Source organism: Bidens hawaiensis, unplaced genomic scaffold, assembly GCF_021521415.1.
Source record: "Bidens hawaiensis isolate Kalapana, Puna unplaced genomic scaffold, B.hawaiensis_p1.1 tig00001792_1, whole genome shotgun sequence".
Taxonomy (NCBI): Eukaryota; Viridiplantae; Streptophyta; class Magnoliopsida; order Asterales; family Asteraceae; genus Bidens; species Bidens hawaiensis.
The window spans coordinates 1,154,674-1,226,762 of NW_027491100.1; the positions used below are offsets into that span (position 1 = coordinate 1,154,674).

At 36.2% G+C, this 72,089-nt stretch overlaps 1 long non-coding RNA gene across 3 annotated transcripts; it reads left to right on the forward strand.

The window, feature by feature from the left end:
• The first annotated feature begins 18,437 nt into the window (after positions 1 to 18,437).
• LOC143597395 (uncharacterized) lies at positions 18,438 to 19,794 on the forward strand. Of its 3 annotated transcripts, none has more exons than XR_013146900.1 (5): positions 18,438 to 19,112; positions 19,216 to 19,240; positions 19,330 to 19,422; positions 19,562 to 19,602; positions 19,677 to 19,794. It is a non-coding gene; the product is annotated as an uncharacterized LOC143597395 (long non-coding RNA). The 3 variants fall into 3 exon arrangements; XR_013146899.1 differs by having other exon boundaries at positions 19,698 to 19,741; XR_013146898.1 differs by having other exon boundaries at positions 19,562 to 19,765.
• The last annotated feature ends 52,295 nt before the right edge of the window (positions 19,795 to 72,089 follow it).

Consider the following 72,089-nt stretch of genomic DNA (forward strand, 5'->3'; position numbering starts at 1 on the left):
AAGGCGTCATACACGTCTTGTCAGTTGTCCTCAAAGAGTTTCTCTCTCCGCCACGTCACCATAGTTATTCAAACTTTCAAACATTTCAAAAAGTCGTAGATTTCAAAAATATATTTTAAAAGATATTTTCTTGAAACAGTAAAAGGTTCACAAAAGACAAAGATATCTTCCTCATTAATTATCCAAAAATAAATTACAAAAAGATAAAGAAAAAATTACAAGTTACAAAACATCTAAGCCTATCCTAAGGATTTGAGGCCGATGGGTCTTCCGGAGCCGTCAAATATGTGTCTTCCGAAGAGTCATCCTCAGATTCTTCACCAAGATAGTTCTTCAAAAGTTGTACACCGTCATCTGCGGAAGAAAATTCCGGAAGCATATCTTGTAAAGGGAAGACTAAAGCGTCGTGCTCTCTAACCCGTTTAGCACGATATTGTTTGACATTTACACCATGTAGCGGATGATCTTTAAATGTGCGGTTACTTTGAGCATAATTCATTCCTTCGTGAAAACCCATAATACGCCCAAGTGAAGAAGAAGCAACCATCACATTGGAAAAGCTGTCATTAAGCTCCTTACTTCCCTTGATATGGCGGACGACCTGTTGGGGTAAAAATATAAGTTTTCATTATCATAAATGAGAATTAAACAACAAGTGTCAAAGTATAACTTACAACATCAACCCCTCGAGTGAGGAACCACTGATGGTCCCGCTCCACGCGTTCAGCTCACACTTGAGAAGCTTGAGATTCCGCGGCCTTTTCATCATAAGCTTGCAAGAGGGAGTCATAAGCAGTTTGAACCTCAACAACACTTTTGTCTTTAAGCTCAGTTTGCTCCCTCTGCAACTTTAATTCCGCCTCAAGCTATTGGATTCGAACACCTTGAAGGGTCACTTGATTTTCTAAAGCCGAGTTTTCTTCCTGAGCCCAGGCTAAATCATCTCTCTCCTTTTGAGCCTTTGCCCGAGCAGCCTCAAGAACGGAATTTTGCTTTTCACAAGCTTTTTTCCATCGGTGGGCAGCATCATCATTGCGATCTTGCTCACTCTTAAGGGCATTCTCCGCGTCGGCTTGCTTCCATTTAGCAGTCTGGACAGCAATACGATGCTCCTCAGCTTCTTTCTTTGCAGCCTCAGCGGCCCGAAGAGCTTCTCCCACCTTCCCGCCAAGAGTACACCACTCACTTAAGACCTCCTAGCTACCGGCCAAAGCATTAGCTAGATGATAAGCTACATTCGTATGAAGGTAATGTCGGGAAAGGTCACGTTGATACGTCATCTCAGCAGGTGGCGCACAATGCTCAACAAAATTCATACAGGTCCTAGGATTAGAAAACCGGGACCCGTTAGTAAGGTCCCATGGAGGGACAAACAGATCATGTTTATCACCCAGGTTCGTATCTCCGTAATAACCGGAACCCGAAGGTTTAAGACTGGCCGGGGTGGAGAAAGGCTGTTGTGGAGGAGGTCGAGAAGGAAACTCCTCGGTCCTGGAATCCTCCTCATTAACAGCAGGATTGTCTAGTTGATCACCTGTAATACTCCAATCTGAATAAGATAGTCGCAGCGAGTATCAGGTTCAGTCTGATTGATGGCCCCCTCCGTTGAAACATCAATTGGAGGAGTCGACATTCTCTCTTCCACTATAATCTCAATTAAGGGAGAAGTTTCACGACCCTCCATATCAGCATCATTAGGCGGGGCGGATGGTTTATCTTCCGCCTCTCCCCTGGAGGAAGAGATGACTGTTTCTCAGCTTGGGTAGTTGGTGTAGATAACTTCTCTGATATGTCTTCACTAAAGATCAACGGATCTGCATAAAAAGTTACACTTAGCACACTCCTAAATGAATACAGTATTTAAAGATCAACACACACCTTCGACAGTATCAATGCGGTCAGCAAGGCTGTACTGCGGCTTCTTAGGATGGTGAATTTTTCGTTTTTCTTCGATGGTCCCGCCTCAGTATCCGCAGCCTTCACACCTGTGTGACCCGCTTGAGAAGCTAGGAAAGCTCTCTTCTTCTCCAATTCTGCCAATAAAGATGAGACAGAGGAAAGTTCAGAAGCATCAAAGTCTTCCTCCTCTTCAGAAGCAGAAAATGTAGAAGCATCACCATCATCGCTTGACGATAAGATGGCAATCATTCCGTCGGAAGTAATGGCAGTAAGGGGATGAGGGTTTAGAACGTACGCACCTGTTTCAAATGTGGCATTCGAAATTACAGATTCAGCTCGAACCTTCTTTGGAAAATGAAATTGAGACTTGGTTTTCTCGAGTATAGGTTGGTCTCCTGCCTCGCGGATACTCTTTCGGATACAACCCCTGTCCTCAAAAAGAGCATTAAACATAGGAATTCTACCTGAAAAGATAGAAACTTGATCATAAAAACATTCAAGGACGAGAAGAGACAATAAAAGATAACTTACGCTCATTCAGATCTGCAAAAATGGGTTCCATAAACTCCGTTGGCCACAACCGACTCATGCCTGCCCACACTAAAGCTTCTTCTGGAAAAGCACGCATGGGTGATGGCTCCATGGTAAGAAAACGATACCACTCACGACCTTCATGAGCAGCTGTGACAACGTCCAGAAGGGCAGAATTCACTGGGCGATGAACCATGGTCAAAGGCACCACATCCTCATATATAAAAAAAAAAACTTGCTACGCCAGTCAGTGGACAACTTTTCAACTTCATACACAATGCTCCGGTCGGAAAATCAGCCATTACGGTTAGCGAGACGGTAAAAAACCGGAAATCGATCAAAGTGGGGCACCATGTCACGTGCTATACATACAAATTTGTAGTGACGAAAATTCGCATCATAGCACGCGGATGTAGTTGAGATAGATGGATCCCATAAGCAGTTAAAACCCTTTTGAAAAAATTTGTTATGGGTAAACGGAAATTCTCATAAACGAAATAATCAGCATACACAGCCATTTTCCCAAGCGGTGGGAAACTGGCGATAGAACCAGGGGAAGGGAACTCCGGTCCCCACTCAGGTTGAATTCCATAATCTCCAGTAGTTTTTCATACTCCGAGTAATCCCATGAAACTTCTATTTCATCAACTTCAGTCTGAACGTTCCACATTATAATAGAATTCAATAAGATAGAAGAAAGATATATGAAAAGTTCAGAGAAACTACGAAGATAATCAGAAGAAAAGAGTGATAAAACTTCGAATAGAAGGAGTCTCTCCTTATTTATACCCATCGCAATTAATGCTATGGGATATGAACAGTAGAGAGAGAAAACCATCGCCCAATCAATGACTGCCACGTCACGCGGGAAATTCGAAAAAGAGAAAAAGTTGCACAGTCGGGTACAGTGACAGCCGTCAAAAACGTTCCATCATCTGTTCACGCGCCTGCGAGTGGTCAACTTGTTCTTCTTTCATGATTATTCATACCAACAGAAGATAATTTCTACCTAATTCAAAAATCCCCAACACACGTTAAGTCCAGAATTTCACCCATATAAAGACTTCACACGGAAGAAACACTGGACTAGGGGACTTATAGAGGTAGGGTACCAAAAAGACCCAAATACCCTTAAGTATCACCCGTGGGGCACAGAGGAGCCTCTAATAGGCTACCCGCGGGACATATGGATTACCCGCATATCACAGTAGAGGAAGAACGTCCTCATAACACGCGCGGAAGCATCCTGGCACCCTCAAAAGTCACCCGCAGGACAAGACATCTGGAAAACAATGCCAGCGGACAACTTTCACCAATTAACTACTCTCCAGAAGAAGGTTCACGATTCTTACATGGGGAATACGTGACATATCAACCAATGAACAAAGGACACCTGGCTAGGTTGTTATAACCGTGCACATGGCCAGGGTGCGATCCATCCTATCACTGGGTGACACGTATCCAGGTTGTTATACCCATACACATGGGACGTATAGCTCAACCTATCATGAGAGGACACGTATCCAGGTAGTTACCAAATAACTTCTAGAAGAGAGCAGCTGGCCCAATCACCTTCCTACATCCTTCGGCTATAAATACCTTGTCAAACGGTATGAGGTATTCATTCACTCACCTACATTCTGACTACACTTAGTCTATTTACTTCAGTACTTTCTCCAGTTACGAAGGTTACTGATTCTCACGCCGGAGGGTGGTTACAGGAAGACCCCCCCTCTTGTCCTTCCTGTAACGAGACTCACGGTGTCTGTTTTGCAGGTTCTGGTCATTGGACTTCGGGAAGTTGTACTCATATTTTGGTAGTAGTTATCGTATTTTACCCTGTGGACTCATTGGATCCAGGACCCATACCCGGGGAACGGATCCGTGTTTCTTCACATAAAGAATCAAGAACCCACTTGGAGACTTTCGATAACTCGTTTAAGTGAAAACTAGTTTGAAAACTAATCCGTTTTATAACCATGGAACTTCTGGAACTTTATTACACATTTTCCAGCAACTAAGTAACATATTTTGTTTGTATAAATATATTTTGATGAAGCTAAAATAGTAATATAAAAACCGTAAAAGAGACAAAAGGACATATTCATAAAAAAGAGAAATTAAATCTATTCTATAAAGATAATCAAATAGAAAGGATAAAAAAATCAATTTCAATTTCGACCAATTAAAACACTTGGAAAAGACACATAAGGGATCCGTTTGATCAAGAAATGAACCCTATAGTCTACTTGCTGTTATGATACTGTTTTAACAGTCCCACACATATTATTTTAATGATATATAATCCGACCCGAAATTGTTTGATGTGAAAACATACATTTAAAACCAAATTATGTCCCTAACGGACCAAAACCGGGGATGTACAAGTAACAGCAGCTCAAAGTAACACTTTTAAAATTCTTGAAATATTAAAGCAAGTCGATTTTATAATGTATCAGGTCTTAACATGTTTGTTAACTAAAAGTGAGTTTTGTTAATATATCAGGTCCTAACTAGTTGTTACTATATCAGGTCTTAACATATTTATAAAGCAAGTCATTTTTATAATATATCAGGTCTTAACTAGTTGCTGTTAGGAAATAAGCGTGGTTAAACCTGTGCCATAGGCTGAGTTGGTGCATGGCCCTCTTTTTCATGAGCCAAACACGTCGATATAAATCCTAAAGGCGCTTTGCGTCTAATCCCTCTAATAACCCCGCGTCGGGACCCATCTCCTTTTCAAATTTTGTAACTTCATTTACTTGTGACGCGCCACCTTCTTCACCAAGGGTCTGAGTTTGAATCTCATACTCCCACTCTAAAGCATGCTACATTTTACAAATATGCTCTTAATTGCTTTATTTGTATGTATATATAAGTAAATATAAGTTACATATAAAGTATACTTTAAGTAAATACTTACATAATGTTGTTCTGTTTCCTCATCATAAGAATTCCCATCTTCATTGGTATTAACATCATGATACATTTGGAGTCGGGTCTGATTCTGGTTAACCATATATAAACCATATATATGTAGTATCTATTAACCATCAGTCAAGAGAGTATACGTTAAATAAATACTTATATATGTAGTATCTATATATAATACATATATATTACCTTTTGTATGTAGTGCTAGAATATGTGCTTGACCCACCCCGGTTCACCTTTGTTTATTTTTGACGATTCTTTCTGTTTGATTCTGAACTATTTTCATGCGCCTCTTAAAAAAAGAACTCTATAGTTTTCAACCAATTATCATCATCCATACCCATGGGAACGTTGCGCCTTACTTCCTCAATATTTTCTTACCTCCAAATTTATTAAAGTGTTTTTTAGCATCGTATTTTCTGTCTCGATAGCCCTTTTTGATAACCGCATCGATGCCACCCTCCAACTGTTGACGCTCCCTATTTTGCTTAAATACTTCCGAATCAAATTTTCCCTAGGAAGTAAAAAATAAAAGCGGTTAGTTTGGTAAAAAAAAGAATAGAAAAAACATAAAATATACTTGGTAAAATAATTCATTTACCTTAAGATGCTCTTCCAAGGCTTTATTGTCTCCGGAGGAAACATACTTCCAAGATTCCTTGTCAAATGCAATAGAATGCCACAGATAGATGCTAACCTCACGCATGAAGTAATCATTAGAAGGACCGGTGTGAATGTAGCAATTTTATCAAAAAGAAGATCCAATGGTCCCCGTTTTTCGCAATCTCTTGTGCAAGTTTCAAGTTTTTCGCCTTGCCTCTTATGTTCTTTTCTTGGAACACCTGTAAGTATAATAAAAAAATTATTAGTCATTGTATTTATAACTATGCACAAATATAATAAATAAAAAGGTTCTTTTATGGTAACTGATTTTACAAAGCCCTACTTAATGTATCGGAAAGTGGCACTCTTCAAAACATAGAGAAAATAATGCTTGGTTAAGCACAACAGAAATCAGTTTTTTAAACATAGAGAAAAGTGCCACTCTTCAAACATCATATTAAGCACAAATCTACATGCACACTTGCAAATCAGCCTATTAAGAGAGCTAACATGGTAAAATAATTAGATTGAGTATGTATTTTAGTGAAAAAATATTTAAACAGACTTTTAAAAGTCAGATATCTGTTAGCTAGAACAGTTTTGATTATGGTCTAGTTTTAGTGCAAAAGTAAACAGTTCATATTAAACACAAATCTACCTATACACATACAAATCAGTTTATTAAACAAGCTAAAACCAGTACACGCAAATCACTTTATTAAACGAGCTAACACGCAAATCAGTTCATATTAAGCCAAAACAATGCATAACTCAACAAAATCTGCCTACACACATACAAATGTGTTCATATTAAAAACAAATCTACCTACACACACAAATAAGTTCATGTTAAGCATAATTCTACCTACACAAAACAAATCAGCTCATAATAAGCACATATTTATCTACAAACATACAAATCGGTTCATATTAAGCATAAATCGGTTCATACTAACCAAAATTTTATGAAACGGTACCTGAATTTTGGGGGTTCTTGCAACAGAAATCGATCCGCCTTCCAAGGAGGTGTAGCAGTGGTGGTGCTCTGCTGAGATATGCCTCCGGAAAAGAGGTGCAGCGGTGGTGGGGCTCCGCTCCAATGGATGAAGATGGCTTGTAGATGGTGGTGGATGACGTGTGTCGCAGTGGAGGGAGGGAATGGATTGTGATGAAAAGTGAGGATGAGTTGGAGGGAAATATCCTGGGTTATTCCTTTTCTTGAAGGATGAAACCCTAACCATTGGATTGCTTATGAAAGAACAGCCCTGATCTAATAACAATGAATATCATGCGGATTAAGCGTTAGCGGTGACATTTTAGAAGTCACCGCTAATTCTCAGATTTCTTGAAGTGAAAACCCACCACACCGACCATATCCTCTAACCAGTTCTATACTTTATCACAAGCAACCTTATTTGGGCTAGCCTCGCCAAAGGATCTGCACATCACTGACTTTATCAAAGGCCTGCCGGTACCTGAATTCTAATCGATTTTGGTAGCATGCACAATATTATGCAACCACGTGTGGCCTAATTCCTAAACCTAAATGCACGTTCTGCCAATACCCACTTCTCCGATCATGATCGGTAATGGGGAACTTTTACATTTCTCCGGTCTAAATGATGGCGCATACATAGATGTAAATTATAGTGATGCATATATATAAAGAGTAATTGTCGCAATGATCAACTATTTTGTAATATTCTCTGCATATCTGCTAACTTATTCTGTGTTTATGTGTTAATATCTTGCTTACTTTATTATTTAATTACGATATTTATATTTCCTTCTTGTTTGCAATTCAGATGTCAAATGAAGTTTCCTCTAACAAAAAAATCATGAAAACGAGTATAATCATGAAAATTCCAATCATGAAAATTCTCTGAATATGAATGCTACTGAAAACATGATAGCTCAGAGAATCGCCGAAGCAATCCCTTTAACTGTTGATGCGATTAAGCAACCGCTAACTGTAATTAGGGATAAGACTAAGAGTAACAGTAGAACATCTAACCCTGAGGCTAGTTGTTTTATTCCTAGTTTATGATAAAAGAATCATGGTGTTTTGTGACATTGATTATTTTTCCTAACTACGGTCCATATGAAATATTACCCTGCAATATATTTTAATAAACACTGATACCACTACTCAGTGTATACGGCTTCTCACCCAAGGTATAGGGGTGGGGGCTGTGATACTTGTTAATGAGGCGAGTAACCATATGACGGGATATTCAGATTGGTTTTCCAACATTCATGCAAAGGTACCGCTCGAGCTCATTTATGCCGACGTTTATGGCGCGATTACTCCGAGACATATGGTGGAAATTGGTACTTTTTACTTATTTTTGAAAGATTACACCCGCTATATGTGGGTTTTCACGATAACCATGTTGACTTCATGAAAAGAGTGGAAAAATGAAACGCATAAGAAACACAAAACCATACGAACCGACAACGGGGTGAGTTTACATCCCATGTGGTGAAAGATTAGATGTTAAGTATAGGTGTGACACATCCGTTTACGCTCCTGTGTACCAAATCAAAATAAGGTGGTTGAAAGAAGAAACTGAACCATACTTGGTATGATTCAAAGTTTGTTAAAGGCGATGCAAGATCTATGGGGAGAAGCGATTTATCACTCGGTTTATTTACTAAAATGGTCACCAACAAAATCTTTGGAGGATTCGACTCCGTACAAGCGTTTTAAAAGAAGAAAACCGAACCTTTCACATGTTAAAGTGTTCGGATGCATTGTGTATGTAAAATTCCTTGGTACTGCTCAAAAGAAATTGGATGACCGAAGCATTGTGATGATTCACTTAGGTACTCAATCCATAAAAAAAAGCCTACATATGTTTGATCCAATTAAAATTGGAGTACACATTACACAGGATATCAAGTTTGATGTGTGTAAAAGGTATGCGTGGGTTGATCAAGACAAACAAAAGGGCGAAAAGTGTTTGGAATGGACGAATTTATTGTTGGGTACAATATTGAACTCAAACAAGAGTAGGTTACAACCCGGTTTGACCCGGATCCCTAGACCGACATGATACTGGTGAGTTGGTTGGAATCATAGATAGATAGATGTGAGTCGTCAAGTTCAGAAGGTGGAAACTGTAGAGCCCGAGGCCTTGTAAACAAAAGCCCAATGGTCTGCATTAATGTTAGAATGGTGCATGAGAACATACACTATAAATAGTGTATGTCTCTCATGCGAACAAAACATTTTTGCAAATACAAAACCTTATCCTTATCTACAAACTCTTTCCCTCTCTTTTCTCTCTTCCCTCATGGCAAACAAACAAACCAAGCAAGATCTGTGATCTCGGTTCCTCGCTACTGATTTCTGCTAGCTAGTATTGAGATTGATCCAATTAGACTAGTTGTTGTGTTGTTTGATCCGTCCATAGGACCTACAACAACCCACCCATAAGCCCGACTAAGCCCGATACTATCCTAAACGATAAACCATTACAAGTTATCTGACCGCGTCGAACTAATCGAAAGATGGTTTTACCTAAGAAATTTAGTGACTTTCTGGTTGAAGGTATACCACACCTGTCAAGCAAGACCTAACAACCGACGAGGTAAATCTCTTATTGTTATCCGATGACAGACCAGTAAATTTTCGTGAAATGAATACTAAAAAACATTTGAGAAAGGGAACTACTTGAAAGACAAATATAGCGATTTTCTGGTTGAAGGTATACCAACACATGCTAAGCATGACTAGACAACCGACGAGGTAAATCTTCTATTGTTATTCGATGATGAACCAGTTTGAGAAGCGAATAATGAAAAACATCGGAGAAAGGAAATGGAATCCGAGATCGAGTCGATTGAAAGAAACAAGACATGAAGCACCACTCAAAGTAAAACCTATAGGTTTAAAATGGCTCTATAAAATAACATAGATGAAGCCGGGAAAATAACCATGTACAAGGCCGGACTTATAGCTAAGGGGTATGTTCAGAAATATGGGATCGATTTTGTTAAGGTGTTCGCACCATTGGCGGGAATCAAAACCTTTCGAATTTTGCTCGCTCTAGTAGCAAATCGAGGTTGGAAAGTGTATAACTTGGATGTAAAATCCGCGTTTTTCATGGTGATTTGAAATTAGAAGTGTACTTGTTTCAATTGGATGGGCTTGTTAAGAATGGTCAAGAAAGAATAGTCTACAAGTTGACTTAAGTGTTGTATGGTTTATGCATGCCTAGCACCATGGGCATGGAATACCAAACTAGACGGGTCGTTAAAGGAACTTTGTTTCACTAGATGTAAACAAGAACAAGCGGTTTACAAATGATGTTTCAGTCAAAGGCTACTAGTCTTTGGATTTTATGTGGATGATTTTATTGTTACAAGTACAAGCATGCACGAGATATCAAATTTCAAAAGACAAATAGAGCCAAGGTTTGGGGTGAGTGACCTCGGGTTTTTGCATTACTATCTGAGGATCGAAGTTAAACAAAGATCCTAAAAGAAGCACATCTTTGAGAATGTAACTCGACTTAGATTCCTATGGAACCGGGCTTAAAGTTGTTAAATGAAGATGAGAATCTGAAGATAGCTATGACCGGTTATAGAAAAATAATTGGAAGCTTGCGGTATTTAACTCATACGAGACTTGATTTGAGCTACTCGGTTGGTTATGCGAGTTGGTTCATGCAATCACCAACTCAAGCTCAGGCTCAAGCAATTAAATACATTATCCGATATCTAAGAGGTTCACTAGAATTTGGTATTACTTATCGAGACGCGGAAACAACACGTTGCAGGGTATAGTGACAGTAGTCATTTGGTGGATACTAATGATGGTTGGAGTACATCGGGTTTAATTTTTTACAATGGTACATGTAAGGTCCATTTCATTAGTAGTGTTTTGTTTTTGTAACTAGTGTACGTTTACGTTGTTTATTCGTTTAAGTTTGTATGTTTGGGACTGTGGCCTTTGTAAATGGAGCCCATTTGGCATTATTAATGAAAGAGGTGTATGAGTAAACACACATATATAAGGTGTGTGTATCTAATACACTATACTAACCCTTTTGCTAAATATTATCCAAGTAACACAAACTCTTTCTTCCTCCTACCCCTCTCCTCATTTTCGGCCTCCATTAAGTCACCACAAGATCCGAGATCTTGGTCCTTACTAGTTGTTTCCGCCAACTAGTGAAGAGTTTGATCCAAAACAACTAGTTCTTAGTTTGTTTTGTTGTTTGATCCGGTCACAGGATGCACAATTGGTATCAAAGCTTTCGGGCTCGACTAGTTGTAGATCTTGGGTCACAACCTTGGATTTTGGTCTTGTGAGTGAAAAGACGGATTTTTCGAGAAAATAAGTGTTTTCGTGTTTTTGTGTTCTTCAAGTTTTCTTTGATGTTCTTGTTCATGAACATGTCAAAGTGGTGTTAAAAAGTTAGTATTTTGGGTGTTTGAATCTTAAAAGAATTGTGTTTGAGTTATGCATGTGATATTTACTTCAAAAGTTGTGTTAAACATGCATATGGGTATGTTTAAGAAAGGTGGCAAGAGATTTTAGGTTTGAAATCTCGCTTACATCAAACTCGCTTACATCCAACTCGCTTACACCTAACTCGCTTACACTCACCACTAGCTTACACTCCCCACTAGCTTACAATTCCATTTTGTGTTCAAAATTTTTCTAAGGCAATTGTAATCTAATCAAACTTGATTAGCTTACAATTTTCATTAGATTACATCAGACTTAGTTTTTGAGTAGTTTTGTTTTAAGAGTGTTTGATCTTTGAGAAAAGCATTAACCAGTTGACCGTTGACTTTAACCCGTGTACTTTGACTTATTGACCGTTGACTTTGAAAAAAAAACTTTATTATTTTTTACTTAGTCTTCTGTTAAAAAATACGTCTTGCAATTCTAAGCTTGAAGGGAGTCTCAATATGAGGGAAATGCCAAAAAGACATATTAAAGAAGAATTCAACAAGTTTAAACATATTCAAGGAGAATCGGTTGCCTCTCTCATCAACAAACTTGAGTCACTCGTTACTAAATTGAGAAGTGTTGGTATCATCCCTGAGTCGTCTGAGATCAATATGAATTTGTTGGATTCACTGCCTTACGCATGGAATAGCAGTGTGATTACCATCAAGAGAACGACAAACCTGGATACCTTAACACTCTCAGAGTTGACTTCTACCATCAAGTTTTGGTGCAGAGAAAATAAAGATGAGACATGTGATATGGGTGCGAGCAGTCAAGCAAGACCTATCATCCCCGAGTGTGCTGCATTTGGAAGTAGTCAAGCAAACACCTCTTCAAGCTCCACTGATGGAATTCCTACACCTGCCTCTCTTATTCCCGAGGTACATAAACTCTGTTCACAAGCTTGCATAGATAAAGTTTTGCACTATAAAAATCATAATGCTAAAATCTTAGAGAAAATTGATAGCATTAAAGTTCAGAATGATGATCTTAAAAAGGCTGCAAAGATTTAGGTGCTGTTTGTTTTTTAAGAGCTAAAATGTCTGCAGTATGGGGACCACATCTGCAGACATCTGTAGCAGAAGAGGGGGACCAAATATCTGCAGTCTGCAAGAAGAATACTGTTTGTTTTTTAACGTCTGCAGACTGCTAAAAGTTTGAATATTTAGCTTTATATCAAAAATAAAATTATCCAGCGACAATTAAAAATACATAAATCTAAATTTTATACAAAAAAAATACAAATCTCCATAATTAAAAATACTAATATCAAAATACATAATCCAAAGACATCTATGAGAATCATTAGTAATAATAATAATAACTTATACCCACAAACCCTTGAAATCAAACATTAATAATAATACTATAGACAATTCATTATATCTATGTCTAAACCCACTTCAATTTCTGGATATAGCTGTAATTATAACTTATTATTATAATTATTATTATTATTATTATTATTATTATTATTATTAATGGATGTCTCATGTTCATCTCCACTATCAATCCACCACTGACCCGTTTTCGTCCCACCCATCTCGACCCAACCCGTTTCCAACGTCAGCAACCCCATCGCAATATGCTCAGTGCAATAAACTTATACCCCATCGTTCTCGAGATATAATAATAATAATAATAATAATAATAATAATAATAATAATAATAATAATAATAATAATAATAATAATAATAATAACCTTGGGATGACTTGCAGAAGCAGCAGAAGTGAGGGCCACAACAAGTTGCAAATGGGGGTTAATGAACTGATCGGAATTGAGGAACCGGTAATAAGGGGAACCACCGGAATTGGGTAAATTGTGATCGGAACTAGGTTTTGCAATAATAAACCCTCTAACTCCAGTGGGCGCACGCAGTGATAAGGGGTTTCGCAGCGAGAGGCGGTGGTGGAGGGGTAGAGGCCGCCGACGGCGACGAATATGGAGGATGAGGAGAGGGATGGAGAGGAGAAGGAGAAGGCTAGGGATTGGAGTTATGTCATGTCTTGTGAATGAAACAAAGAAGAAGAGAAGAAGAGGTTAGCTTGTGAATGAAACAAAGAAGAAGAGAAGAAGAGGTTAGAAGTAGCAGGCGCAAGTCTTCTGGGAGAAGAGGACGCGCATACATATTTTAATGAAATGTATTCTAAAAAACAAACACACTGCAGAGCACAACGTCTGCGCGTGGTCTGCGCGGCGCAGACAAAAGAGGTGGGGAAGTGATTCTAATAAAAAACAAACATCACCTTACACTATCAGAATTAACACTCATGGTAATGATATGGCCGATCTTAGGGAACAAGTTTCAATTGCTAGAAATTTAGCACAACGTCATAAAAATCAAGTAGTTGAACTAAACGCAAAAATTGTTAAATTAGAAATTGAGTTAACCCAAAAGAAGATTGCCATAGAAAACTTTGAATTAGCAACCGAAAGGCTGAACAAACTAATTGGATCACAAATGAAATTAAGATTAAAGACTGGTATAAGCTGTGATAGTTCAGTTGTACCTCCACCGTTTAACAATAACCATACTAGCCTTCCTCACTTTGATTTTAATTCTCCTTCTGAGAAAGAAATGGTCTATGGTATTGAAAGAGTTAATATAAAAGACATTTGTTCCTGCTGCTCCAAAGACTGTTCCTTCAGTTAGTCCTAATAGTAGTTCATCTTCTGTAGTGGGTTTTGTAGAAGAAAAGGGGTGTGTGGAAACAAAGAAGGGTTGTGGAGATAAAAACTTACTTTTTGATTCATCTATTGTCAACCTGTCTGTAATAATATTGATTACAAAAACATTTTCAACAATGATGTATTTGATGAGAGTGTTCATGTTGGCACGACTCTTGAAAATGAAAATGATGTTTCCATTTCTGATAGTGACTGTGTAACTATTTTTGATGAAACCATTGTCAATAGAAACGTGCATGAAAAGGTATATGTGAATACTACTTACCTAGTTGTTTGTCAAATAGTTGTAAAGTTGAGGAAACCAAAGTTAATGAAAATTGTTTTGAAAAGGAAAAGGCAAGTACATTTAGTAAATATGTCCCACCTCATAGAAACAATTATTATCAAGATACTAATCAATATTATCAACCTCAACTGTACAATCAATTTGATAATAGCTATTATGGTTATTATCCACAAGATTATGTTAACTCTTTCAATACAAATGTTTTTGATGACCGGGGTCTTAGATCTGTTTGTTCCCGTAAAATCATCTCCTTATTCGCCACAACCCATGTATTATCATTCTGACGGTTTCTATGGGGAAGATAGAAGAAAACTTTGTTTCGTGTGTGGTAACCCGTCTCACCTTGCAAGACACTACAAGAGCTGGCATAAGATGAAAAGAGAAACGAACAGTACGTGTAATCAATTCTGTTCAAGAGCTAAACCAAACTCAATAACAAGAAATGACCAACCTGGCAGTTCTGCCAACGAAATGGATGAGATCCACAAATAAAAAGAATGATAACCCTCTCGAGACAATTAAGTCTCGGGCACCTATATCTAATTAAACTGTTAATGTGTGAAGGGTTAGCCAAGACATTCTGTAAATAGTATTTGGCACTTGGATAGTGGTTGTACCTGACACATGACAGGAGACGGATCCTTGTTATTTGACATTAAAACCGTTCGATGGCGGATACGTTTCTTTTGCTGGTGATATGGGTGTGAATATTTCTAAACAAGGTAAAGTGTCAAATGGAGTCCTGAAGACGTCAACTTGGTGGAACAACTAAACCACAACTTGCTTAGCATCTCTCAAATCTGAACTGAAAGCTTGTCACAATAGAACGGGTCGATACTGATGACCTTATTTTTATTTTAAAAAATCATTTTAATTTTAATTTCTTTTATCTCATCTTATTTTATTTTTACTTTACTTAAAAGTTTATTTTAACTTAGTACTTTTTAATTTAGCTTAAAATTTTCTTTTATTTTAATTTTAAACTTTTATTTCCAAATTTATTTTTATAATGTTATTATGTTTAATTTAAAGTTTTAAAAATTTAAACTTTTGTTTTATTTTTATCTTGCTTTTAATTTTTTAATTTCAATTTATTTTATTACTAAATTACATTTTTCTTTTCTTTTATTTTATTTCTTTCATCCTTTTTTATATAAAATTGTAAATATTTTTCAAATATGTCACAATTTTAGAGGGAGAAAATGAGTTACCATTAACTTACCAAAAAGATTTTACCTTCAATAAGAAAACAGAAAATTATGTCATTTGACTTGCCAAAAAATATTTTACATTATTTATTTATTTTAATTAAGAAAATCAGAAAAAGATCTAATATATATTCTCTTGCTTAGAGAGAGCTCCTGCTTAGAGGGAGTTAGATAATATTAAAATATTATAAAATTTTGAGAAATTGATCAGACCTTTAGAAAATGATAGAAAATTGTCTTAGGTGATCCTAGCACATGAAAAGAGTATATCAAAAGCCAACAAGATCATTGCTTGATGTGCAGATAGGCTTAACAAATGACTAAGTATCATAGTGATATAAACTTAAATATCTGCCTTTGCTAGTGGTTTACACTCTTATGAAGCGGTTGTCGACTCGAAAATAAGTCATATTGATTAAGGCAAAAACGTTATTAGTTAGTCATACACGAGCCCGTTAGTGATTGATCACCATAAAATCTTATTTCTTGCTTTAGAATGAAATACTGAAATATCAAAAATTATTGAAAAGACAGAAAAACTGCAAAATGCTAAAACGTATTTAAATCAACAGATAAATATCAAACAAAAGGGGTATATTAGAACCACGTAACGTGGAACAAACAAGTAAGACCTGAACACTTTATATGAAGGCTTGTAAGTCCGAACGGCATGTAAGTTCATGGTTCAACCTTTACATATTGTTTGAAAGAAAAGTTTGCAAAAAGTCTATGAAGCTCAAAATGTTTTGATCAATCATTAGGGGCTTGGAGTCAATTCGGGGTGATACTGATGAACACAAAGTATGTCTGAAGTATGATGGAGTTGGTAACATGTTGGATTAACAGGGGACCACACAAGTATTGTGCCAAAATATACCTTAAAGTATCACTGTGAAATCAAAATACTTGTTAAGTTTAAAGTGGACCAACATATCTACAATCGACTTTGGATTCTTGGCATAATAATATCCAAATATAAGTGTGATCTAGGACACTATAGACATATGATTCCTTGTCGTGAACTTTCTCACCAAAAATAAGTATTAATAACCTCTTATGCAAATTACTCAATATGATTAATATGTTATTAATTTTCTCCTTATTTTAATTTTTTATTTTAGCTCATTTTTAAGTTTTTATTTTATTTAATTTTACATGTTAAAATTAGTTTAACTTGCATTTCTTTTAATCTTATTTTATCTTATTTAACATTTGATTTTATTTTTTTCATTTACTTTCAACTTTTATTTTTAACTTTATTTTTAAATTTTATCTTTACTTGTAACTTATTTGAGTTTATCTTATTTTATTCTTATTTTTAAATTATTTTACTTTTGTTTTCATCTTTGTAATTATTTTAGAACTTCTTTTAAATTTTGTATAAATTTTATTTTTTGTCTAAAAAGTTTCATTTTCTGTTTTATTTTTAATTTAAACCTTTTAAAACTTTATTTTACTTTAAACTTATTTTAAAAATTTTAATTTTATTTTTTAAAATATTATTTTAATTTTTAAGTATTTAGTCAAAATGGGTTTTTGTTTACAACAAGGTCCTCATTACATAGTTCGTTAAGTGTTGACCCGACAATAATATATCATGTATATATTTAAAGTGCTTGGATTCGCTCGTGACGGTGATGATGAGGACGATGATGACGAATCGGAAAATGGAGACGAGGATGATGATGAGGGAAATAATGACGAGGATGATAAGAAAGAGAATGATAGTTATGATGAACCTCGTGATGGTGGAAACGATGATAGCAATGGTGATGATGGTGGTAATGGAAATGGAAGTGGTAGTGGTAGTGGTGATGCCACTGAAAATAAGGCGGCTGATATTGAGCCGTCAAATGAGGCTGAGAAAACGAGGGAATCGGAGGCTGCGGTGGAAGCTGAGCTCGCCTCTTTACTAAATGTCTACTCTTTTGCAGGTACCGTCCCTACAGTTGAGAAATCCGTTGATGAAAATAATGATGAAAGTGATGATGGCATCAATAATTCTCCCGATCCAGCTGACACACCCGTTAGGGAGAATGTTGAGCCAACCGTTGATAAACATGTTGTCACTCATGTTGCTGCACCTGCTCGAAGAAACTCCAGAAAAGGAACCAAATTCTATAGCGTGAGTTGGATAGGAAGCATGTGAACGAGGTCGAAGTTTCTTCACGACTTCATTACATGGAAATTCGACAACGAATACGGCGAAGTTATCGTACATTGCACTCGCAGTCATGAGCTCACGTTCTTTGATGAGCTTTAACTAGCAGGACTTGGACTCCAGGACCTCAAGAAACTAATAGAGTCACGAAGATGTTCGTCGTGACAACACGGACGCCATCGTTGGAAAATTCAACAAGTTTGCCAGATTACTTGTTGAAAAACAACCATTTGAAGAAGATCCAGATGATGTATTCGACTATGAGTCCGAGTGCGAGTGGTGAGAAGGAAATAAATCAAACACAAAAGACTAAAGGGAGATTGTAAGGTCCATTGCATTAGTTGTCTTTCGTAATTGTAACTAGTGTACGTTTACGTTGTTTATTCGTTTACGTTTGTATATTTGAGCCCGAGGCCTTTGTAATTGGAGCCCAATGGGCATTATTAATGAAAGAGGTGTATGAGTAAACACACACATATATAAGGTGTGTGTATCTCATACACCAAACTAACCATTTTGCAAAATATTATCCAAGTAACACAAACTCTCTCTTCCTCCTACCCCTCTCCTCATTTTCGGCTTCCACTACAAGAAATGTTAGTAATAGTGGCGACATTAATGGCCTTAAAAATATTTAGGCGGTGCTTTTTCCTTCCGTCGGTCACTCTCTCTCTCTCCTAAATCACTCAGACTTTTCCTTTTCTCTACCAAAATTCCCTCACCATTACAAACCCTAGTTCTAAGCCCCCAAACTGAAAAACCCTCCAATTAACCACTGCAACCTTCGATTAACCACCGCCGGTACACATAGCCCCCACCACCGATGTTGTACACCTCGCCACCACAGCCAAACACCACCGCAGAGCACCACTTTCTTGACTCCGAACCACAACCATCTCCGGCCGCCGCTTAATTCCGACGACAACCACCTACCCCCACTGCTTTTGTCACCAAATTTCGTGCAAGTCGGGATTTTAGGTAATACATGTTAATTTTTGTGATTTTAGGCATTATGCATGTTAATTTAGGAGATTTTAGGTATAATCATGTTAATTTTGATGATTTTAGGTATAATATATGTTAATTTTGAGGATTTTTGGTATAATATATGTTAATTTTGTGTTTGTGTATGTGTGCATATGTATTTTCCGGCGAGACTTGTTGCTATTGGCCAGATTCGACATTGATGCTGTTGACCCGTGGGTTCGACATCAGTGGTATGCCAGTTCGGGGGCATGCTCGCTTATTAAACAAGCTTATTTAAGGCTTGGGCTCAAGCTCGTTTAAGCTTGGCTCAATTCCAGCTTTTTTGCGAGTCGATCTCGAGTAGCTCGTGAGTGGCTTGGCTCGTTTACACCCTATAATTAACTATAAGATGGTAAACTTCCTTTAATCATCCATCTTTTAGGCTTATGCATTCTAATAATAATGTGCAGGTGTCCAGTTTGCTGAAACTATAAGGTATATTTATTTCATTATTATTCATTTCATCTCAAAATAGTATACATTTTTGTTGTGTTCCTATCATGTTATAAGCTTTACTTTTGCAGCCTCAATATGAGAAGGTCGCTAAGCTTTTCAATGGAGCAAATGCTATTCATCCTGGAATAATATTATTAGCACGGGTAGATTGTGCTAATAAGGTATCCTTACTTCAATTTTCAGTTGACATTTTCTTATAATGTAGGTTAGTGATTGGTTCACTTTAGATACAATATGTTTGGCAGTATTGATAAATATAAAACTTTGTCTTAACTTATTGTTCCTGTTTTTGAAATTTAGATGTTTTTTCGTGGCAGCCGGGACGATACTAGGGGCTTCAGGTACACAACACAACCGACTATACTTCTTTTTTTACTTCTAAATTATTGTCTACACATTTATGAGAAAACAACAGGAAATAGGTAACTTTATGCAGTTGCGGATTATGGGTTCTGTTACATTCAATATCTGTTAGAGTCGACGATGAAGAAAGCCAGCTGGCCTTTACTGCAACGTGTGATTTCATCCACAAAACGGTTTACTAGTTGACATGGTAAGTTCTAAATTGTAGTCTTTATATTTAACCATCCTCTTGTTTTGTTCTTTGTCATTGACCTACTGAGTTTATTAGTTTTGTGGATGTAGAGAGCTATGGAGTAACTGTCAAGACTATCTTTCAAATGGAAGTGGGTACAAGCCTTCATATGATGAAATCAAAAGCAACCAAATAAAAATCTTTTATGATGGTAAGACTTATTACATCAAACCATAATTAGGTACTTGAAGCCAGGGGTGTTCACGAGCTTGAGCCGAGTTTAGGCTTGTTTAAGGTTTTTCTTAAGTAAATAAAAGTAATTAAAAACATATATAAATTGATTAATAAATAGTAAATGAGCCGAGCCTGAGCTAGAAAAAACAACTCACGAGCCGAGTTCGAGCTTTAGAAAAAGAGCTCGAAATGAACCAAGCTCGAGCTCTCGCAAGACAAAACTCGTTATCTCATTTTCTAAACTAACATTCTTGCTTTTGTGTTAAGTGTATTGATATGTTGTTTTGTTTAACTTATAGTGTATACCTTATTTTGTAGGATCAAATTCATGTTTCAAGACCCAAGATTTATAGCACATCCACAAATCTCACGGTTTATGGATTCGAAGAAGGCATCAAATAAAAGGAACAAAGTTTATACGTACGAGGACGAAGAGATATGGACTAGTTAGTTTTATGTTTTAAATATTTGACTTAAAACAAAGTGTTGGTGTGCTTTAATTGTTTCTTCTATGTTTGACAACACAAAATGTTTATATAATATATATATATATATATATATATATATATATATATATATATATATATATATATATATATATCCTTTGATTGCGGTTTGTATTTGGACAAAATTTTCATATATTTGTTTTAGCTGTAAAAAGCGAAGATTGCCAAAAAGCATAAAAAAACAGGCGAAAGAGAGTTTTAGCGACGACAATTGTGGCAATAGTGGCGATAAAGGCGTCACTAAAAGCCCACCGGAACTGGTAACTGGATTCCGGTGAGACCTTTTAGCGGCGACATGTCGCTGCTATTGCTCACCGGAACTAGTCAAATTTCTTGTAGTGTTCCATTAAGTCACCACAAGATCTGAGATCTCAGTCCTTACTAGTTGTTTCCGCCAACTAGTGAAGAGGTTGATCCAAGACAGCTAGTTCTTAGTTTGTTTTGTTGTTTGATCCGGTCACGGGACCTACAGTACATCACCGATATCATGGGTTTCTCAGAAACAAGGAACGGTAGCGTTATCATCATGTGAGGTTGGATTTATGGCAGCTACATTAGCTGCATGTCAAGCATTATGGCTTCGGAGTTTGTTGTCATAGATGACTGGAGAAAAGGAGAAAATCGTGACGGTTGAAGGAGGATAACTCATAGGCTATCTCCTTGATAAAATACCCAGTTTTTCACATTTCACAGGAGAAGTAATCACATTAGCGCACGCTACCTTTTCATTCGGGTGTGCATCGAGAGAGAACAAATCAAGGTGGAGTATGTCTGTGGTGATTTACAAAGAGCAGACATCGTTTCAAAAGCATTGCCACGGTTGAATTTTAACGAGATGCGAAGCTTCATCACGGTTGAAGATTAACGAGATGCGAAGCTTATCGGTGTCACAAGATTAGGGGTTATTGTTAGTGTAATATTGTGTAAGTCGGTAACCAAGTTGTCGTACTTACAAGCCTAGGGGGTTTTTGAGTTAGTTTTTCTCCTATTCTTGTCTAACAAATGTATGGTTATAAATAGGGTTATTTGTAATCAAGTAATCACAACGTTAACGATCAATACAATTAAGGTTTAGATTTGAAATATTAATGTGTTTAGAGTCCATCCTAGCTTAGTTGTAGTGGGCAACATAGTCCTGATAGTTTCAAAGCGAGCTGCTTGCACCAATGTCTCACTAAAGTCTATTATTTTTTGTTGGGAATGGCCCTTAGCCACAAGTCTGGCCTTATGCTTCACGATTTCACCTTTAGAACCAAGTTTAGTCTTAAACAACCACTTCAATCCAACCACATTCTTGTTATAGCATCCAACTTTAAGCTTGGTTCTTCGCTACAACATCCAACTCATCATTCATGGATTGCTTCCACTCTTTAAGTTTGGCTACTTCATCATATGAGGTTGGATCTGTAACATTGAGTGCAAGTTGGCATATAGTGTAGTCTTCCATCAGAGTTGTCATAGCATTCTTCTAAGTCTTTCAGTTTTCTTGGGTTGTGCTTGAATCAAGCATAGCTTGATCATAGCTTTCTGGGCTGGTCCGGTTTGCACTCAATGCAGCAGTTAAAGTGATTGTCTCAAGAACCAGTTGAGGAAGCATGATTAGTATTAATAGGAGTGTTTTGAGTGGAAGTATCACCTGATTCAGGGGCAGCTTGAGGCAACATCATGAAACCCACTCATGTCCCACATATACATAACTTCTTGATCCCATTCCCATTTTTCACCTTCATCAAATATTACGTCCCTCCTAGTAAGAAATAGTTCTGTTATGGTGATGGGGTTGTAAAGTCTATAACATTTTGATTATTGTGAGTACCCAAGGAATACACTCTTTTCTGACTTATCATCCAACTTGTTTTTTCTTTGAGCAGGTGTGTGAACACAATTGATCCAAAGACCTTCAGATAGACAACACTCAGGGTTTTGGTGGGAGATATGTTTATGTTGTGAACAGCCGTGGCAGCAGCCTTTGCCCTAAAATAGCTTGGAAGCCTTTTTTCTTTAATCATAGATTTCAGCATCTCTACAATTGTTCTATTTTTACTTCATGACACACCATTTTGTTTAGGTGTGTAAGGAACAGTTAGCTCTCTTTTGATCCCATTATGTTCATATAACATATTAAATTCTTGGGAAGTGTACTCCCCACCCCTATCTAATCTTAACATCTTAATAGGCCACCCAACCTCCTTTTCAACCATAGACTTGAATATTCTAAATTTAGAGAATACTTATGATTATTCTATTATAAAACGTATCCAAGTCATCTGGGTGAAATCATCAATAAATAGTAGAAGTACTTACTATAAAGGAAATTGTGTAATCGTGTATTTCATTCACTGATATTGACAAGTTATATACATACAAAACAATCTCTAAAGTGGGAAAGAAATAAACATAATAATTACAATACATGCTATCTAAAAATATAATACAACTTGAGTTTAAGCGGGAGAAACGAGATCATCTAATATGCCCCCGAAAGATGGACATTCTGGGAAGAAGACCAATCTTGGTTAAAAGAAAATGATGTCGGTGCTTAAGTAGTGGTTTGGTGAGAGCATCCGCGAGTTGGTCGTTGCCAGAAATATGGGTGACACGAAGAGGTTTTGCTTGAACCTTTTCACGAACAAAGTGAAAATCTAATGCGAGATGCTTCATAAGAGAATTAAAAACTGGGTTTGCTGCGTAATGTGTAGCACTCAGATTGTCACAGTAGATTGTCGGAGTGACACACTAGCACACGGTACCATTTCATTCGGGTATGCATCGAGAGAGAACAAATCAAGGTGGAGTGTGTCTGTGGTGATTTACAAAGAGCAGACATCGTTTCAAAAGCATTGCCACGGTTGAATTTTAACGAGATGCGAAGCTTCATCACGGTTGAAGATTAACGAGATGCGAAGCTTATCGGTGTCACAAGATTAGGGGTTATTGTTAGTGTAATATTGTGTAAGTCGGTAACCAAGTTGTCGTACTTACAAGCCTAGGGGGTTTTTCTCTTGTTCTTGTCTAACAAATGTATGGTTATAAATAGGGTTATTTGTAATCAAGTAATCACAACGTTAACGATCAATACAATTAAGGTTTAGATTTGAAATATTATTGTGTTTAGAGTCCATCCTAGCTGAGCTGTAGTGGGCAACATAGTCCTGATAGTTTCAAAGCGAGCTGCTTGCACCAATGTCTCACTAAAGTCTATTCTTTTTTGTTGGGAATGGCCCTTAGCCACAAGTCTGGCCTTATGCTTCACGATTTCACCTTTAGAACCAAGTTTAGTCTTAAACAACCACTTCAATCCAACCACATTCTTGTTATAGCATCCAACTTTAAGTTTGGTTCTTCGCTATAGCATCCAACTCATCATTCATGGCTTGCTTCTATTGTGGGTGATCGATTAATCGGTATAGTACGAAGGAGTTTGATGAAATGAGAATTGATATTGAATTCTTTGGTAACCCTTAAATGTGACCAGGGAGGGATATTTATAATCCCTTTGGTGTAGTTAGGGTTATCCAAACAACAACAATATATGAACGATATAGCCTAAGTGTTAGAATGTTACATAAATAAACAAATAAACTTTACAATAATAATAATAACAATAATCTAGCTTATATAATATAATCTAATATCCTCCCGTAAGTTAGATTGGTGCCACACTCATAAGTCTTTTGAAGCGTTGAAAGTTCTTTGGTTGAAGTGCTTTGGTTAATATATTTGCCATTTGATCATTGGTTGCACAGAATTGAACATCGATGTCTTCACTTTTCACCAGATCTCTAATGAAATGATATTTCACTCATATATGTTTACTCTTCCCATGATGCATCGGTTCTTTAGCGAGACAAATTGTGGATTTATTATCACAGGACATTGTTGTAGGTTGCTCATCATTGAGTTTGATTTCTTTTAATATTCCTTTAATCCACAAGGCTTGACACCCGGCTAGAGAGAGTGCTATGTATTCTGCTTCAGATGATGAGAGTGCTACTACCTTTTGTTTCTTTGATTGCCATGATATTATCCCTGACCCCAAGTGGAATGCATATCCTGATGTGCTTTTGCTATCGTCAAGATTTCCCGCATAATCACTATCACTGAACCCAATTAGTTTTCCATTTTCTTTGTGTAAATAATTCCGTGATTCAATATGCCTTTTATGTAACGTTGTATCCTCTTCCTGGCTTCCCAATATGTCTTTGTAGGGTTTTCCATATATGGACTTACTTGACTAACCGCATACATTATGTCTAGTCTGGTGTTGGTAAGATACATTAGACTCCCCACTAAGCTTCTATTGAGATTAGGGTCAATTAATTCTTCCGGATCATCCTTAAATAACTTTAATCCATATTCCATTGGTGTGGTAGCTGATTTGCAATCGCTCATGTTGAATTTCTTTAACAAGCTTTGGGCATATTTTTGTTGTGAATTACCAATTGTATTCTCATTCTGAGAGACTTCCATTCCCAAGAAATAGTTCAAGATACCCATATCGGGCCTTCATGTCATTTTTAAATGTACATATTTCTTCTAAAGAATTGCTTGCTATGATCAAATCATGTACATATAGACACACTAGTAATCTAGTATCATTGTTAGATTTCAGGAACAACGTGTGTTCAAATGTACACTTGTTGAATCCATGTTTCTGAAAGTATGCGTCGATTCTACTGTACCAAGCTCGTGGTGCTTGTTTTAGCCCGTATAAAGCCTTGTTTAAGAGACATACCTTATATTCGTGACCTCCTTCTCTGATGTAACCATCTTGCTGATCAGTATAAACTTTTTCATTTAGATTTCTGTTTAAGAATGCTGATTTTACATCCATTTGATGCATGTACCATCCATGTTGAGCCGCTAATGCGATAATAAGTATTACAGTTTCAAAACGAATAACAGGAGCAAATACTTCTTGATAATAAATTCCATATTTTTGCTTCTACACTTTAACTACCAATCTTGCTTTGTATTTGTCTACCTCTCCTTTTTCATTATACTTAGTTTTGTAGATCCACTTTACTCCTATAGATTTATGTCCTGATGGTAAATCTACTAAATCTCATGTTTTATTTTTGTTAATGGATTCTATCTCGCTATCCATTGCTAATCTCCACATTTCTCTCTTATATGCTTCCTCAAAATTTTGCGGGTCATTATCAATATATAAAGCAAAGTGTGATCTCTTTATATTGTTTTGAGATATTTCATGTAACATTCGTTACTTTTAAAACCCGAAAATCCGACCCGTTTTAAATTTTCAGTTTTTATTTATATATATTTCAAGATTCGTCAAGTTATAAATAAATCGTTTTCTATTTCGTTTCGTTTAAATAACAAAACTCCGGTATTTAAGGTTGTACTTAAAACGAGTCCCGAGCTACCCAAGTATAATACGAAAGATATATAAGGTTATAAACTTTTATATCATTTTTGTAACACTCAAAAGCTCAAGGTTCATTGTGTACATAAAATTTAAATTCAATTTATATATATATATATAAAGTACAAGGGGTGAAAGTACAAGTTTAAATTAAATTAGATTATTATAATAATATAATAATATCACCCAACCCCACCTACCTTTCCTTTACACGTTTTCACGACCAGAAAATCCGGCGTCGAATCTCCGGCTACGGTGAGTTCTTTTCAACTTTTTTTTACACGTCTTGAACCAATTAACTACCAGTAATGGCTTTAGAATGTAACGTCAACTCATAAAAATCGTTCATAACGCGTTAAAATCACCGTAATGTGCGGGTTTGAATCCGGGTAAACCGCCGGAAATTTATAAATTTAATAATGATCCGTTAAACGTAATACGACCAAATTGAGCCTATAGGTAGAACCCTAGGCTTCGTGTAAACTCGCTCACACCCTCATCCCTAACTGATACACCCTCTAAAACCTCTATTTCCATCCTACGAAACCCGTTTTTCGGAGTGTTCCGTTCATCATCAATCCGATACCATACGAGGTATTTGTTAAATGGTTTTGATTCATTTTTCGCCGTCTAATAAAACCCTTAACTTTAATTTAACAAATATGGAACGAATTAATGGAATTGAAATCTAGGGTTTTATGAGGAAGATGAAGAAAATTATAATTTGGTATTTAACTTTTCTGTTTGTTACATAAACAAAAATCAAGCATGATCTAGTGGTTTACATATGAGTGTTTCACAGCTTAGACCCGGGTTTGAACCAGTGTAAGAACATATTTTTTGGTTTAATTATTTAAATTTCATTTTCTTTATTTAAAAATCAAATAAATTATTAAAAATTATAATAAATCAAATAAAATTTCTTTATGTTAAATAAAAATTAGTTTTAAACTATATTTATCACTTTTCACCTAAAAACCCGACTTTTGTTTCCGTTAGAAACCCGATTAATATTATATAAATAATTATTATTTCGCTAAACTTTATAACACGCCAACGTGATTATTTTCAAACTAAAATTCCGTTAAAGATCCATAATTCATAAACCCGTCAAGTTCGTTTAAAACTAGTTTAACTTACATATATATATATACATACATATTTTCATTCGTTAAACTTTAAAATTCATTAACGTATTCGTTCTTCAAAATATGATATATCGTTAGCATCGAAACTCCATAAACATTATAATATACAAACTTCGTATTAACCTCCTAATTTAAAAGTATTAGATTTAATAATTCGTTAAAATTTTGTTAAAATAATATTATAACATCAAACTTCATAAAATGATGAAAAATATATAAAAATCCCGACAACCCGATTTATCTACTTTTTATAAGTAGTTAGTTAATATTGATTTTGTACTTTTAATTCTAGTTCGAGAGGTTAAATTACTTCGGTTTCATTTATGCGCTTTTGGTTTTATTTCAAGTTTGTCTTCAACTTCGAGGTGAGTTTCTCACACCCCTTTTTTAACGCTTTTACACGTTTTGGGGGTAACATATATATCCTATCAACATTACAATTTCGTTTATTTGTTATTTACAAACTACAATTCGCTAAATTGACTTGTGTGTTTATTTGCTTACTTGCTGAAAGATTACTTGCTCATGGTTTCCTTAATAAATATGATCATAAGCCCCCTTGTGCACTCAGGACCTCGATGTTATGAGTGGAATAGGGACCCCGATCTGAGTACATTGGTTGTTACCAACGGAAAAGACATTTACTTGCGCTATTATCCGAGTACATTGGTGCACAATTCCAACTAGAAAGGACCTTACTTGCTCATTTACATTTGTTCATGGAATTATAGATTTTTATGTACTTATATCAAAACTTGTGTGAACTCACCAACTATTCATTTAGTTGACATTATTTTATGTATATGCTTCAGGCACAACGATTAGAAGATATCACGAGAAGAAGACATTAGTACTTAGGTTATATTAATAAATGGACTAGATGTTAATTGTTCTTGTATTTTCCTTGTATTTTTTGTTACAAACTTGTGTACTTGATGCGTAAATCAATTAATGGTAATATTGTCACTTAATAGTGTTACATGTGTTTTGAGCAATCTGCACGTCACACTCGGGCATATTCCGCTTTAGCCGGGGTGTTACATTTCATCCGGTTGTTCATATAGCCTGGCCACTTGTCTGGAGGTGAGTGACTTTGTCTTTTGGTAGATGTCATGAAGTGCCCTTTCTTTTATTGGTAGATCATCAATACTGGCTGTGGCATCTAGAGTATTTTCGATTCCAGTAGTCAGAGGTCGGTTATTATTCTCCCCTATTGACGAACTGCTATTGACTAAACTTTCAGTTGTGTCTAGTTCATTGCTATCATCATCCTGTATGACCAAAAAGTTATGATTTGCGATATCAAATTACGAAACCCATTATATGTTTTATGGTCAAGTTAATAATTGCTGCCAACGAGAAAACCAGACATAAAACGAGAGCTTCGGGACGCGCGTTTAACTTTAATGGGATAAGGCTTCTAGAATATTTATCTTTTACTATATATTGAAGTCTTATGTAATATGTATTTGTGTGTTTTGTAAGATGTAAATCACCACCCAAGGGGATCTCACCTTGGGTGGGTCGGTTCTTTGTTTATGTGATAAATCTTTAAAACGACAACGAGATCGTTCATCTATCTTATCTTTTTATTTATGTTCGGTCATTTGATTTACTGCACCTGTCTTGACAACCGTGTCAAGAGGAAAACCGTTCGTGTGGTCGTTTTGGGACCTACAATTGGTATCAGAGTGGGTCGAATCTTATGATTCAACTTTGCTCTTCATATTCGGGTTCTATTTCCGCTATTACCAGAGCGGAAACGTTAATTCCGTTGAAGTTTAGAAAATAAAGTTTGAAGATATTGGAAATAAAGTTGGAAATAATCATGCGTGAAATATGGATTTTCAGCCTGTTTAAAGTTGGTGATGAAAGTTATGTTGAATTTCGGCGAAAAAAAATGAAGAAAGAAGTGATGTCCGTGAAGTAGAGTGGTGGCAGTAGTGGTGTGTGATGATGGTGTTGAAGATGAAGGATAGGGTGGCCAACGTTACGTTTTTCTGGCAAAAATTCAAGGTCACCGGCGCGTTTTTTTGTCGTTGGAATCACGGCTGTGATGGTGTCTAGATGAAGGTGGACGTGGATGTAGTAGTGGAGTACGACGTGTGAATAATGGGTGGCCGGAGTAATGTTTTTTTGGCAGCCAGTACCAAAACTCAATTTTCAGGCAAGGCGGTCACCGGTGATTGGGTATATGGCGAATAGTGGCTGGTGCGGTGGAGAGATGTCCCGATATGGAGTGAGAAAGAAAAACAACGACAGCGGAGGTGGTTACGTGATGGGATGGTAGAATCGCATGGAGGTGGTGGTGCTCCAGTGACGGGAGCGGCTTTTCGATGGTTTACCAGCCGTCACTGGAATGGCGGCTGTGTTGTGTGGCTGCTGCCATATTTTTTTGTTGTTTGTTGTTTTGTGCCCTAATATGGAAGAAGGAAATTGGTTTGGGCTTGGGCTGCTATTGCGCTTGGTTGGTCTTGGTTAAAATGAAGTGGATTATGCTTTGGGCTGGATTTTGTTATCAAATTTGTGAACCCACTGATTTTATCTACTTTGTCTAGGCCTTTTGGAGCCGGTTCAAGCCGAAATAATTATTTTTAGAGGTTGACCAAACTGAAGAAAGTCAATATTTGTTCGTGTTGTCATCATTATCGTACCTCATTCAAAGTATGTTATTTCTATGTTATTTTCGAGGCGTTCGAGAAGTTGAGAAACTTTGAACAAATTGGATATGAATTTGGACTTAAAGAGGAAATAACAAGCTTTGTTCATTTCATCGTTATCCCCGGTGGATCACACCTTTAGTGGGTGATTGTAGAGGCTTCGACTTTGTTGGGTTGATTCGAGAAGATGCGAGACATGGTTCGACGATGTTTTGATATCATAATTCAAGGGGTGATTGTAAGGCCAAAAAGTTATGACTTGCGATATCAAATTACGAAACCAGTTATATGTTTTATGGTCAAGTTAATAATTACAGCCGACGAGAAAACCTGACACGAAACGAGAGCTTCGGGATGCGCGTTTAACTTCAATGGGATCAGGCTTCTAGAATGTTTAGCTTTTACTATATATTGAAGTCTTATATAATATGTATTTTCACTATACCCAACAAAAATCATTTTTTCTATTTTGTCATCCAATTTTCCTCTCTTTTGTTATGGAATATGAGCGTAAGCTAAACTTCCAAAAACTCTAAGATGCCTTATGTTTGGTTTCATTCTTGACCATACTTCTTGAGGAGTAACATTAGGTATACTTTTGGATGTAGTCCTGTTCAATATGTATACATCACATGCAATGGCCTCTCCCCAATAGTGATTGGGCAAGTTCTTTGATTTCAGCATGCTTCTACACATTTCCATTATTGTTAAATTCTTTCGTTTTGCCACCCCATTTTGTTGCGGTGTGTAACTTGTAGTTAATTGGTGTATTACGTGATCATTTAAGAAGGTTTGAAATTCATGACTACTATATTCACCTCCCCTATCTGTTCTAAGACCTTTTATTTTCCTTTCACTTTGATTTTCAACTCGACTTTTAAATAGCTTGAAGTAATATAGTGCTTGAGATTTTTCTTTTAGAAAGTAGATCCAACATTTCCTTGAATGATCATCTATGAAAGTTTGGAAATACTTACACCCACCTATGGTTTGGGTTCTCATTGGACCACATATGTCGGAGTGAATTATGTCCCGTACCTTTTGTGCACGCCATGTTGCTTTCTTCGGAATTGCTTATCTTGCATGTTTACCCCTAACACAACCTTCGCAAATTTGTTCATTTCTATATACTGATGGAAGTCCTTTAACCATCCCTTTCTTGCTCATATCCACTAATGTGTCATAATTGACATGTCCATATCGATGATGCCATAATATTTAGTCATCCTTTACAGTGAAGTTTAGATAAAATTAATATCACGATCTAAGCTTAATGGAAACATATTTATATTTGGTCATTCTAACATTGGCTATGTTGTAACCTTGTTGCTCACTGATTTTGCAACAATCTTTCATGAAGTAAACCTCATATCCCTTTCTAATTAACTGTCTCACCCTCAAGAGATTATGTTTTAATCCTTGAACATAGAATACATTGGGTATTATCTTTTTTTTTCTTTCCTTGAAAGTTTATACGTACTTCTCCGCATCCTAGAACTGCAAGTTTCTTGTCATCCTTTGTCCTAACCTCCCGTCTTTCTGAATCATTTAGTGATAGAAACACAATTTTATTTCCAGTCGTATGATTACTGCATCCACTGTCTAAATACCAACATATTTCGTTTGTGTTCTCTTCCATGTTAAATATCATAAACACAACACAATACAGAACAAATGATGAATTGGTTAAATGATCGTATATGGAATAACTTGGTAAAAGTATATTTTACAGATCTCCAAGTATATATATATAGGTTTTGTAGGAGGCGGTGGAGATAACTGTCCCTTTAATTCTAACTTATAATAATAAACATAATAAACATAATAATACAAATATCCTAACTCTAGATTAATATAATTTAACATTCCCCCGTAATCTAGACTTCATTCTATCATATCTTCTTGTTAGCTTCCTTTGACAAATAATCTTCTGGCTTCACGTCACATGTTTTGCTAAGATGGCAGTATCTTCGACATTTATAACATTTATATTGAGACGGTGGCTTCTTATGAGTTTTGAATCTTTGAGTTGATCCATTTTCCTTCTTTTCTTTGAATCCTATCTGTTGATGATATTAGTTGGAAGTTATTGTCAATAGAAGGTTCTTCATATTGTCCCATCCTTAGCTCATGTGATTGTAATGTTCCAATTAAGTTTTCTAATGAGAATGTGGCAATATCTTTGGATTCCTCAATTGCTACCACCACACATTCAAACTTTCTTGTTAAACTTCTTAAGATTTCCTCAATGGTCTTTCGATCATCAATGATTTCCCCGTTCAATCTTAGTTGATTTGTAACTAAGACTACTCGGTTGTAATAGTCTTCAACAGTTTCAGTTTCTTTCATTAGAAGGTTGTCGAATTCACATCTTAAAGTTTGTAATTTTACATTCTTGACTTTATCATCTCCTTTGTATGTTTTGTGTAATGTCTCCCCTTCTTCCTTTGAAGATTTTACCATCAAAATCCTTTCGAAGATAACATCTTCTACCGTTTGGTAAATAAGAAATAATGCTTTCTTGTCCTTTACTTCTTTTGATCTGTTTCTCTTTGTTGACGAGTCAGATTCTTCATACCCTTCTTGAACAATACTCCATAAATCTTCTGATTGAAGTAGTACCTACATCTTTACGCTCCAATGATAATAATTCTTACCGTTTAGTATCAGTAATGGAACTTGCAATCCATTGTTGTATGACACCATTATCCCAGAATTATGTTCTTCCTTTGGATGTCCTTTTTCGTTTAACCAATAATGTTATTCCTTTTTCTTCGATATGAGCCTACATAGGTTCTTATCTAATCCACACAGGTTGATGCTTCTTGAATTTGAATCACACATGTTCACTCTTTATGGATTAAATCCTCACAGGTTTCAACCCCCTTGTTTTTGTTGGGTTTTAACGGTGGTTCAGAACGAAAATGGTCAAAACTATTTTAACCCGTTTATTATATATTTCGTTTTATAAATATTAATCAATATTAATATACATGTGTAAACGAACCAAAACGCAGCGGATATTAACGAGTAAAAACGAACCAACGAACCGAAACCCCAACTCGGATCCGGTTACAACAATATACGAGTACGATTAATATAAAACACAACCATAGATTAAAGTTTGATGATTTTATACCTCGGTTATCAAAACCGGGAAGAAACATCGAGGTCTAACGAATCGGGCTTGGAGTATGACACAATCAAACGACCAACGGGAAGCTCCGGTGACGACGCAACCGGTGGCGGCGGCACGGGGTGGTCTATGGTGGTGGCTATAGTGAACAATAAAGCTCAACAATAACAACCGACAGTTGCAACAACTTCTGGCAGCTGCAATAAATGGCTGTAGCGCAGATCCTGTGACGAGAGGGTTCGCCGGAAAATTGGGCTGCCGGAAATGAACACCTTAGGTGGCGACCGGTGGTGTAGTTGGGTCTAGGCTGTGGCTATGATCAAGACACAACAACTAAAGCAATAACCAAGGAATACCACAACTTTGGTTGCCGCAAAATAGCTACGGCCGGAATTCCGGCTGACCGGAAAAACGACCCGCGGAATTCGGCGCCGGATTTCGGCCGGAGGTGGTGGAGGTGTCTTAGGGTTTTTTGGTAAGTTGTATATTATTTATGAAATAGATATTAATCTATTTATAGGAATAATATTATGGTTTAACCATTTAAACCCCATTGGGATTTAAGCCCAATTATCAAACCAAAGCCTAATCCACCAACTTATCATTTTAATTGATTGTGTCGGCCCAGTTAACGATTAAGTGAGCATAAGATTCGTTATCCCCCGTGTAACTCATATCGGGTCATATTCGGGTCGGTCCGCGTTGACTTGACCTGAACCGGCCACATATTCCAACAGTCTCCCACTTGGACAGAATTGGGTCAAGTATAACAACACTGACAATTAGAGGCGTTCTAGCTACACATAGTTGTCCCCAACCAAATATGACATTTTTGAATTCATAACCAAAATATCTTGGGATACATTATTGCAAGATAATGAACTTATAGCAATCGTTGTCATCTATCATTTCTATATAAGACATCAATTGATCAATGAGACATGGATCAAATCAATCTCATATAGTGTTCAATTATTGTAGTTCTCGATATAGAGTCAAAGTGGTTCAATCAAACACACAGTAAGTTTAGGTGACGCCTCACACTTTTCCAAGTTTGAATCAATGAAGGTGCCAATATGTCTAACTGTTACATTTTATTGTAAGAGTACAGAATCTCATCTTGATTACATACAACTCCCACTAAACTCCAGAACATTCCCAATCAATGCCTTTATGGCTGGCAGTTACGCAATAGCAGTTAACATGATCAAAGAATATTCCTCGGTAAACGAAAGTTCTAATATGTATCTCAGGTCTAAGGATACTAAATGAGCATACTATTATCAAAACATCTTATGATTAAGATCCATGAAGATGATTTGATGCGAGTTACATCCAACGTCATTCACAATGAGGTCTGTGAGTTTGGAAGTCAACTACTTGAGTCCAAATTCAGAATAGTCTTAATTCAGCATCGTTCCCATGAGTCTGACCTTCTATGGATAATTTAGAATATTACAATATTCACGGATTAAACGTATTAAAATGAACACAGCTGTATTATTCTACGTTTGCATTTAACCATTAAATCAAAAGTGAACTGAGAAGTACAGATGATTAATCGTTCAGACATCCAAATACTAAATCAAAATAAATCACTGGTAAGTCTAAGCCTGATAGCATCTCTATGCTGATCATGCTTGTCCTGAGTCATCGGCTTAGTAAACGGGTCAGCTAGATTTTAATCTGTGTCAACTTTGCTTATCACGATGTCACCTCATTCCAATATTTCCCGAATATGATAGAACTTCCTTAGAATATGCTTGGTTTTGTGATGAGACATTGGCTCTTTGGCTTGAGCAATAGCACCTGTGTTATCACAGAACACCTTGATTGGTTTGTGAATACTCGGAACCACATCGAGATCGGTGATGAACTTCTTTATCCAAGCAGCCTCCTTAGCAGCATCTGATGCATCTATATATTCGGATTCGGTGGTAGAATACGCCACTACACTCTTCTTGGAGCTCTTCCAATAAATAGCTCCTCCATTGAGAGTGAAAACGAAACCTGAATGTGAGCGAGAATCATCTCGGTGAGTCTGGAAGCTAGCATCAGTGCAACACCTTACAGTGAGCTCCTCTTCCACTCCCCCAAACACCAAGAACATAGCTTTGGTCCTATTCAAGTACCTTAGAATGTTCTTCACAGCAGTCCAATGGGCAATGCCAGGACTCTGTTGAAAATGACTGGTCATGCTCAAGGCATACGTGATGTCAGGTCTAATACACAACATAGCATACTTGATAGAGCCAACCGCAGAAGCATATGGAATTGCTTACATACGCTTAGATTCAAATTCCATAGCCGGAGATTGTGATTTGCTTAACATGATTCCTGTAGTCATTGGAACAACTCCTTTCTTGGAGTTTTCATTGAGAAGCGTGCCATCACTTTATTTATGTAAGTACTTTGACTTAGCCCTAGAATCCACTTAGATCTATCTCAATAGATCTTTATTTCCAGAATATATGCGACTTCTCCAATATCTTTCATTGCAAAACAAGATTCCAACTAGTGCTTAACTTCCTCAAGCATAGGAATGTTGTTTCCATTGATCTGTATATCATGCACATACAAGATGAGGAATGATATAGTGCTCCCAATAGCCTTTATGTAAACACAAGGCTCATCTTCATTTTTGATAAAACCAAACTCTTTGATTTTCTCATCAAAGTGAAGATTCCAGCTTCGAGATGTTTGCTTAAGTCCATAAATGGACTTATTCAATTTGCAAACCCCATTAGGATATTTTGTATCGACAAAACCTTCAGGCTGAACCATATAGACATCTTCATAAAGATGCCCATTAAGGAAAGTGGTTTTGACATCCATTTTCCATATCTCATAGTCATAGTATGCAGCAATGGCAAGTAATATCCTTATTGACTTAGTCATAGCAACGGGCGAGAAGGTTTCATCATAGTCAACACCTTGAGTTTGAGTAAAACCTTTCGCGACTAGCCGTGCTTTATAAGTTTGCACATTTCCATGCATGTCGATTTTTCTCTTGAAAATCCATTTGCTCCCGACTTTCAGACTATCGGGGTAGCTCAACCAAGTTCCAAACTTGGTTATCATGCATAGATTGAATCTCGGCTTTCATGGCATCTCGCCATTTTTCGGATTCCGGATCCAAGATAGCGGATTTGTAGTTAGTAGGCTCGTCGCCAGACTCGGCTACTAATAAGACTTCGGGACCATCTAGATGCCATAAGTATCTAGAATTTGGTACGAGAGTCCTACTACTTCTGTGAACGAACGTGTTCACGTCTGATGTATCAGAAACAACAACTTGTTAATCAAACGCTCCAACTTCCTCAGCGGTTGTTTGTGGTTCTCGAATCTCTTCAAGCTCGACAATGTTATTTCCGGTTTCTCGATCGAGAAATTCCTTCTCAAGGAAGTGGCCTTTCCTCTTGATAGAAATCGTATTTCTATCAGAATGAAAGAAGTAATAACTGCTTTCGTTATAGTATCCGACGAAAACAAATTTTACACCGCGGGGATCAAGTTTGTCATCAGACTCACTTGTGACATAAGCATCACATCCCCATACGCTATGGAAAGACAAATTAGGCTTTCGCCCATGCCATATCTCATATGGGGTTTTGTCTACCTTCTTAGTTGGAGCTAGATTGACAATGCGGGCGGCGGCCATAAGGGAGTAACTCCAAAAGGAGTGAGGCAAGTTGGTTCTACACATCATCGAATGAACCATGTTTAGCAAAGTTTGATTCCTTCTCTCGCTCACATAATTCCACACTCTTTTAGATGAGTGATGAACTCTGAGCTGAGATACTCTCCACCTCGATCTGATCGAAGTATCTTAATGGTTTTACCAAGTTGGTTTTCCACTTTGTTTTGAAACTCTTTGAACTTTTCAAAAGTTTCATGCTTGTGTTTCATAAGATACACATAAGCGTATCGACTATAATCGTCGATAAAAGAAACGAAGTATCTTTCATGGTTTCTAGACATGGTTCTGAAAGGTCACATACATCAGTATGTATGAGTGTTAACAGATCTCTTGCTCGTTCACTATTATAAGTGAACGAGTCTTTGGCGAGTTTGCCAGCTAAGCAAGATTCACAATTGTCAAAAGAGTCCGGTCCTCTGGATTCAAGAATCCCTTCGGATTGGAGTCTTTTAACTCTTGCCTTGCTTATGTGGCCAAGTTAAATGACTTGGCCAAGTTAAAAGGCAAGAGTCTTTTAACTCTTTCCTTGCTTATGTGGCCAAGTCAGAAATGCTATAGAAAAGTATCATCGATGGCAGATGATATACGTTATTATTAGTTTAAACATCAATCTCATAAATACCATTTCGAGGTTTAGCCTCAAAATAAAAAATATCATTCAAGTAAGCAGAAATAGCCATGTCCAGTACCTTTTGTGCACGCCATGTTGCTTTCTTTGGAATTGCTTTTCTTGCATGTTTACCCCTAACACAACCTTCACAAATTTGTTCATTTCTATAAAATGATGGAAGTCCTTTAACCGTCCCTTTCTTGTTCATGTCCACTAATGTGTCATAATTGACATGTCTATATCGATGATGCCATAATATTGAGTCATCCTTTAAGGTGAAGTTTAGAGAAAAATTAATATCACGATCTAAGCTTGATGGAAACATATTTATTTTCGGTCATTCAAACATTGGCTATGTTGTAACCTTGTTGATCTCTGATTTCGCAACAATCTTTCATGAAGTACACCTCATATCCCTTTTGAATTAACAGTCCCACACTCAAGAGATTATGTTTTAATCCTTAAACATAGAATACATTGGGTATTATCTTTTTATTTCCTTGACACTGTGTTCCCTAGTTAACATATGGAAAGAAAGGAAAAGAAAGTGGGATGAATCATGAAAAAAAGGGTGTTCCAAAGTGTTTTTTTGAATGGAAAGGAAATGAAAGGAAAAAAAATAGGGAAAAAAATGATAGTATTTGTTTTCTTTCCAAATTGGAGAGAAACAAAGAGAAAGGAAAAGGAAAAAGTTACAATTACCTAATTTCCCTCATCTTGTTTATTTGGTATAAAGTTACAGTCCACGTTATCCAAACCAACCACATTTCATGGAGAGAATGGGATGCTGCAGATGTTCATTATAATCCCTTTTTGGTTCAATTATCTATTAATCTAATTTTGGTTTTTTCCATGGTAATGAGACATTGTTTGGGTTGGGTTTTTTCTCAGTAACGGAAATTGATATTTGGTTTGGGTTGGGTTTTTTTCTTTCAGTAACGGTGAGAGTGTAACCATACGTAGAGAAACGAGTAAAATGGAGAAAGGAAAGTAATGGATTTTTTATTTTAATTTTACGTAAGGATATTATGGTAAATTTTTAACTTTCTTTTGTTTTCCTCCTAACTAGGGAACACCTAAAATGTTTACTTTCCTTCCTTTTTCATTAAACTATGGAACACAAGATAATATCAACTCCTTTCCTTTCTTTTCTTTCTTAATTCCTTTCCTTTCTTTTCTCTCTTTAAATGAAACTCGGGAACAGAGTGTGAAAGTTTATACTTACTTCTCCGCATCCTAGAACTGCAAGTTTCTTGTCATCCCTTGTCCTAACCTCCCGTCTTTATGAATCATTTAGTGATAGAAACGTATATTTATTTCCAGTCATATGATTACTGCATCCACTGTCTAAATACCAATAAATTTTGTTTGTGTTCTCTTCCATGTTAAATATCATAAACATAGTATCTTCGTCATCTTCCTTGTCTTCATTCTAAAGCATCAATATATTTTCTATTGTTTCCTCGGTGTTTCTAATTGGGCAAGACCTACTAATGTGGCCTAACTTTTGACAATTATAACATCTAATTTGGTTTCTGTTTTGGGGTGAGAACCTACCCCCTCGTCCTCTTCCTTTGCCTCTATTGGGAACAAAACTTTGATCTCTTGATGTATTGTTATACACATTCGATTTTTGGTTTTATACCTGAAAGGCTTGGTCAATCTGTTGGGTGTCGTATTGCTTTATTCTTAATTCATGGGATTGTAGAATTCCCATAAGTTCTTCCAAGGATAATGTTGTTACATCCTTTGATTCTTCGATTGCAACAACAACGGGCTCGCATTTCCAAGTCAAAGTTCTTAAAATCTTCTCTATAATTCTTTGTTCGTCAATCTTATCTTCATTCATTCTTAACTGATTTACTATTGAAGTTATATGGTTGAAGTATTCTTCGATAGATTCGGTTTCATTCATACGACATATATCAAATTCACATCTAAGTATTTGAAGTTTTACCTGTTGTACTTGTTGTTCCCCTCGATAGGCTTTGTGTAGTATATCTGACGTGATGTCGAAGACTCACTCAAATATAAACTGAATACAACTAATTAGATAGCAGTAAGCGGGTATCGAATACAGGAAGTTTGTGGAAAGTGCGTTATTAAGTAGCTTTATAATTAAACTGTATTACTCTAAGCGCAGAAAATAAATTCAAAGATTTGGTTGTTTGGTTTTAAACAAAAAAACTAAAGCACATAAACAAGTTTTAATCAATATGAGAAAATATGTCTTCCCTCGGTTTCAGGTTTCCGTGACTGTTACAGTTGATGTTTAACTGAGATGAACAATAGACAAAGTTCGTGTTTATGTAAACGATTGCGATAATTGAGGATCAAGTACTTGGATTATACAACGCAAGGTGATCACTCACAAACCAATTAGTTTATCCAACCCTAAATCCTTCCCGATTAATCTCGATTACTTACAAAACCAAGAACTGACGGTTTAGAACACAAAATCGATAAACTAACAATCTATCAACCAATATACAAACACCATAATAACGAAATCAATAAGATCAAATATTATCTCAGAAATTGTCTAAACAATCAACCAAACAACATAATAAACCTTACAATCTGAGGGAAAACACGAAGGAGTTTAGCCGAGCATGATTCGGTTCGTTATCCCTTCGATTATAGTTTGCATACGAATCAAAATAGAGTTTCTAATGATTACCACACTCAAAATTAAGCTATGGCACCTCCAAATCGCCCTTAGGTCGTCCTTAGATGAAAGATAATGATTGGGATGCCAAAAGCCAACCCTAAAATGAGTTTATAAGGCTGTTACAAGTTTCAGCATCAGTCCCATCGTAAGCTACGGTGGCCACCTTAGCTTACGTTGGCTTCTAAAAAGCCTACGGTGGCTTAAAACTCAAATACGGTGTCATTTTCTTCAGATCCCACCGTAAGCTACGGTGGCCTTTAACAAGGCCTTCTTGTTTTCGTCATAACTTTCTCGTTTCAACTTCGTATTTTTCACCGTTTTCGCCCACGTTCTCGTAATTACATCCTCTATCTTCTCCTACCTGCAATTATATGAGTAACCATAGTCAACTAATTCCACAAAATAAACCGATTGTATGCATGGTTATTAACGGTCTTATAACACTTAAGGGTTGTCCAATGGACCACCCGTCACATTGCCACACTTACCCGTTGCTTTCCCTCAAGCAACATCTCAACACAAATCTTCTATTAAATTCAACTTGTATCCACCAATCTTACCACAAATCCGGTTCAGTTAAGGTCCCAAGTCATACCCTATTCCCTTATTTTTATCGGGTGCACTAGTTCATTTGATGTTCCATTTAAACCGAAGATTTCTAACCAAACCTAACATGCTTTCGATTTTTACCTATACATAACATACATTTACACATTAACTTTTCCTTGGAGATCATCCATACATTTCATATCTAATCAATTCTCCTCGCATACGCTTGTACAATCATCAAATCTCTACCTATGTAATTGCATTTGACATGAATACAAATCAAGATGGTCTTAAACGGGTTGTAATGGGGCCAAGTGTAAAGGTATGGAAGGGAATATTGAAAGTAGCTCAAGCGATCCGATCCGACTTATTACAAACAAACTAAGTAAACAATAAAATAAACAACTATAAATATCACTAACTTCTTTTTTTCTTTTCTTTTTTTTTTTTTTTTCTTTTCTTTTTTCTTTTCTTTTTCACTCAATAAATAATACTTTGAACTATGCATACATAAACATTGCAACTCTAATACAAAATTTTTTTTTAACTAATTTAATACTTGACATTACATACCAGCATGATAAACATAATGCTTCACATATCTAACTGATAAATACTAAAACAATTACATAGAAACCTATTAAGTCGGATCGTTTTGCAATATAACACCGGAATAGGCCCAATAAAGTTTTCTAAAGGAACCAACCCCCCGCCGCTCACATAACCATCCTCATATGTATAATGTATGAGGCCCCAACCCCCAGTACCCACACTCTCGCTCATTCAGACGAGGCTTAACCTAAGTGCCTCTATCACTTTTGCACTTATGCCAAGCTAAGATCTCGAAATGCACTAATTGTACAAGTTCTATCGGAGAATATCACCCATCTCACCAACCAATACTTTCTCAATTCTCAAGTGTAAACGAATGTGTTATGCAAGTTATTACACCGAAAGCATGCTAACATTGGTTAGAAAACTACATAATCTCCTTTTTTTAAACAACTAGGCACATTTTATTTAGGGAATTGTGACCATGAAAAGGGACCAAAATTTCACCCCGCCATCTTACCACTTTCCGGTTTCTTTAAACACATTTTTTTTAATTTTTTTTTAAATTTTTCTGATTTTTTTAATGTTTTTTATAAAACATAATTTTCCTCATCCCCACACTTGGGATGCATTGTCCCCAATATATGGTTTTGAGAAAATAAAAACAAAGACACTACTAAGTAAAACTCTATTTCCTTCCATGAAAAACCCGGGTTGTTCCCAACACAGTGTCGAAGAGAAATCCATAAGAATTTCCGCACACTTGGTTTTTGCTAAGATGGTAGTAAAATACCACTAATAACAAACAAACTAGAAATTATAATGCAAATTAAAAATTAAAATATACAAAATGTACAATTACCACCTTTTTGAAACTTTTGTGACATTCAAGGTGGGTGACTGGCCCACTCCCGTGTAGCTTTCTCATTATAAGCACGCTCCTTTTCAAGAAATTGTTGCCAGTCTTCCGGCAAACCAGGGTCAGGCCCGAACATTCTCATCTTCCACCATGGATGATTTAGGTTAGGTGGATGTCTCATTTTCGTCTTTTTTGGTCGGCTACCTTTTTCTGCCGCCTTCTCACTCTTTTGATGTTCAACTTCTTTATTCTCAACTAACCTGTCAAACACAAAACACTCCACTTTCGTGTGATCCTTGCTCAAGGATACACACTTGTTAACAAAATCCGCCTCTAGGAAGGAGCTTTCCTTGTCAACAAAAGAGTCAGTATTATTTTCAAATAATAATAATCGTTTATCACGATTCCCACTCTTTATTCCCAGTGTCCCCTTGGCACAATCAATCACTGCAAGTGAAGTGGCAAGCAAGGGTCTACCCAATATGACTGTGGGTTGCGTGTTAGTTTCATTTTTAGCATAATCAAGTACTAAAAAGTCAACTGGGTAACAGAAATCATCCACATGTACCATCACATTATTTAGCATGCCTCGGGGAAGTGTATGGGTTTAATCCGCTAAAACCACGGTGGTGTTTACTTTTTGTAGCGGACCAAACTCATAATTATCATATAAACTACCGGGCATGATACTAGCACAAGCTCCAAGATCTAGCAGTGCCCGATTAGTTTCAAATTCACCAATTTGGATTGATAAAAGGGGCACTCCTGGGCCTTGAAGTTTACTCGGGATAATATTATTATCAACCCTCTCATCCCTTATTTTGGTTAAATTTTCATTTAAACATTTATCACAAGAACAATTTTCACAAAAAGATGTTTCATTCGGTTGTAATTCAGAGTTATATTGAAATATTGTTTCATAATTAACCACATTTTCAATCTCATCACTAATATCTTCCACCACCCCCTCAACAAACTGTGGAGGTGGGTCAACTTGAACATTAGAAATTTCAAAATTAGGTAAAAGACTTACCGCATTGATATGCACGTTGTTCCCCTTCTTTAAACTCGAGCTGTTTTTCTTCAAATTCGCCACATCGGTTGCAAGTTGACCCATTTGAGTGGTCAACAATTGGAAGGCTTTGTCACGGACTTCATCCTTTTGCATGCGCACTTCATCAAGTTGATTTCTCCTTTGCATGTCTTGTTGCATCATCTTTAACATGTCCATAACTTCATTCCCATTTGACGAACTTTGACCCATTGACCCACTTTGACCACCACCCCCTTGACCTTGAAACCCTTGACTATTCCCACCATGAAAATTACCTTGGTGATTGTATTGTTGGCGAGGAACATAATTTCCTTGATTTCCTTGAAAATTCGGGTTAGATTGAGTGGCCAGATTTCCATATCGAAAATTCGGATGATTTCTTAACCCGGGGTGGTAGGTGTTGGAGTTCATGTTGTAATTCCTATCACCTCCACCTTGAAGTGAATTCACCTCTTCTATCGGTGCTTGACCTACCATACATACTTCTGTTGCATGACCCAACTCATTACAATTTGTACATACATCGATTACTTGATTAGTGGTTTGTACATTTCCTTCTTCCACGGATTGCACTTGCGGTCTACTAATCACTGGTCTTGCTCTTCGTCTGGTTTGGGCCTTTCTCTTTGAGGTAACCGCCATTTGTTCCAAATATGCCCAATCATCTTGTTCATAATTGGTACCAAATGTACCATTCATGATCGACCTCAAATCCCTTTCATCCTCCATACTCAACCCTTCATGAAACGCATTCAACAACTCCCATAAAGCAATACCGTGATGAGGACAATTCTTTGTCATCATATTGAACCTCTCAAATGCTTCATGAAAAATTTCCCCATATTGTTGTTGGAAGGTTCTCAAACTTCTTCTCGCATCATTGGTCTTTTGGGCCATGTAAAATTCTTCTAAAAATCTTTGTTGCATTTCGGCCCAAGTATAAACGGACGTGGAAGGCAAAGTGTAAAACCAACTCTTTGCCTTGTCTTCCAATGAAAACTGAAACAAAACCAACTTCACATCATCCGATGTAAAACCTTGACCCCCAATTGTGTTGCAAATGGAGTCATATGCCTCCAAGTGGAAGTAAGGTTCCTCCGTTGCTAGACCTTTATATTTCGGAAGACTTTGAATGGAATTGGTTCTTACTTCAAATGTCCTCCCTTGATTATTGAGAGGGATAACCACCGGGGACAGATTATTAGTAATTATGGGGCGAAAATGGGCTTCTACCCCCCTTACCATCTCTCTTGCATGTCTTCTTGGTACCCCCATTGGTACTCTTGGTTGACCCATTTCCTATAAACAGGCCTTGGCTGCGCAAACTGTTGTTGAAACTGCGGTTGGGGCATTTGTTGTTGAAATTGTGGATCTAGAGGTTGCCCTTGCGGTTGTTGAATAATTTGTGGCGGCTGAACTTGATTAACAATAACCGGTGGTTGTTGTTGAGCTTGTTGAGCTGGTGGTTGAGCTTGTTGAACAACCGGCGATGTTTGTTGTTGAATAACCGGTGGTGGTTGTTGCCATTGACCATAACCAAAAGTTCCCGGATTTACCAATTTTCCTCAATCACCTCCCATGTAGTGACCTTCCACTTCATACCCCTCAAATTCACTATCAAACCCATATCCGTATCCGTCACCTTGTGTTCTTGAATGTTGCATAAACAGTTGGGTTGGTATTGGTAGTTTGATTGTGATTGTTGAAAGGGTGGTGGTTGATATTGTTGAGATGATGATGACGCACCAAAGTTAGGAAAGAGGCTAGTAATAGGTGGTAATGTGGATGATGTTGCATATGTGAATTGAGCATTGATGGGTTCAGTTGTGGGTGGTAGTTGGAGTTCACTTGATGCTGTATGTATATTAGTATTGATTGGTGGCCCAGGATTTGGTGGAGGTGTAGTCAGGACTGGTTGACCCGAAGTGAAAACTGGTGAATCCATGTTGTTTGATGCTGTTGGAGAACCAAGAAGCTTGTTCTCTCTAAGTAAAACTATGTTTCTTCGAAGTGTTCAGTCAATCTCAGGATCAACAACTAGCGGTGATGACCTGTTGGAGCTTCTTATATGCATACACCTGTAGGTATCTGCACACTAACACAACCAGCGTAAACCCAAAAATAACACAAAAACTAATAAAACTAACACACGTTGCGCACTACTCCCCAGCAACGGCACCAAAATTTGACATGATGTCGAAGACTCACTCAAATATAAACCAAATACAACTAATTAGATAGTAGTAAGCGGGTATAGAACACAAGAAGTTTGTGGAAAGTGCGTTATTAAGTAGCTTTATAATTAAACTATATTAATCTAAGTGCAGAAAATAAATTCAAAGATTTGGTTGTTTGGTTTTTAAACAAAAAGAACTAAAGCACATAAATAAGTTTTAATCAATATGAGAAAATATGTCTTCCCTCGGTTTCAGGTTTCTATGATTGTTACAGTTGATGTTTAACTGAGATGAACAATAGACAAAGTTCGTGTTTATGTAAACGATTGCGATAATTGAGGATCAAGTACTTGGATTATACAATGCAAGGTGATCACTCAAAAACCAATTAGTTTATCCAACCCTAAATTCCTCCCGATTAATCTCGATTACTTACAAAACCAAGAACTGACGGTTTAGAACACAAAATCGATAAACTAACAATCTATCAACCAATACACAAACACCATAATAACGAAATCAATAAGATCAAATATTATCTCAGAAATTGTTTAAACAATCAACCAAACAAACATAGTAAACCTTACAATCCGAGGGAAAACACGAAAGAGTTTAGCCGAGCATGATTCAGTTCGTTATCCCTTCGATTATAGTTTGCATATGAATCAAAATAGAGTTTCTAATGATTACCACACTCAAAATTAAGCTATGGCACCTCCAAATCGCCCTTAGGTCGTCCTTAGATTAAAGATAATGATTGGGATGCCAAAAGCCAACCCTAAAACGAGTTTATAAGGTTGTTACAAGTTTCAGCGTCAGTCCCACCGTAAGCTACGGTGGCCACCGTAGCTTACGGTGGCTTCTAAAAAGCCTACGGTGGCTTAAAACTGCCATACATTGTCATTTTCTTCAGATCCCACCGTAAGCTACGGTGGCTTCACCATAAGCTTCGGTGGCCTTTAACAAGGCCTTTTTGTTTTCGTCATAACTTTCTCGTTTCTACTCCGTTTTCTTCACCGTTTTCTCCCACGTTCTCATAATTACATCCTCTATCTTCTCCTAAATGCAATTATATGAGTAACCATAGTCAACTAATTCCACAAAATAAACCGATTGTATGCATGGTTATTAACGGTCTTATATCACTTAAGGGTTGTCCAATGGACCACCCGTCAATATCCCATGCTTCTTTTGATGAATTTTCGGTTGCAATTCGTTCAAATATTGACTCACTAGATGCCTAAAACAGGATATGTAAAGCCCTTTTATCCCTTTTTCCGTTTTCTCTATGTTCGTTTATCATGGATTCGGTTGCATCCGATGGTGATTCCCTGTGACCCGTTTCAACGATTTTCCATTAATCTTGAGATTCAAGTAGTACTCGCATTTGAATATGCCAGTGATAATAATTGTTTCCCAGTAATTTTGGCATTTGGTTTGTATTCCACGGCCTTGCATCGCCATAGAGGAATCTTGTGATTTTGTTTCCCTTTTGTGATTAATTATGTCGATTGTATGATCTGGTTCTTATACCAGATTATTGTGCATAATCGATTCATCAAGGAGTTCGATGAAATGAGAATTGTTATTGAATTCTTTGGTAACCGTCAAATGTGACCAAGGAGGGATATTTATAATCCCTTTGGTGCAGTTAGGGTTATCCGAACAACAACAATATATGAACGGTATAACCTAAGTGTTAGAATGTTACATAAATAAACAAATAAACTATACAAATAATAATAATAACGGTATAACCTAAGTGTTAGAATGTTACATAAACGGTATAATCAAAGACCTTCAAATAGTCAACACTCGGTTTCTTTCCATACCAGGCTTGAAGAGGAGTCTTGTTACACAGGATTTTGGTGGGAGATAAGTTTATGATGTGAACAGCTGTGGCAGCAGCCTTGGCCCTGAAATATGTTGGAAGCCCTTTTCCTTTAATCATACATTTCAGCATCTCTACAATTGTTCTATTTTTACTTCATAACACACCATTTTATTCAGGTATGTAAGGAACAGTTAGCTCTCTTTTGATCCCATTATGTTCACAAAACATATTAAATTCATGGGAAGTGTACTCCCCACCCCAATCTGATCTTAACATCTTAATAGGCCACCCAACCACCATTTCAACCATAGACTTGAATATTATACATTTAGAGAATACTTCTGATTATTCTTTTATAAAACGTATCCGAGTCATCTGGGTGAAATAATCAATAATTAGTAGGAAGTACTTACTACCAACAAGGTTTGGCACGTGCATGGGTTATCGGAGCCCCCGGACCCTCCTTTGGTTCTTCCACTTTCAATATCAATGGCATCCTGTGGTTTACCGTCATCATTATCATCGTCATCACCTTCATCGTCATAACTAGTATAATAACTGCTGCTGTCAACAGCAACAGCTGTCTCATCTGCTTCTTCATCAAAAACCAATTCAAACAAGATAGCTAGTGTAAGTAGATATCGTACCAACGAGGAACATGTGGTAAGCATTACACTTTATTGTTTAATATTTAAACTAAAACTAAATAACTATATTAAACTAAAATGGACAAGCGATGTAAAGAAATACTTTACAAATTGTTTTAAATATGAGAAAAGTAATAGGAAACAAATACAGTTAGGTTGTGAAAATAGTTGAAGAACTAAACAATCACCATAGGTTCATAACCAGTTCAAATAAAATAATATTCGATAGGAAATCACATAGACATGATTTTGTTTTAATTATTCGACCCTGTTCAATTAATACACAACCCATAATCAAATTATTCAAAATGAAAAGAAACTGAGAAAGGATGGTTTGAGTAAAACTAGACAGAGCGAAAATGATTAACTTAATCGAAGAGACAATATAATCCAAAAAAGCTTAACATGCTGATTAAACAGTACTAATCCAAGAACAATAGAAGTTTAATATTTATCCACACTAATGCTGCACCCGGAGTCATTCCAGCCCTTCCATCAGTTCCTTTGATCATGAATTCTGAATCTTGAATTCTTGATCAACATAAGTGTTTGCAGTGGCCCCGTTGTTTGCATTAAAAAACATTGTAATATTTAAACGTGTAACTCTTTTGATAGGATGTCCTATCTCTAAATTTCTTGGTTGCGGCTTCACGTCTACTTTCCATAGAAGATGCACATGATTGTTGATTCAAATTGAAGTCATAGATTCCACCACACTGAGCATCAACGTCATGATCATAAAACAAACCAACAGTCGAACTATTAGATAATTATAAACATTATTAGTTTGTATTTGGTTTTAATATTTGTGAGATTATTATAAGTATTATTATTAGGATAAGACATAGGAATGGTGTTGATAATCAGATACAACCGTCATTAATGGTTTTAACAGTATTAACCGCCACATTCATCGATGAACAATTGTAAATCACCAAGATTGATCTTACCTTGATTAATCCAAGAAACTAATGTTTATCAATTTGTTGTTGTTTATATTCTCGTGTGTTCTTTGATTCAAATAAACTGGTATCGGGGCCACGCTTCATTCGATTCTGAAAGTACAAATTGATATTGATATTATACAATCCTCAAATATGAAATCTTGCCAACATTGCATAATGGAACAACAGAAGATAAAATGAAGAAGAAACAAGAAGGATCAACGTCGATGTTATTATTGTGAAGACACTGGGCACTTGATTGCCCACTGCCCAATTAAAGAAGATGATAAAGCCGCTCAATTAGTTCGACAATCTCTCACAATTGAAACCAACAATCAATTCAATACAGATTATCATTATGAAGATTTGATAGTTGCTGGGTCAGACAAAGGTCAAACATGTGGTACATAAGTTACAAATCCAAACATCAAGTAACGGGTAACTTATCTATGTTTAAGTATATCAAAAATTCATATGGTGTAGAAACATTTTTAGAAAATACAGGAACTATGTTTATAAGGGGAATAGGAACCGTAATTGTTGACACAAATCTAGAAAACTTGTTCATCTCCAATGTATTTTATGTCCCCACCATTGATAGAAATATTTTTAGTTATGATCAACTAATTCTTCAAGGTTATGTTATAAGAAAAGAAGGTTGTATAGGTTACACAAACCACATGTTTAGAGAATCAAACCCCAATAAAAATTTATGTACAAAAGAGGGTAATAGGAGTGAAAAGGTTCCTTGGGATGAAAGGAACAAAATAGCCGATCAAGACTATGTTGATAATTGTAACAAAGATGTAGGTCCCGAAACCGGATCAAACAACAAAACAAACTAGGTACTAGTCGTTCTTGGATCAACCTCACAACTAGTTGGCGGAAACAACTAATCGGACCGAGATCTCGGATCTTATGTGTGTGGGTAAGGGAGGCCGAAAGTTAGAGATGGGGAGGGGTTAGAGAGAAAGTTGGGAGTTAAAGAGAATATGGAATACTTGGACAATATGTTTGTGAAAGGGTTGTATGGTGTATTCCATCCACACACATTATATAGTGTGGGTATGTTATACACCATTCCATTAATAACAAGCCCAATAGGCACAAAATACACAAGGCCTCGAGCCCAAACATACAAACGTAAACGAATAAACAACGTAAACGTACGCTAGTTACAAATACGAAAGACTACTAATGAAATGGACCTTACAATCTCCCTCTAGTCTTTTGTATTTGATTTATTTCCTTCTCACCACTCGCACTCGGACTCATAGTCGAATACATCGTCTGGATTTTCTTCAAATGGTTGTTTTTCAATAAGTAATCTGGCAAACTTGTTGAATTTTCCAACGATGGCGTCCGCGTAGTCACGACGAACATCTTCGACTGTACAGAGGGGTGACTCTATTAGCTTCTTGAGGTCCCGGAGTCCAAGTTCTGCCAGTTCAAGCTCATCAAAGAACGTGAGCTCATGACTGCGAGTGAAATGTATGACAACTTCGCCGTATTCGTTGTCGAATTCCCATGCAATGAAGTTGTGAAGAAACTTCAACCTCGTTCACATGCTTCCCATCCTGCTCCAAGATGTAGAATTTTGTTCCTTTTCTTGAGTTTTTTTCAAGTAGGTGCAGCAACATGAGTGACAACATGTTTATCAACGGCTGGCTCAACATTCTTCCTAACTGGTGAATAATTGATGTCATCATCACTTTCATCATTATTTTCATCCACGGCTTTCTCGAACAGATAGAATGGTTCCTGCAAAAGAACAAACATTTAGTAAAGAGGCGAGCTGATCCTCCACCGCAGCCTTCGATTCCCTCGTTTTCTCAGCCTCCTTTGACGGCTCAACATTAGCCATCTTATTTCCGGTAGCCTCACCGCTACCAATTCCACTACCACTACCATCACCACGAGTATCATCATAGCTATCATACTCATCCTCATCCTCGTCATCTCTCTCTTCTGACTCATCATCGTCTCCATCCAAGCACTTTTCAAGATATATTTTATCGGGTCAATACATAACAAACAATGCAATGAGGACGTTGTTGTAAACAAAAACCCATTTTGACTAAATACTTAAAAATTAAAATAAAATTTTAAAATAAGTTTAAAGTAAAATAAAGTTTTAAAAGGTTTAAATTAAAATAAAACAGAAAATGAAACCTCTTAGACAAAAATAAAATTTATACAAAATTTAAAATAAGTTTTAAAATAATACAAAGATGAAAACAAAAGTAAAATAACTTAAGAAATAAGAATAAAATAAGATAAACTCAAATAAGTTAGAAGTAAAGATAAAATTTAAAAAATAAAGTTAAAAATAAAAGTTGAAAAAAAATAAAATCAAATGTTAAATTAAATAAGATAAAATAAAATTAAAAGAAATACAAGTTAAACTAATTTTAGCATGTAAAATAAAATAAAATAAAACTTAAAAATGAGCTAAAATTTAAAATAAAATAAGTAGAAAGTTAATATTATATTAATCATATTAATTAATTTACAAAACTCTATGTTAATTGTTTTTTGTGAGAAAGATCACGACATGGAATCATATTGTCTATAGCGTTTTAGATCACATTTCTATTTGGATATTATTATGCCAAGAACCCAAAGTCGATTTTAGATATATTGGTCCACTTTAAACTTAACAAGTATTTTGATTTCACTGTGATACGTTAAGGTATAGTTAGGCACAATACATGTGTGGTCCCCTGTTAATCCAACATGTTACATACTCCATCATACCTACCTCGGGCATACTTTGTGTCCATCAGTATCACCCCAAATTGACTCCGACTCCCTAATGATGGATTAAAACATTTTAAGCTTCATAGACTTTTTGCAAACTTTTTTTTTCAAATAATATGTAAAGGTTGAACCATGGACTTACTAGCCTTGTTGACTTATGCCTTATATAAAGTGTTTAGGACTTACTTGTTTGCCCCACATTACGTGGTTCTAATATACCCCTTTTTGTTTGATAAAATTATCAACATTTTTGTTGTTGATTTTTTGAATACCTTTTGAGTATTTTTCAGTTTTTCTGCTTTTTCAATAATTTTTGATATTTTTAATATTTGAAGCTAAAGCAAGAAATAATTTTCATTGTGACCAATCAATCACTAACGGGCTTGTGTATGACTGACCATTAGCATTTTTGCCTTCATAAATATGACTTAATTGGAGTTCGGCAACTGCTTCATAATAGTGTAACCACTAGCATAGGCAGATATTTAAGTTTATATCACTATGATATTTACTCATTTGTCAAGCCTATCTACACATCAAGCAATGAACTTGTTGGCTTTTGATATACTCTTTTCATGTGCTAGGATTACTTAAGACAATTTTCTATCATTTTCCAAATGTCAGATCAATTTCTCAAAATTTTCTGATATTTTAATGTTATCCGACTCTAAACGATAAATTATATTTCTCCCTCTAAACGATAAATTATATTTTTTAAGTCTTTTTCAGATTTTTTTTTAACAAAATAATAATATAAAATATTTTGGAAAGTCAAGTGACTTAATTTTTGTTTTTCTTAACAAAGGTAGAATCTTTTGGCGAGTTAAAGTTAACTCATTTTCAAATAATAATATAAAATATTTTTGAAAAGTCAAGTGACTTAATTTTTTTTAACAAAGGTAAAATCTTTTTGACGAGTTAAAATTAACTCATTTTCTCCCTCTAAAATTGTGACATATTTGAAAAATATTTACAATTTTTATATACAAAAAGATAAAAGAAATATGAAATCAAATGAAATGCAACTTAAAAAGAAAATTAAAAACAAAATAAAAATAAAACAAAAGTTTCAAATTTTAAAAGTTTTAAAAAATAAAGTTGAAAATAAAAGTTTAAAATTTAAAATAAAAGAAAATTTTAAGTTAAATTAAAAAGGAAAGTAAATAAAAAAGAACTTAAATAAAATAAAATTTTAAGAAAAAAAATAAAAATAAAATGAAATAAAACAAAATAAAATTAAAATAATTTTAAAATAAAAATAAAGAAAAATAAAACAAAAAAATTAAAACATAATTTTGTACAAAAGAGATCATGCTGAGTGACTCAACGAGAAACAAAAATCTGGCACGATCAAAGGCTTTAGTAAACAGGTCTGCATAGTTGTCATCAGTATCGACCCGTTCTATTGTGACAAGTTTTCGGTTCAGATTTGTGAGATGCTAATCAAGTTGTGGTTCAGTTCTTCTACCAAATTGACGTCGTCAAACGTCAGGACTCCATTTAACACTTTTCCTTGTTTTGAAATATTTCCACACATATCTCCAGCAAAAGAAACATATTCGCCATCAAACGGTTTAATGTCAAATAGCAAGGATTCGTCTCCTGTCATGTGTCGGGTACAACCACTATCCAAATACCATATACTATTTACAGACTTTTTTGGCTGACCCTACACATAGCAATTTAATTAGATGCAGGTTCCCGAGAGAGACAAATGTCCTTCTCTCGTTGTTATTTATGAAATTGTGGGACGTGTCAGAATCAGAAGAGCAGTGTTTAGGATTCCATGCACGAGCACGTTTCCTGGTTTTACAAGATTTTTGAGACTGTCTCCTTCTTGGTTTTAAAACAACATCTTCAGATCTGGATCTGAATTGATTAAACCGACTGTTTGTTTTCCTTTTCATATCATGCCAGTTCTTGCAATGTCTTGCAAGGTGAGAAGGGTTACCACACATAAAACACAACTTTCTTCTATCTTCCCTATAGAAACCGTCAGAATGATAATACATGGGTTGTGGAGAATAAGGAGATGGTTGTACGGGAAAAAACAAGCTATCAAATCTATGACCCCGATCATTAAAAACATTTGTATAGAAAGAGTTAACGTAATCTTGTGGATAATAACAATAGTAGCTATTATCAAATTGATTGTACAATTGAGGTTGATAATATTGATTAGTAGATTGATAAAAATTGTTTCTATGAGGTGGCATATATTTACCAGATGTACTTGCATTTTCCCTTTCAAAACGATTTTCATTAATTTTAGTCTTCTCAACTTTACAATCTTTTGACAAGCAGCTGGGTAGATTAATATTCACAGAAACCGTTTCATGCACAGTTCCATCAACAATGGTTTCATCAAAAATAGTTTCACAATCACTATCGGAAATAGAAACAACATTTTCAGTTTCAAGAGACGTGCCAACATGAACATTCTCATGAGATACATCATTGTTCAAAATGTTTTTGGAAAGAATATTATTACACACAGGGTTGTTAATATATGAATCAACAAGTAAGTTTTTATCTCCATAACCCTTGTTTGTTTCCACACACCCCTTTTCTTCTACACAACCCGCCATAGAAGATGAATCACTATTAGGATTAACTGAAGAATTAGCTAAATTATCTTGGGAGCAGCAGGAACAAATGTCTTTGATAAGGGCACATGACCAATACCGTAGACCATTTCTTCCTCAGGAGGAGAATTAAAATCAAAGTGAGGAAGGCTAGTATAGTTATTGTTAAACGGTGGTGGTACAGCAGAACTATCATAGCCTAAACTGGTCTTTAATCTTAATTCCATTTGTGACCCAATTAGTTTGTTCAGCTTTTCGGTGGCTAACTCAAAGTTTTCTATGGCAATCTTCTTTTGGGTTAATTCAATTTCTAATTTAACAATTTTTGCGTTTAGTTCAACTACTTGATTTTTATGATGTTTTGCTAAATTTCTAGCAATTGAAACTCGTTCCCTAAGATCGGCCATGTCATTACCATGAGTGTTAATTCTAATAGTATAAATCTTTACAGCCTTTTTAAGATCATCATTCTGAACTCTAATGCTATCAATTTGTTCAAGAATTTTAGCATTATGGTTTCTATAGTGAAGAACTTTATCAATGCATTCTTGTGAAGAAAGTTTGTGTACCTCGGGAATTAGAGAGGCAGGTGTAGGAATCCCATAAGTGAAGTTTAACGAGGTGCTTGCTTGACTACTTCCACATGCAGCACACTCGGGGATGATAGGACTTGCTTGACTGCTTACACCTGCATCACTTGTCTCATCTTTATTTTCTTTGCACCAAGACTTGATGGTAGAAGTCAACTCTGAGAGTGTTAAGGTATCAGGTTTGTCGTTCTCCTGGGTAATCACACTGCTATACCATGCATAAGGCAGTGAATCCAATAACTCATGTTGATCTCAGAAAATCCAGGGATGATACCGACGCTACTCAATTTAGTAACGAGTGACTCAAATCTGTTGATGAGAGAGACAGCTGTAACACCCTGTAACCGCAGCGGAAACGTAAACGGGATGCAACAGACACCTCTGATATCAACCACATTGTTTATAAAGAAAACTGAATACATTAATATACTTCAAATTACATTATCTCTTATTTCATTACCGTCTAGGTGATACACACATCATACAATACGATACATATTTCTATTTATTATAATGTATCCTAACATCCCGCACGAAAATCTTACACACATCAAGCACTTAGCACGTAAGCAATCACTTCATCTTAATTGTACCTGAAAAGCATGTGAGAAAACGGGTCAACTACGAATAGTTGGTGAGTTTCACAATTCGGGTAAACCATGATAAATCATTATCAAAATATAATATTATCGATATAATTATGCTGAGCCCACAAGTGAAACCTCTGTTAAACCAGTACTGTACCTGTTCCGGGGGCAATGTTAACCCAGAAACACTTCTAGGGACACCTGGGGACACTGTTAACCCAGTACTGTACCCATTCCGGGGGCAATGTTAACCCAGAAACACTTCTAGGGACATCTGGGACACTGTTAACCCAGTACTGTACCCATTCCGGGGCAATGTTAACCCAGAAACACTTCTAGGGTCATCTGGGGACACTGTTAACCCAGTACTGTACCCATTCCGTACGATTCCCGTACAATCAAATATTTATAAATACACACAAATCCATGCGTTCAGTATGTACTTAAACATTTTAATAGTAACATGCTTTCCGCCCCGAGAAAATACTTAAAAAACAATTCAGAAAAGGGGCTCGTGAAACTCACCTTAGCACATGCAAGCAGGTAACAACAGTCATTATCAGTTAACACGTCCAATCTGTAATATGATCCCTACGATCGTTACTATACACTCACTATTAATATAACTTTAACCGTGTTGACCGGTACATCTGGGACACTGTTAACCCAGTACTGTACCCGTTCCGGGGGCAATGTTAACCCAGAAACACTTCTCCGGACTCAGATTGTGATATCGTTTAGAGTTTAATAGTCAAATTACCATTAGTTTGTTTTCCCCGTTTTGCGTGCCTAGCACGGTTATCCGTTTTTACGTTTCGAAATTGAGCTTGGTCACACCCGACCCGAAAATAGTCGTTGACTGATAATTTATTTAAAGTTGTGAAATTAGAGCTCGGTTTAGACGCCCCGATTGGTCGCGAGACTCGTTTCCGTCTTTAGTGCACCGGAAACTGTTTTATCGTTTAAAATTACCCAAATCATCCGAATTATTTTCGGATAATTTATTTTTACTTGTTTAACTCAGTTATATGAAAATAGTTCATTTTTAGGGTTTTTATACACCAGTCAGCTCGTCTACCCGAACTTTGCTGGTTTACGCGTTTTATATTATAAAATATCACTTTTATTCCAAATAAATATCCGTTCATCCTCGGATCTTGAGATTTTGCACAAATAACATTTTGACAGTGGGGAAATTTATAAAAATATTTCCAGTATTAATTTTTATATTTAAAATTTATTTATCTATTTTTAAACACCATTTAAACACTAAATATGTCGTAAATACCAAACGACCTTAGAAAAATCCCAAATTTTTCCTGGATGACCCCTGCCATCTCCATAGTCCCCTGTAATTTTTCCAGAACCAGAATCTCTTATTACATGCCATTTTCACTAAAACCGAGCTAGAAAACCCTATAACTCGTTTAATCGAAAAGCCTACTTAGACTTCTCCAAAAATTTTGTGTGTGACTTATACATGTTATAAAAAGCTTATCTGGTATTTTCCAGAATTTTTCATGATATTTAAGTATTTTTCACCATTTTTAGCCAAAACCGAGCGTTAAATTCACCAAATATTCATCCTTTGCCCAAAAATTACCAAAAATTCACAGAACTCATATTTTCATGTGTAGATCATCTCTGTAAAATTTCATGACCTAACTCTAAACCATACACAATCTGTCCAAAAATCCATAACCGAACATAAACCGAATATACCTTTTGTTTTCCGCCACTACAAGCTACAAACTCGTCTTTCCGCCTTATATACCACTAAATACATAACCTACAACCAACATACCACAATTCCAAGCAAGTTACACTCACAATCAAGCCTCTTACACTATAGTTTCGGTTATTGTTTCAAAACTAAAGTTTAAAACGTAAAAATTCGTTCTTGGTTCGTTTAACTCCTTTCTTGGACCAAGATCCCTTGTATAACCCGTATACATCACTTGATCATGCAAGAATCGGTTTTCATCTTTGAAACCTCATTTTCTTGCAAATAAACTCAAGAAACGTAGATGGAAACGTAAATAACTCGACTTTTTACCTTGGTTTTCTTGCTAAAATCTCGGTTTTTAGATTATAGAATGGAGAGAGTTGAAGATCATGGAGAGTTTGATGTAAAAAAAAGAAATGAGAATGGGGTTTAACCCCTTGATGTTCCGATCGGTGTATGAGGGGGGTGGGGTGGGACCACCTCTCCATTCTTGGCCACTCATTTGGATATTCGCAATCCGGATAATGTTTTGGATAATCTGGTTCATTTCGTTTTTCGGTTAAATGTTTAATTCGGCTTAAAACGAGGCTAAAACGGTCGTTTTCGGCTTAAAAATGAAATTTATATAAAACCACTTTAGAAACTTTAAAAACTTAAACCATGACTTTCATTAACTTAAAACATCATATTATTAATAATTGCGCATATTTTTCGGCTTGATTGATCGTCTCTTGCTCGGTTTGGTATTAAAGGTTTCGTTTAATGTACCGACGTACCATTAAATCGAAAATTCTTTTTCTGTGCTTTAATTCACTTATCTCGAAGCTTTAATACTTCGTAAACATTACTAAATATCATATATCTCGTCTATAATGCAATCCCCGATCGTTCGGGTTTCAATAACTATCGATCGATTAATCGCATATTCAATACGATGAATTATATATTCACGTACAATCAATACAGTGAACCATGTATTATCGTATAATTACTATGGTAATTCATGTACCCGACATTAAATACAACGTAACTACCGTCTGCCGGTTAGGGTATCCCTGGTTTCGTCGGAATCGTTACATTCTCCCCCGTTAAGAAATTTCGTCCTCGAAATTTTACACGCCCACTATCCCCTTCCGAGGGAAAGGTGCGGGTTTTTCCTTCAGAATTCAACCTCACGTTACCAGGTATAATCTGGTCCTCGCTGTAAATTCCACTTAATCTTAATCAATAAAGCTTGGTGTGTCCAAACTGTTTAGTTTTCCCGTCTACTATCTCTACGGAATTATTTATGATATCAAGTATGTCTTCTATGAGTATCTTCATTACTAGTACTTTCGTTGCCTCATCGCTTAGGTACTTTCCAATCCGTATACATGGCAAAACATCATGTATAGTACTTAGCCCCTGGAGTACTTTAATCGATAACTAAATGACCAATCATGGAGATAGTCTCATGAGGTCTAATATATTAAGGAGCTATTTTCGGTTTTGCCAAACCTCATATCACCTCTCTAAGGTGATGCCTTAAAAATACCTTGTCGCCTCTTTCCAACGACAATGGTTTCCTTTGAATGTTGGCATAAATCCTTTGCCAATCTCGCGCTGCTTTCAACTTATCTTAAATATTATAAATCCGATTGGTTGTTTCTCGAATCAATTCAAATCTTATGGCTTGATCCACGCCCATTTTCAATTTAACCATTTGGTGATAATTACTTCACCCATAGAAAGCTTCGAGCTCTCGATGCATCCTTCCCCGCCTTCCAATAATGGAAGTAGGATGACTATTTCGATCTGAGATAATTGAAAATGGTACTCCACGACGAGATACCATTTCACCATCATGAATTTGGGCGAGAATTCATTGTGGTAATCGTCATAGATTGGGATGAAATGCGAGGATTGGTTAATCGATCCGCGATTACCCAATTTACATCATGCCTTTGATATATCTTGGGAATTTGCGTCCCGAAATCCATTGTAATTTATTCCCACTATCATTGGCGAATTTTCTGTTGTTGTGGCGTTCCCTAGGGTTTTCGGTGTGCAGCCTTATCTCTTGCATAACTTAAATATTCACCACCATACGTAACCATATCTTTCTCCAAACTCGGCTATTAATAAAATCCTTTCAGATATTCGTATCATCAATAGTCTAATCCGATCCCGGATGTATAAAATATTTCGATCTATGCGCTTCGTCCATGATTAATTCACGAAGGCCATGGAGGGTCGGGATCCAAATCCGATTTTTGAAATAAGGAATTTCGTCCACGCGCTGTTCGAAATTCTTCTCATTGCCGTAAAGTCCCTCCTTTTCCAATTGTTCCTCTTTCAACGCCTCACGTTGAGCGACTCGAATCAGGTCCGAAAAGTTCGACTGGACTATCATCCCCAGCGCTCGCACTCGCAATGGCTTAACCCGATCTTTCCTACTCAAGGCATCGGCTACGACGTTAGCCTTGCCGGGGTGATAACGGATGTCACAGTCATAATCGCTTAACAACTCGACCCATCTTCGTTGAATATGAGACTGCGGTCTCTTATCATCTATAAAATTTGTACATTTGCGTCGTACAAAGGATTATGAGTTGGGTAATGCTACAAATTCTTCAATAAACCGCTGATCATCTCCGGCTAGTCCTAAAAATTGGCGCATTTCCTTTGTCGCCTTGGGTGACTGCCAATTTTAATGGTTTCTATCTTATTTGGATCTACGTGAAATCCTTGTTGCTTTAAAACATGACCAAGGGATTATGCTTTCTGTATTCAAAATCACATCTCGAAAACTTCGCGTACAACTCCTCTTGCTTTAACACTTCCACAATTTTCCTTAACCGTCGTTCGTGCTCTTCTTTACGTTGCAAATATATCAAAATATCATCAATGAATGCTATGACAAATTTGTCAAAATAAGGTTTACAGACTCGGTTCATGAGTTCCATGAACACTGCCTGCGCATTTGTTAGTCCGAAAGGCATAACTAAGAACTCGTAATGGCCGTAGCGAGTCCGAAACGCTGTTGTTGCAACGTCTTCCTCATGGATTTTTCATTTGGTGATAACTATATCTAAGATCAATTTTCTAAAAAATAAATCGCCCCTTGCAGTTGGTTAAACAGATCATTTACTTCGAAGAAGTGAATACCTATTCTTGATCGTCACTTTATTCAATTCTCCCTAATCAATACATATCCTAACACTTCCGTCCTTCATTTCCCAAATAACACTGGTGCACCCCATGGTGACTAACCAGATCGTATAAAACCTTATCCAATAAATCTTGCAATTCAGTTGGTGCAAGTCGGTAAGATGCTTTAGCAACAGGGCCAGCTTGAGGTATTAAATCGATTCTGAATTCGACCTGTCGGGTTGGCGGTAATCCAGGAAGTTCTTCTGGGAAAACTTGTGGAAATTCGCGTACACCGGAATATCTTCTATATGTTTTCTTTTAAATCGTACACTTTTCTCTATATCTAATCGCTTCATCGTCCGAAAGAGAGCTTCTAATCATCTTTTTTTCATATTTTATTTCAGCTTCATGTTGAGTTAGCCAATCCATGTTAACTATTACGTCAAAACTTCTTAACTTTACTGGTCGTAGGTCAATAAGGAAAGGTTAATCGTTCGGAATAATAGGACAATTCCGAACAATTTAGTTAACCATTAGGGATTTACCGTTAGCGATTCTATAGTATAGGGTTTTGTAGTTTCACTAATCGGTATCTTTCCAAATGATAGGAGGTTAACAGGAACTAACTTCTATCGACGACCGTAAAAATATCACTGAAGCCTATTGATTTAAAACTACAACATACTTAGTACCACCCTTGGATCATGACGTGCTTTATTCGAATTACTCACAAAAGCATGGCTCCTTGCTTGATCAGAGGTTGATGCTTGTCATGAGGTTCGTCTTCCAACGACACTTTGGTTCAACTTTGGGCAATTTCTCTTGAAACGTTCTGTACTGCCACATTCATAGCAAGTACATCTGTTTGGCATAATTTGATTTCTTTGGATGGATGGTTATTGAAGCTGTTGGGTTCGGAGTGGTTGTACACGAATGGGTTGGGGTCGCCGGTTCACATGGCTTCAATTGGTTCTACAATTGGGGCATTATGTCCATCTTTACCACCCCTGTGGCCTACTATCACTCAACATTCTTCTTCCTGCCGATAACCATATTTTCCACATTTAGGGAAGGACCCTTCATGCGGTTCATGTTTCACACCAGAACTAGTCTTTAGTATGATTCTGGGTTGTAGGACATACCTACTTATTCAAAAGTCTATCTTGCACTATACCTTTAACATTTCTCTTCTTTAACACTCGACGTCTCACCTAACGTCCTTCCATTCCGCTTCCCATAGAGTCAAATATATCAATGCTGGCTACACAAGCCTTCCAAAGGTTGTATATTTTACAGGATTGACTATACTCCTTATCGATGGAGTTAGTCCCCAATATAGCGCTCACTTCGCTTAGTTTCAGGAGTAATTAGCCATGTTACCAGACATGACAATTCCTTCAAACGATTAGCGTGTTCTAAGTGATCAGCACACAACATTTCTATCTTCCATAGCTCAGTTTCCAATCTCTGAACTTAATTACTCGAATAAAAGTGCTCTAGCCCAAGAATTTTAAATTCTGACCATATCATCTGAGTAATAATTTTCTAGCTATAATTTTGTACCATCGTGTCCCATCACGATACAACATAATTTACCAACATATCTGTAGCATATTTCGCTACACAATGTTCTAGACTCTTACCAATATCCTTAACCATTTCGATCTTTTCTATCCACTCGCTAATCTATCCCTCCCTTTACCATCAGTAAACTATTAATGATTTCCTTAACACAACCAACAAACATATCCTTCATACCGGATCTAATCCATTAGGACTACTATTCATGTTTAGTTTATAACTAATACTTGTAGTCATAATAGTATTCGGTGGGACATTATCACTCTTAGTAATAACACTAAGAATTGAAATATTCATATTCATGTGATTGCTCAATCTATAATTCTGCGATCACATTTGCATCAACACTAGCAGTGATCTGTGATACGACATTCGGTATCATCATCTGCTATCTTTGAGCAATCAACTGAATCATATCAATCTCCATCATTGGAGTTACTCTTTTTATGTCATTCTGCCGTACCCATCCCGTACGCAGTAATCAATACTATTCTCACCGTATAACTCGTTACCAGCTCAATCATAACAGCAGGTACACATACACACCAAATATTATCATACATATTACACATACCAGTATCTAGTATATATGTCCCACAAATATAATAACATAGAGACTTAACCTGACATCGGTTAACGTTTAAATATGTTTCATAACCCTTGTCACCAACTGACATATAGATCTTTCTCATTAAAGATTAATGTTTAATATGCTTGATTTCAATATCCTTCTGCATGTCAGTATAACCGATACATGCTCACCGTGAGCACCAAACGATTACGTACCACGGAGTTATAATATCCATGTCTATTTGTATATCCGGCATACACGGTATACCACCTACGAACGAACAACCAACTATGCTATAATGATTCCAACACCTCTTTGTGTATGGGTAATCATTCTATTCGAGTATACATGGGTATAGGCATCTAACGGATGTATGGATAACATAGGGAGTTGCAAGGTTCAAGGTAATCGCGCAACCCATGTTGCCTTCAAATATTATCAATTACTATTATGGGAAACTCTATCACTTGCTCAGTCAATGTCCTCAGGCGTTCTAGGTTCGCTAAAATCGGTGATTCTCGATCTAGAGGTGATATGTCTCATATGTTTGAGAGTGAGAAATACACATATATATTTCTATATATTATTTTTATCTGCTCATTTATCATCAAATTTATTATTATTATTATTATTTATTTTATTTATTTATTTATTTACCTTAATGGAATAAGAATGGGTTCATGTACAGGTCCGTCCGTACGTGAGGGTCGGCGGTTCTGGTGAACATAGGGGGTTACTAGGATATACGGTACCGGTGTTGGTAGGGTAAGGGATTTATCAATTTTGGTTGGGAGTGACGGTTACTAGATATTTCGGGTTAATATCAAACGGGAGATCTAACTTGGTACTATCATAACTATGGCCCGATAAGTCGGACTTATCATCAACCGATGCTCTAGGAATTTCAGCATCCTCGGTACTTTTATTATTTCATCCCCTGGTTCCTTATCCGGGTCTTATTTCTCAATACATGTACCCACAAGATATGCACATATATATATACACATTAGCACGCATAAATAATATTATATACTTTACACATATGTTGCCATTTTTACCTATTAATGTACCCCGTGACTTCCCCTGAACTCCCTCGTGCAGACAAGTCTGTTATTATGTTCCGGACCATAATAACTCACTTGTCCATCCAAGTTCATCCAGATCTCGTCACTATAAATTATTAGTTGATATTCAGATCCTATAATACTTGAGCTACTAGTTATATTTTAGGTGTCTTTTAAAGACATCCTAATTCTTTATAACCAATGGCTCTGATACCAACTTCTGTAACACCCCGTGACCGCAGCGGAAACGTAAACGGGACGCAACAGACACCTCTGATATCAACCACATTGTTTATAAAGAAAACTGAATACATTAATATACTTCAAATTACATTATCTCTTATTTCATTACCGTCTAGGTGATACACACATCATACAATACGATACATATTTCTATTTATTATAATGTATCCTAACATCCCGCACGAAAATCTTACACACATCAAGCACTTAGCACGTAAGCAATCACTTCATCTTAATTGTACCTGAAAAGCATGTGAGAAAACGGGTCAACTACGAATAGTTGGTGAGTTTCACAATTCGGGTAAACCATGATAAATCATTATCAAAATATAATATTATCGATGTAATTATGCTGAGCCCACAAGTGAAACCTCTGTTAAACCAGTACTGTACCTGTTCCGGGGGCAATGTTAACCCAGAAACACTTCTAGGGACACCTGGGGACACTGTTAACCCAGTACTGTACCCATTCCGGGGGCAATGTTAACCCAGAAACACTTCTAGGGACACCTGGGGACACTGTTAACCCAGTACTGTACCCATTCCGGGGGCAATGTTAACCCAAAAACACTTCTAGGGTCATCTGGGGACACTGTTAACCCAATAATGTACCCATTCCGTACGATTCCCGTACAATCAAATATTTATAAATACACGCAAATCCATGCGTTCAGTATGTACTTAAACATTTTAATAGTAACATGCTTTCCGCCCCGAGAAAATATTTAAAAAACAATTCAGAAAATGGGGCTCGTGAAACTCACCTTAGCACATGCAAGCAGGTAACAACAGTCATTATCAGTTAACACGTCCAATCTGTAATATGATCCCTACGATCGTTACTATACACTCACTATTAATATAACTTTAACCGTGTTGACCGGTACATCTGGGGACACTGTTAACCCAGTACTGTACCCATTCCGGGGGAAATGTTAACCCAGAAACACTTCTCCGGACTCAGATTGTGATATCGTTTAGAGTTCAATAGTCAAATTACAATTAGTTTGTTTTCCTCGTTTTGCGTGCCTAGCACGGTTATCCGTTTTTACGTTTCAAAAATGAGCTTGGTCACACCCGACCCGAAAATAGTCGTTGACTGATAATTTATTTAAAGTTGTGAAATTAGAGTTCGGTTTAGACGCCCCGATTGGCCGCGGGACCCGTTTCCGTCTTTAGTGCACCGGAAACTGTTTTATCGTTTAAAATTACCCAAATCATCCGAATTATTTACGGATAATTTATTTTTACTTGTTTAACTCAGTTATATGAAAATAGTTCATTTTTAGGGTTTTTATACACCAGTCAGCTCGTCTACCCGAACTTTGCTGGTTTACGCGTTTTATATTATAAAAGTTCACTTTTATTCCAAATAAATATCCGTTCATCCTCAGATCTTGAGATTTTGCACAAATAACATTTTGATAGTGGGGAAATTTATAAAAATATTTCCAGTATTAATTTTTATATTTAAAATTTATTTATCTATTTTTAAACACCATTTAAACACTAAATATGTCGTAAATACCAAACGACCTTAGAAAAATCCCAAATTTTTCCTGGATGACCCCTGCCATCTTCATAGTCCCTGTAATTTTTCCAGAACCAGAATCTCTTTTTACATGCCATTTTCAGTAAAACCGAGCTAGAAAACCCTAGAACTCGTTTAACCGAAAAGCCTACTTAGACTTCTCCAACTGACCTAAACTTTTGTTTGTGAATTATACATGTTATAAAAAGCTTATCTGGTATTTTCCAGAATTTTTCATGTTATTTAAGTATTTTTCACCATTTTTAGCCAAAACCGAGCATTAAATTCACCAAATATTCATCCTTTGCCCAAAAATTACCAAAATTTCACAGAACTTATATTTTCATGTGTAGATCATCCTTGTAAAATTTCATGACCTAACTCTAAACCATCCACAATCTGTCCAAAAATCCATAACCGAACATAAACCGAATATACCTTTTGTTTTCCGCCACTACAAGCTACAAACTCGTCTTTCCGCCTTATATACCACTAAATACAGAACCTACAACCAACATACCACAATACCAAGCAAGTTACACTCACAATCAAGCCTCTTACACTATAGTTTCGGTTATTGTTTCAAAACTAAAGTTTAAACCGTAAAAATTCGTTCTTGGTTCGTTTAACTCCTTTCTTGGACCAAGATCCCTTGTATAACCCGTATACATCACTTGATCATGCAAGAATCGGTTTTCATCTTTGAAACCTCATTTTCTTGCAAATAAACTTAAGAAACGAAGATGGAAACGTAAATAACTTGACTTTTTACCTCGGTTTCTTGCTAAAATCTCGGTTTTTAGATTATAGAATGGAGAGAGTTGAAGATCATGGAGAGTTTGATGTAAATAAAAGAAATGAGAATGGGGTTTAACCTCTTGATGTTCCAATCGGTGTATGAGGGGATGGGTGGGACCCACCTCTCCATTCTTGGCCACTCATTTGGATATTCGCAATCCGGATAATGTTTTGGATAATCTGGTTCATTTCGATTTTCGGTTAAATGTTTAATTCGGCTTAAAACGAGGCTAAAACAGTCGTTTTCGGCTTAAAAATGAAATTTATATAAAACCACTTTAGAAACTTTAAAAACTTAAACCATGACTTTCATTAACTTAAAATATCATATTATTAATAATTGCGCATCTTTTTCGGCTTGATTGATCGTCTCTTGCTCGGTTTGGTATTAAAGGTTTCGTTTAATGTACCGACGTACCATTAAATCGAAAATTCTTTTTCTGTGTTTTAATTCACTTATCCCGAAGCTTTAATACTTCGTAAACATCACTAAATATCATATATCTCGTCTATAATGCAATCCCCGATCGTTCGGGTTTCAATAACTATCGATCGATTAATCGCATATTTAATACGATGAATTATATATTCACGTACAATCAATACAGTGAACCATGTATTCTCGTATAATTACTATGGTAATTCATGTACCCGTCATTAAATACAACGTAACTACCGTCTGCCGGTTGGTTACGGTATCCCTGGTTTCGTCGGAATCGTTACAACAGCCGATTCTCCTTGAATATGTTTAAACATGTTGAATTCGTCCTTTAATATGTCCTTCTGGCATTCCCTCATATTGAGACTCCCTTCAAGCTTAGAATTGCAAGACATTTTTTTTAACGATGAGATTTAAAAAAACGATGGGATTTTAAAAAGAAAAAAACTATGGGATTTTTTATATAAAAAAACGATGGAAAAAAAACGATGAGAAAAAAAACGATGGGATTGAAAATCGATGGGTTTTTGTAAATCGATGGGTTTTGTAAACCGATGGGTTTTGAAAATCGATGAGTTTTGTAAACCAATGGGTTTTTGAAAATCGATGGGTTTTTTTTTTAATTATTAAACGATGAAAAAAAAATGATGAGAGAAAAAAAAACGATGGGATTGAAAATCGATGGGTTTTTGTAAATCGATAGGTTTTGTAAACCGATGGGTTTTGAAAATCGATGGGTTTTTGAAAACCGATGGTTTGAAAATCGATGGGCTTTTGTAAATCGATGGGATTTCAAAAACGATGGGATTTCAAAACGATGAGAATTCAAAACGATGGGATTTTGTACACCGATGAGTTTTGTAAATCTATGGGATTTCAAAACGATGGGAATTCAAAACGATGGGATTTTGTACACCGATGGGTTTTGTAAATCGATGGGTTACGTAAATCGATGGGTTTTCTAAGTCGATGGGTTTTGTAATCGATGGGTTTTGGATAACTTAGCGATTTTGAAAACCGAACGATTTTGTAAACTGAATGATTTAGAGAACTGATCGATTTTGGAAACTGATCGATTTTGAAACTGATCGATTTTGGAAGCTGATCAATTTTTGAAACTGATCGATTTAGGCAAAGTAGGCGAAAATTTTAAACAAATTTAGTAAGTCACCAACCCACTTTCCTTGTCACATTTCTCAACCATATCCAAATACATGCAACTATACAAACACAATTTCTTGAGATTCACACACCACAAACACACACTTTAACACATCTTGAACAACTTCTTGAGCATGAACAACTTATATATCTCAAGAACTTGAAGAACACAAAAATCCGAAAATCACTTATTTTCTCGAAAAATCCGTCTTTTCACACACAAGACCAAAATCCAAGGTTGTGACCCAAGATATACAACTAGTAGAGCCCGAAAGCTCTGATACCAATTGTAGGTCCGAAAACGACCACTCGAACGGATTTTGCACTTGATACGCATTTCGAGACGGTGCGTAAATCAAACGATCGAACAAAAATATAAAGATAATAAGTATAGTGAACGACTCCGTAATCGGTAAAAGATTAATAACGTTAAATTAGAACTGACCCACCCAAGGTGAGCTCCCTTGGGTGGTGATTTACATCTTACAAACACACACATAAATAGAAATACAAGTCCCTATTTATAGCTAAACATAACACATTCTAGAAGATCTCCTCCCGTTGAAGCTAAACGCGTGTTCTCGAAGCTCTCGTTTCGTGTCCGGTTTCTCGTCAGCTTTAATTATTATCTTGACCATATAATATATAATAGGTTTCGTTCTTTGATATCGCAAGTCACTTATCAGAATTTGAAGATAGAAAAAGCAAAGTTTGTGAAGGATGAAAAAGATAATGTGTTAGAACAATATATGGAAAGTATACGTCTAGATCGTGAAAACTTTGATTGGAGTAAAGCAATTATACTTGCTTTAAAATTTAGCAAATTTGAAGATTGTATTGCCCTCATAAGTCACAAGGAGGACATGAAAGAGTTACTAGATCTATATATATTGGTGAAGACACAAGGAGGACATGAAAGAGTGGAGGAAAAGGGTCTATGAATAATAATTGCAAAAGACATGGGGTTTGACTGGTTTGAAGGACATATTATGAAACTAATTTATGCAAGATAATTGGATGTGTTTGAGTTTGAATACAGGTTATACAAACGTGATCTGAAGTCTGGAGCAGAAGGAAGCATTGAGAGAAAAGATAGTAAATACTTTACAATTGGAAACAAATGATCAAGAAGCTAAAAATGTCACGGAATCCAATTCTGAGATTGAAAAAAGATTGCTGGAAGCACATGACTATGTTTTATTTATGGGAAACAATTGGATTGGTGCAAAAAGGATGTTCAAGAAAAGGAATGAAGAGCACAAGAAACGCAAGATCAATTTCAATGCTGCAAAGATAGCTCTTGAAGAAGCATTTCACAGTTCTCCAAAGACGAAGAACTCTCTTAAACCTAACTATGTTTAAGGAAGTTTATCCAAGAACCCTCTTGAACTCAATAATGTTTAAGGGGGAATATTAGATAATTATAAACATTATTAGTTTGTATTTGGTTTTAATATTTGTGACATTATTATAAGTATTATTATTAGGATAAGACTTAGGAATGTTGTTGATAAACAGATACAACCGTCATTAACGGTTTTAACTATTTTAACCGCCACATTCCTCGTCTATATACAGCCAACTTATAAACAATTGTAAATCACCAAGATTGATCTTACTTTGATTAATCCAAGAAACTACTGTTTATCAATTTGTTGTTGTTTATATTCTCGTGTGTTCTTTGATTCCAATATGAACCTTATAAACATGAATTGTTTTTTCACGCAGGTCTCAAGAGTGAACACGCTCTGATACCAGTTATTAGTTTTAAGGGTTCGGATAAATACAGGTTTGATAAATAAGTTTTTGTGTGCAGTAAATATTCCAAGAAAATAGATATGAAGAAACACAAACTGCTATTTATAAAAACTAAGTACAAGCTATTTATAGCCATGGTTGGAAATGGTTATTCAACCATATTACCGTAACGAAAGTTTGTCAACTGCACGCAACCTTTCACCAAATTGGCAGGACTTAACTAACCTTAACCACCACATGTCTAACCTAGGATATTAACATAAGAATTATATTGTGACATAAATACATAAGATATTAATATTGTTTCTTGCAGAATAACATTACCTGATTTAAAGAGGCTAAAATGGTTATTCCAGATGATTCTCTTCAGACTTGATCGTTCTTAGCAAATGGCATCCCGTGGATCATCTTCTGTTTGTACATAGAACGTGATTGTGGTTTCATTGATAATCAGTAGACACACACAAACATATAGTATATTTATTGATATTGAAATTGAAATGAATCTAGTAATAACAACGACATGTATATTGCATTCAATCGAATGGTGTTTTACAATCTTGAAACGAATATATTTAAAAGTATAACAAGTACTATTCAAATGACACGTCGTTTCATTAAGACGGCTACACCACCGTCAGACGCCCTTTGTGTTTTGCTCTATTATGTTTCTAAACACCGTTCTATATTTACAATACATATGGGCTTTATATTACTACATGTCTTAACCCCCAATACTAAAAAAAATATAACATAATATAATGTATCTTATAAGCATTAATAAGCAAGCTGATGATGGCCTGGCCTTCTAATTCGACTAATGGGAAAATATTCACCCCTTAATCTACTGAAAGCTGGTAATCTTGGTTCTTCAATCAGCAGCAGTGGGTTCTTCTTCCCCGTTGAAGTAGCGTTCAAAGTCTTCAAATTTATCCAAGTGTTTCAAAGCATCGAATTTGTATTCATAATATTCTTGACCATGAACAGGCATATTATTATTCTGAGGAACAAAGGAATAAAGAGCTACTGAATTCGATAAATTTGGTTATGAATAAATATAGTATATCAACAATTTTATTTGATCATACATACCAAAGTGCTAGTTTCTTGAGAGTTCTCAAGTGTATGTTTATTCTTTTTTGTTGAATAGCTCTTTGACTTTATAAATTTTGTAACTTCGACCATAGAGCGGAATTGCTTGGTCGATGATTCATGCCTGTAAAACTGTGAAGGAATATCATATATGTGTTATGCCCATCTTTTGATATTAAGAGAGTGTTCAGGTGGTTATGTAAAATTTTGTATTATAAAAGAACCTTATCAATTGTGCCTGTCTTTCTTAACCTTTGCTCTTCTATCCATCCTTCCAGCAGTTTCTGCACTCACAAAAATTAAAATTTCAGGATTGGAGCTAGACAAAGAAATGTGTAGTACCATTCTAACCATTACGTTTTTCAAAACGGCACTGTAAATACCTACGTTTAAGTAATGGCTACGATTCGACCCGGTGCACGAGGGTACCGAATGCCCCGTGTCCGCAATTGAATGTAACTCAAGTAAGAAACTTTGTACTAATAGGATTTAGTAATAAATACCGAAACCGGAGATCATTAACTTTCGAAGATTAAGTTCTTCATTAAACTGAATAAGAAGGCTTTAATTTTGTTATAAAAATAGATTCTGATTCTGGAACACAGTTATCTCATCAAACACTAATTATACCGTAGTTGTAAACTTGGCCAATTTGTTTATATATAGGAATGAAGGCGAAATGATATTTACGTAATCAAGTCAGACTGAAAAAGTTCAAGATTGATCACCTCATCCAAGGATTCAGTGTCCATATGCCCCAGCTCAGAATGGCGGATCGTCTTGCTATAAGTACCTACCAAGACGGATTCCTTTAAAGTTCTTTGTTTCCTTATCTTTAATGCGCTTGATGGTACCTGAGGTTGAAAAAAATAGCTATTAGTGCTGCCCAGGCAAAATTCACATCCAAGACGATCAGTTTTTATGCGTACCACTGTTGTGGTTGGAAAGTAAACTGAGATAAGGTCGGCGTAAATAATATCCTCATCATCACTACCCACTTTTGTTTCTGTCTCGACACCCTGCATTTATAATATTGTGAACAACATATTCGAAGCAGTACAATTAAAGAATATTGATTTAAAGGTTATTTATTTAATACAAAAATAAAAGTTATTCGGATATTTAAGATGGTAGCTTTATAGTTACATCCAATTCTTACGTTATACTCATAAAGTTTGTCCGCAGAAGAGGATGGCGTCCCCACATTAAAATTGGCTTCATATGCACTGCGGTTCTCAGCTTCCATAGTAGTAAAAGATGCCATATTTTCAGCCTGATGCGAGCAAGAGATAACTTTTATGGGACATTTTATGAGCGTAACACAATACACACACACATTCTCAAAGAGGATAAATTTCTAAGAATGATACCATTAGATCGATCCCTACCCATATTTGTTTTCCAATGGTTTGCGCATTTGTAGGATTACATATATGATATGTCACGAATCAATTAACAATGAAATGATAAATTTAAATGAAGAGTTGAAAGCTTGAAATGCCCGAATGTGGTAAATTTGACAAAATTATTTTGATTATTAGTTAAGAGTGAAATGTTTTGTTTGAACAGATTTGCTTAAATTGGAAGCCCCTGAGATAAAACCTAGGGTTTTGCCCAAGAGTGGTTCTGAAAACCCTTACAAATATGAAGAATTTGTTTAAAAAGGACAATACAAACTACATTAAAATATAGCCGATGAGCATGGTTCTTTGATCTGAAGAAACAGAAGTTGGATTCAGTGAGCTTAATTACCTGATTGAAATGGAATTGAAATCTGCTTGCAGGAATTAGGGTTTCTGCTGGAAATTAGAAAGAAGCAGCGCCCATGTTTTATTCTTTTATAGGAAGAACACGTATTTAATTTTCTCAACCAACACTTGTATATTACATTTATACCCCCAAACTTTGAATATTACTCCACAAGCCTTATCAACCAATTCCAGGTTTCTGATCTATGCGAATATGACCGTTATATACTAGGTTGTGTTTTTATTTTCTGTATTTTTTA